The 69,444-nt window shown below is 53.5% G+C and overlaps 2 protein-coding genes across 3 annotated transcripts; both read right to left on the minus strand.

The window, feature by feature from the left end:
• Positions 1–1,953: 1,953 nt before the first annotated feature.
• Positions 1,954–58,007, minus strand: PLXDC1 (plexin domain containing 1). Its single transcript, XM_080826497.1, has 14 exons — positions 57,888–58,007; positions 50,239–50,417; positions 33,655–33,798; positions 33,293–33,362; positions 32,507–32,629; positions 32,006–32,124; positions 30,939–31,038; positions 20,460–20,555; positions 15,517–15,598; positions 12,116–12,176; positions 11,015–11,150; positions 7,417–7,452; positions 4,514–4,674; positions 1,954–3,272 (listed from the first exon to the last, which is right to left on the minus strand). Exons 1-14 carry the CDS (start codon positions 57,961–57,963, stop codon positions 3,153–3,155), a joined length of 1,503 nt encoding a protein of 500 aa, XP_080682623.1. The 5' UTR covers positions 57,964–58,007; the 3' UTR covers positions 1,954–3,152.
• A 3,477-nt stretch (positions 58,008–61,484) lies between these two features.
• ARL5C (ARF like GTPase 5C) lies at positions 61,485–68,172 on the minus strand. Of its 2 annotated transcripts, none has more exons than XM_080825333.1 (6): positions 68,043–68,172; positions 66,138–66,198; positions 65,010–65,157; positions 64,183–64,266; positions 63,509–63,660; positions 61,485–62,343 (listed from the first exon to the last, which is right to left on the minus strand). In XM_080825333.1, exons 1-6 carry the CDS (start codon positions 68,047–68,049, stop codon positions 62,295–62,297), a joined length of 501 nt encoding a protein of 166 aa, XP_080681459.1. In that variant the 5' UTR covers positions 68,050–68,172; the 3' UTR covers positions 61,485–62,294. The 2 variants fall into 2 exon arrangements, with proteins under 2 accessions (XP_080681459.1, XP_080681458.1); XM_080825332.1 differs by lacking the exon at positions 68,043–68,172 and adding an exon at positions 66,826–67,279.
• Positions 68,173–69,444: the final 1,272 nt, after the last annotated feature.

Consider the following 69,444-nt stretch of genomic DNA (forward strand, 5'->3'; position numbering starts at 1 on the left):
GTGACCAAAGGACATTCTCCACCTCGGGGTCTAGGCTGAGACCCGAAAAGTGGCCTCCAGCATTGCAGGCCTGCTTGGGGGAGCGGGTTGTACCTGATTCTGGTGGGAGGGAGATGGCCAGTCACGTGAGCTCAGAAACCCCGTCTGCATTCCAGGTGCCGGGGTTGATGGGTGGGCTCATATGTTCATGTTCTAGAATCAGAAACCCTGGGACCTCACAGGACACCTCCACACCCCTGGGTCAGCAGTTGAAAGGAGCACAGGAGGTGCTCTCAGCCTGACCCCGGGCCCCCCTCATGCCCGGCCTCTGTGTTCCTCATTCCTCTTCTTTCCCTCATGCTGGCTCTCTTAAGAGTTCTGGTATAAAGCAGAGCTTCCCTGAGAACTTCTCACTTCTGAGTGCAACACAGACAGCCTCCAGAGCCCTGTTCCACAGGCTTGAAGTTTCCCATCGCAGTGGTGAACTTTCATGAATCCCACCCTACCACCTGGCAATGAGATCACCGTGAGGACACGCAAAGGCCCGGTGTGGGAAAGGTACTGCCAGTCACCTGCTTTCCCTGGAGACTGTGCGTGCTGGCGGAGCGGAAGGTCCTGGGCGGCTGCAAGCCCTCTGGGGTTGACTGTGCACATATGTGTGGTACGACTTGGCCTTGCTGGACTGTCAGCCAGGTGTGGAAGGTTGACCGCAAGACCCCTGTGTCTCCTTCTGGGCACTCATTCCCCAAGTGAGCCTCTCTCTCTAGCTACCTGGCGAGCCTGCTCTAAATGCTGGAGTAGAATTCCTGCATGTGGGAGACCCTTATCTTGTCCCCAGTCCTAAGGCTAGCTGGAACCAGGGTTAACTCCGTGAGATGCCAGGCTCTGTATCTTCGGAGCGCTGGGCTATGTGTTTTGGCTTGAGAAGTCTGAAGACTTAATATCCAGTGACACATCTTTAGCTCTTTTTGCTGTAAACAGGCCGCCTGCTGCCCTCACCACTGTCCTTGCTGGGGTCAGTCAGGCTCACTCTGACCTGGCAGAGGAATCTTGAGCTTTTTCCAGCTGCAGAGGTTACGGCAGAGGCCTCACACCTCCCTCCCTCCCTTCCTTCCTTCCTCCCTCCCTTCCAGATTTTATTCATTTATTTATTTAAGAGAGAGCACAAGCAGGAGGAGGGGCAGAGGGAGAGGGAGAAGCAGACTCCCCACTGACCAGGGAGCCTTTGGTGGGGCTTGATCCCAGGACTGACTCCAGGATCATGACCTGAGCCAAAGGCCGATGCTTAACTGACTGAACCACCCAGGCACCCCACCGCCCCGCTCCCACACACACACCTTTCTTCACTCTCCATGCTCTTTCCCTTCAGGATTCCAGAACAGGGGGACAGAGCTCCCACTGGGAAGAGGCTTGGGGGAGTTTAGGAGTGGGGCAAATGGTGCTGTGCCCTGCATTTGGCCACAACAGGAACTGCCCCACTGGCCAGTTTCAACCCATAGAGGGTCACAGACGCTTTGCTAGTCAGGCAAGGGCAGAAATCACCCTCCTGCTGGCAGGGAGTGCTGGGAGCCCAGACCATTTCAGCGCGTGGCTGCTCTCCTCTCATTAGGACAGCTCGGTTACAGACCTTTCTGTCCTTCAGAAGCTTGGAAAGAACCCTCTTCTCTTGGCTGCGCTCTTTTCTGTGTCTCACATTCTGACCCTCCCCATAGCTCTTCCTTGTCTGGTTTATGAAAAAAAAAAAAAATACACACACACACACAGCCGAGGTCCAGCATGTTTCCCACTCAGACTATCAATAGTGTCCTCACTGCCGATAAACCACGAAGCATCTGGAAAACCATAGGTCAAGTGTTTGGATGTGTCTGGTTATTTGCGGACTCCCTACCCGCCACCTCGGGAGGCCTGGTCCTTAAACTGACTTCTTTCTTTTGCAGTGTCTCCGGCGACGTGCATAAAAGGGCGTGACTCAGTGGGGATTGATTAAACATTTATTTGCTGCTGATATTCTTTACTCTGAATGAGGTTGAGCTATAGATTTTCATTTTAAAATTCTCTTCAGAAGCAGCCCCAACTCATCCCTGGGACAGAATTCCCTTAGAACCAGGTGAAGTTTGGGAGCCTAAAGGCTTTGTTCCAAAAGCTTCCAGCAGAGCTGGGCGGTTGGAAAGGACTCTCCAGATCAAGGTTTTCCACAGAAAGTCCCTCCTTCCCACGCCAGCTTCCTCTGTTTCATCTGTTCCCGCAGCTTTGCTCCTTGACAGAATCCAGCGGAAGTTCCCTGCGGAGTACATCTCTAGAAGTCCTCCTACCACCCTGTTTCTCCTCTTTAATGGCTATAAAAATCCAGCTCAGAGGAGGAAAGGTACTAGTCTGGTAGGCCCTGCCTTTGAAGGTACTTCCTGGTGCTGACAGAAGGACACGCCGCGAATACCAGGGACACGACACGTGCCGTCGGAGTCTGGAGCCCCACACCGAGATGCACCCGCGCCCGGCAGGGCTGGCCAGGCCAAGGCCGGGCCGCCGTAGGGGTAAAGCCCATGAGGGAGCGGGTGGCACACACGCTCCATGTAAGACTGGTTCTCAGCAGAAAGGGTAACTCTAGGGAGTAAGGCCTAAAAATCCAACACAAGTTCTTTCCTCTCCTGGCATTTGGCTTTCCTCCCGTGACGACATGCCAGACAGAGCCGTCCCTGTGTTTAGCAGATGGCCGGAATGTCTTCAGACTTCCAGAGCCGCCGAGGCTGGGGCGATATACACTGAGTCCATAGCCATGAGGACCAGCTCTGGAGTCTATGGACCCTGGGACGCGGCCCCAACCTAGAGTCTTGCTCTCTGTGTCCTGCTGAGGGGCGTTAGGTACCTCAGGTGGGAAGGGCCGCTGGGGCAGGACCACCAGGGGCGACCATTGAGAGACCCTCACATCAAAACAGGATGAGATTGGGTTGTTGTCCCTTAAACACCTCACGGGGTTGCTTTTCGGGCCCCTTGCTTCAGTATGTGGTGTGCGATGGGCAAACTGGGGCTCTGGCCCCGGAAGCCACGGTCTCATCTCCATCTTCCCAGCCAGCCCAAGTTCAGAGGAAGCTGAGAAAAGTCACTTCACCGCTTCGCTTCCACTGATCTTCTTTGGGGTCTTCTTTCCTATCCTTCCAAGGGGAGGGCCAGTGCCCTCAGCACTGCTCAGCCTCCACGAAGCCCTCCTTCTCGTGGCCCGAGGGCTCGACTTCCGTGTAGGTGGAGTGGTTGGGGTGGTTGCGGAATCTCACTGCTGGCCAGTGGTGAGGTCTCCGCTGGGGAGGGGGGCATGACGCAGAGTCAGTGGGCGTGCCCTCACCCACCTGGGCCCCCCCCACCTGCCCCTCCCCCACCAGGGACAGTGCTGAGCACAGAGACTCTCTTCTCAAGGGCGCTAGGGGCCTCCTGTGAGCTAGGCAGAGTTCAACCCCCCGTCCAGAAGCCCCCCGACCCCCCGGCAGTGATCCCTCCACTGGTGGGAGCCTTGCTGCGAGCCCAAGGAGTCTGGGAGGAGGTCCTTTTATCCCTCACGGCAGGGACTACAGGACACAGGTGAGAGCCTTTAGCGATGTACCTAGTGGACTCCTGAGACTGCAAAAAGTGAGGCCGTGGGTGAGAGAGGGAATGATCCGGGAGGCTCTGGAACTGCCAAGATAACCCTCCGGACAGTGTAGACCCTGCAGACAGCTGGGGACCTCATGAACATGCACCTTCCTAGACCCGTTTCAGACCTGCCCCATCAGTGTTTGTGTGGCTGGGGATCTACAGTTCCCCGGTGGTAATACCCAGGGAGGCTAAAACTTTAGGCTGACGGGTTAGGGCTTACAAGAAACATGGGCTTCTAAACAAAGAGGAGGAGACCCCCTGCACCTCTGGGTGATCCCTGTCTGGGAGACCTACAGAGGCAGCCTCGCTGGACCACACGCAGAGTTGGGGAGGAGAGGAGAGCAGAGGACAGGGCCAGGAGCTCATGAGCCCTGTGGCCCAGAGAGAAGGGGGCTCTGGCTCTTCTGAATTCTGAGACATTCCAAACCCTAGCACCCTCAATGAAAGCTCCCAGAGAGAGCGACTCATGATTAGTATGTCTTGTCGATTCTGACCTAAACACCCACACAGCAGGCAAAGAGGCAGAGATCTCCGTTCCACTATGCCTTGGAATAAGCATCCGGCCTGGAATTTGGGGGTGAGAGACCACAAAGTATTAAAGACTGGCTACACAGTCCCCAGTGATTTCTCTTGCTTTCCTCTGGGGGCTCATCGGGTTTCACCAACAGGGGAGCGAAAGGCAGACAGGCTGTTCAGCAGGACAGGAGGGGGGGCAGCACTCCTCGGGGAGAATGAAGTTGGGGGGTGGTTAGGGACTCAAAGGATGGAGTCAAAGATGGTTCCTCAGGAAGGAACAGGAGCTGGGCAGGTGGGAGGGGAGGGTTAAAGTGGGGAGGGGCAGGTGCCCCACGGCTGGGGAAACGCTGATGTGGAGGCAGACAGCGGAGCTGGGCCCAAATCCTACACTGACCTCGATGAAGAAGAGCGCGGCATTGGAGGTGGGGTGGCCGTTGATGTAAATCCCAGCCAGGACGATGGCTGCCACCAGGAGAACCGCTAGCACGATGCCCACGATGGTGCCCAGGTGCACGGGGGGCCCCTTGGTCTTGGGGGACAGGTTGTTCTGAAGGCCTGTGGAGAGACCGTTAGGGTAGGGAGTGGCTACCAGGGAACCGGGAAGGGAGGGCCATGAAGTCCTAGGTTCTGGCAAAATCTCAGAGGTGAAAACCAGCAGAAACTTCGGGCTGGCTTATGACATAGGTTAAAAGGTGCGGCAGGAGTGGGTAGCATCATGAGTGTGGCATTCACGTTGCACTGGGCGGGGCTCAGGTGGTTTACCAAAATCACTTAAAAGTTGCCCAAATGTCTAATAAGGATCAAAAGAGAAGTTCTGTAGGCAGCCGCCAACTGGGCGAGAGTGAGGAGACCAAACCAGGCATCAACTCGTGCCTCCTGGAAGCCCAAGGGTTAATAACCTTATGGGTGGAAAGTTGAGCTGCGCTTGAGAAAGGGCCTGAGCAATGGATCCTAAGACTCAAAGTGGCTGCCTGCTCATGCTTATCTAGGATGGGCCAAACAGGCCTGGTCGTAAAACCATTGTGAATTTGTGCTGTCCTTGCATGGGCCATAAACTGCATCATTGTAACGTTGTGCTGTGCTTGCATGGGTTATAAACTGTATCTTGAGTCACTTTGAAGTTAGTACATCTGGTTAAAGGGTTATCTGAAGACAGAGACTACTGGCATTCAGAGGGAAACTTGAGAGGTTTTATGCGAATGCTGCAAATTCCTTAGTAATCAGCTAAAAATAGATACTTCCTTATGATTGTTTCTGTTAGCTATATAATGCCTCACAGCCTTGAATAAAATTGGCATTGCTTGGACATCATCCACCTTGCCCCTCCTGTCCTCATTTCTTTACATCTTGTCTTCGTCTCACCATCCTCTTGCCCTCTCGACCCTGGTCATGTTGTCGCGCCGGCCGCGACAAAGTTCTCTCCAACACCCGTGCCACTTAAACGCTTTTCGAGAATTCTCATAGGTTATGTGATGGTGAAGAGTTTTGGATCTGAATATTCCTCCCTGATTCAAATTCAAGTTCTATGGTTTATAAGCTGTGTGACCTCGGGTGAATTACATAACCTCTCAGTGCCTCACTTACCACTTCTGTAGAATAAGGATCATAATGATTACCATAATAATTACCTAATCTTAATGATTACAACCCTAAGGGTTAAAACCAGATATTCACGTCAATTGCTGAAGACCAGGGCTTGTGTCTCAGATGACCTCAGCTATTTTGATAACAAAATGACCATATTTTCACCTGTCACTGTCTGCTACCAGACTGTGGACTCCTGGAGGGCAAGGACAGTGTCTTCTTATCCATCTCTGTGTCCTTAGCTCTTAGAAAAGATGGCGGGCCCCATGGTAGGAGCTCAATAAAAGAGTGAACCCAGTCCTCTGTGGGCTAATAAACCAGCAGGCAATCTCTGAGAACATTCTGAGCATTTGAAATACATCCCACGGGGGAGGCTGACTATTGCCATAGACTATCAAGCTGGAAGGTCATCTAGTCCAGCCCCTCTCTTGGATGGCTGGAAATACACACAGGTGAAATGATTTACTCAAGGACAGAGTCAGCCGGCCGCTGACAAGCCTGTATTCCCATATTACCTGGGGTGGCTACTTGCTTCTCCTCCCTACCCTACAGGGATGTGGAGATAATGGAGTAGAAAAGACTGATGAGCACATAAGCAAAAGAAATGCCAAAACCTTTCCTACAGGGGTTGTGGGTGGAAGAGGAATCAGCAGGAGGTGGGGACTTGAAACACACATCCCCATCATTGTCCTCCCCATCCCCTCTTCTCTGCCCTGTCCCAGGGCGGATGGGGGTGTGGGTGGGGGGGTGTAGTTGGTTGGGGGGGAAATCCAGTGCACTGTTAGTGCCCCTACCTGCCAACAGGTGAGGTGGCACCTTCCCTGCTAGCCTTCCCGGACCTGGCAGTCAGCCCACAGAGACCCTGGTGATCTGATGGTCAGGGTTTGGGCTGAAGAGTGCACGGTGCAGAGTGAGGGGAACATGGTCCAGTCCCCACTCCTCACTCCCAATGCACACTCAACAATGCACACTCATGCCCACCGCCCACAGAGCGGTCATGGTTTCCTCTCTTGGGGGAGACTGGATCACCATGTTGTGTCAGTAGCCTCTCCCTGCTGTGAGAACCCAAGATAACAATGTCGCTGCCCCTGGAGTTTGGAAGGCATTTCCAGCTCCCCCGTGCGGTGGTTGTCACAAGGGCCCGAGTTGAGCCAGGGCCAAGAGCAGGGGAGGTGGGACATGTCATGTCACCAGATAGAGAATATCCTTGTACTTAATCTCGGGAGCAAAGGACCCCAATTTCCGGGGCCCTGTAAAAAGTGGGGTGGACAAGTTTTGTGTATCCTTTGCCCACACAGGCAGGGAATCCAAGGCAACTCGATGTGGAAGAAGCTGTGCTCCACCCCTCATAGACGGTGAGGCCCAGGGGGACTAGAGGGGCGGCCAACAGTGACAGGCCCCACACTGCCATGCCTGCTCTAGCTCAGCTTTCCCTTCCTCTTCTTGCTCCTTTCAGGGCAGTGAGTAGTCAAGACAGACCTCCAGGAGGCTCCTGGCTGATGAGAAATGTCTAGAGGTAGACATGTTCCTTCAATCTAAGTGGGCCCGGGCCCGGGAGCCCAGCGGGAGGTCTGGGAAGCTCAGGCTGCTGTCACTCCCCTCCCCACCCCACCTCGGAGCCAAAGCAAAGAGGCCAGGGGACTGCTTGAGGGGCAGGGGAGTTTCTAAGAGGCTGTGGGTCTGATGGAGAGTGGCAGGAAGCTCTGTACTCACCCTCTCCTCCTGCATAGGGATTCAGCTTGGTGTCATCTTCGAAGAGAAGGAGAGAAGGCATCAGATCAGTGCAATCATTATGGTCTTGGTCACTTTAGGTCCAAATGCGATTTTTAGGGAGGTTTAGTCCAACCCCACATTTTATGTCTTTGTTTTTTTTTAATTTTTTGAAGATTTTATTTTTAAGTAATCTCTATACCCAGTGTAGGGCTGGCTAAAACTCACAAACCTGAGATCAAGAGTCTCACGCTGTACCAACTGAGCCAGGCAGGTGCCCCAATCCTTCATTTTAAAGGCAAAGAAACTAAAGCACAGAGAGGGGAGGTGCCTTGCTTCAAGTCACATAGCAGGGTAATGGTGGAGGTCCACAAACAAGCCAACTTTTCCTAGTCTCGTGTTCATTCATTCAAGCAATATTTATTGGATGTTTACTATGCAGTTGAGCCCTGGGAGTAGGCACTGGGGTTCAACATGGTCTCTGCCTTCGGGGAGTTAACAAGTCGGGGAGAGGGAGTAACAAAACCCAGCATAATGAAGCTCTGACCAGGGGCTTCACCCAGATAAAGGGTGTCAGGACGGAGAGGCGAGACGTAGGCCGGGGGAAGGGTTCTAGAGAGAGGAAAAAGCATGAGCAAAGGCCCCAAGTCAGCAAGGATTTGGCCAGTTGGGAATAAAAAGCAGGGCAGTGTAGCTGGAGGGTGGAGAGGGCGTAGGTAGGGGCTGGTGAGAGATGAGGCTAGGGGCGTGGGAGGCTAGGAAGGGCTGAGGAGGGGCCTGCGTTCCAGGTGCAGATCTGCTTGAAGACCTCCCCCTCCTCACCTGCACGCAACTTGGAGGAAAGATGTCTACACCGCAAGGTGTGTGTCCTGTGGCTTCCTAAATCAGTTCCTGTGGTTGACCCTCCCTGTGGCTCTTCCCCACAGGTTGTGTTGGGGGCTGTGACCACAACAGCTTTCCTCCCACTCAGCCATGGCTGGTTCCCAGCCGCCATCTTGCTGGGGGCGCATGGAAGGCAAAGTGGCTCCCTCATCAATGGACTGCAGTAGAGTCCTGGGGAGACTCCCACAGTGAGGAAATGTGTGTGGTAGGTGTTGAATGAGTGGTCATTTTTCTGAATTAGTTGTCACTTTTTTTAAAAAGATTTAATTTATTTATTTGAGTGAGAGAGGGATAGGGAATGAGGGGTGGGGAGGGGCAGAGAGAGAGAGAGAGAAAGAAAGAAGCAGACTCCCTGCTGGGCAGGGAGCCTATTGTGGGGCTCAATCCCAGGACCCAGATTGGAGATCATGACCTGAGCTGAAGGGTAGATGCTTAACCGACTGGGCCACCCAGGTGTCCCTGAGTTGTCTCCTCTTGCTGCTAGTGGTGTGTTCTGTTCTGTTCAGCTGCTCATCATATGAACCCTTCTCTTGCACATGGTTATTCAGGATGAGGGCCTGGCTCTCCTTGGAATGAAATGCACAGGTCTGTGGCCGCTGCTTGCCACCCAGAGGTCATTCTGGTTCTCTTTGGAGGAGCACTCAATCGCAAAAAAAAACCAACGAAATCCAGCCCCCATACCTCCTGTGCACCCAGCCCTCTCTGCTCCTGAGCTTGGCTGGTGCCAGAGGGGTCCCCGCACCATCCAGCAACCCGCTCCCACTAACTCCTCGGCTCTCCGGCTCTGCCCTCGCAAAGTGGGTCCCTTTGGTTGTATCCCCTGCGTTCCCATCTCCCTGTACCCCAAGATAGACCATGCAGGACAGACTCTAACTCCTGGACTGGATTATTCACTTCCTGTCTCTTCTTTTTTCTTTTTCATTTAATTCATCTGAGAATAAATGCTCTCAAAACCTGCAACGTACCCCACTCCCTGTTAATCCTGGACCATCTTAGAATAAGGGGAACTGCCCAATCTGCCTTGCTTGTTCACCCCTTTGCTATTTTTTCCAGCCCCTCAAATCCACAAAGACTTTTCTTTTCTTTTTTTTTTCAGCACTGGAATGCCTGGGTGGCTCAGTGGGTTAAGCGTCTGCCTTCTGCTCAGGTCATGATCCCAGGGTCCTGGGAGGGAGTCCCCATCAGGATCCCTACTCAGCGGGGAGTCGGCTTCTCCCTCTGCCTGCTGTTCCCCCTGCTTGTGTTCTCATCTGACAAATAAAATCTTTTTTTTTTTTTTAAGATTTTTTTTTTTCAGCACCAAGAAAAGCAGTCCGCTTTTGAGCCGAAGGAGACCTGACTCCACCTCTTCCTGCCTGTGTGACCCTGGGCAAGTCACTGACCTCCCTAGACCTTAGTGTCTTCTCTGAGAAATGGAGATATAACAGAATCAGCGTGCAGGGTTGTAAAGAGGACCAAGTGAGTGTTGATGCGTGAACAACATTAGCCCATGGTCAGGCCCCTCAGAATGTTAGCTCACAGGGTGCGTGGGTGGCTCAGTTGTTAACTGACTGCCTTCAGCTCAGGTCATGATCCTGGGATCCAGGGATCAATTCCTGTGTCGGGCTCCCTGCTTGGCGGGGAGTCTGCTTCTCCCTCTGTCCCTCACCCTGCTCGTATTGTTCTCTCTCTCAAATAAATAAATAAAATCTTTAAAAAAAAATGTTAGTTCGCCTATTATTTACTCCCTCCTGTAGGACTTCCTTCTGGCCAGACCCATGGGTCCATTCTCCAGTTCTTTAGGCTGCAGTGAGAAAGGCAGGGGGGCACCGTGGAAAGAACATTCCACCACTTACTTTGCAGGTAACCCCGAGTAACCAACTTTGCCCCTATGGAGCCCGTTTTCCATAGCTACCAAATGGGATGGTGGCTGAATAATGTTTTAAAACATTTGCCTTTTTCTCTTCTCCTTTCCTCTGTTGCATTTGCCCCTTTCAAGCAGGTACATGGTTCCGTGGAGGCGGGAAAAGCCCATGTCTCTCTGAGCCTGAGGGCAAAAGGCTAAAACCTGGCAGTAATGTGTTGAAAAAGGATGAGAGAGGAAAATCCGGGAAGGGCCTGCACCGGGCTTCCCCAGGTGCTATGTGGTACCTCTGGGCGGACAGACCTCTGGCAGCTTCAAGACCCCCAGGACTTGGGATGGTAGAAGTCCCTGCGGGGGGTGGGGCGGGGGGCAGCCAGACCTTGGAGAGGTGGGGACGGAGCATCGGCATCCCTCCTGAACACAGCTACCCCACTCCGACCCTCTGTCCACACCAGGTCCCAGGGCCAGGAAGCCAGGCTGAGGGGCACCCCTCCAGCTGAGCATGGTTGGAGGAAAATCAGGCAGTCTTTCGCTCACGTCTGAGTGTGTGGACTGAGTGTATGGACTGCTACAAGGCTGCTAAGACCTCCCGGGTTCTGAGAGGACGGCTATTAAGATGACCTGAGACAGACCATATGACATTCCGGGCCCTGGGCTGGGACGTCCGTCTTCCCCTCGCTACAGCGAATCCATCCCACCGTCCCGACGTGGGCCAGCACCTGGCTCTGCCTCTCCCCAGGCGCCCTCCTCCGTGAAAGTTGGGCCATTCCTCTTCCCTGAGACAACCCCTGTCAGGGATGGTTGCCGGGGACCCAGGCCTTTCCCTCCCCGGGGCTTCTTCCCCCAGCCGCTCCCCACTCCGGGCTCAGGCCTTACCTTCTGTGGTGAGGCTGTCGATGAAGAGCGAGGAGGAAGTGGTGGTGAGGTCTCCATCAAAGGGACTGAAGGAGCTGTTGGGGGAGGCCGAGTAGTGGCCTTCATCCCGGAAGTCCTCACACGTCCTGCCCTCTGCCTGCAGGACAGACCCCGCACCGCTCTGCACAGACGCCTCACTGCCCACCTTTTCTGCCCACCGTGCAGAAAAGAGCCCTTACTCGGGAGGACGGAGGGGGGACCCCTTGTCCCTCAACAGCCAGAAACCTTCAGATGCCGGTGCACGGCTCAAGGGTGGTAAGCTGGGCCCTGAGGGCACTTACACCTTCCACTTTATCCTGAAAGTGCCTGATCTATCTTACAAGGCAATTCAGCTGACCGAGGCTTCCAATACTTCCTCGAGGAAGGAGCGGAGATGCCAATCTTACACAAATAAAGCAAATCTGTACGTTCACCACAGCCAGCGTCCCAAGTGGGCTGCTGGACAAGATTTGTTTTCAGGTCATAGAAGGCTCCTCCGGCCTTACTAATAACAAAGGAGGTGGTGAGCGCACAGACTGGGGCCTGGGGCCGGCGGTTTATGTTTAAATGTGGGGCCTTGGCACTTCTATATCCCACTTGTTGTGCGGGGCAGGTCAAGTCATGAAATCTCTCTGTGCCTCAGTTTTCTGCTCTGAGCAGGTGGGGGGTACCGGCCCCCAGTTCCTGGGCCTGTTCCGATGAAATCAGAGCAAGTGCGGGCAGTGTGCTGTGGAGGGCTCACATGGCAAGAAGGGATGGAGAGGACGAGGGAGAGAAAAAGGACGCCCAGGTGAATGGATCTGTCTGGGTCGGGATAAGGTGTAAGAATAGGACGCTTCCCACCCCAGAATCAAAGTGTGCCTAGAACCATCCTCTTCCCTCCCAGAAAAGCCTGCCTCCAGAGAGCCCTCGAAAATCTCCCAAGTCTGGCCTCACTGGCTCAGGGCAGTCTGAGGGGCAAGGCCCGGATGGAGGGGAGAATTCCGCCAAAAGCCAAAGACACCTTGTGGAGAGCTCCTGGGGGACGGGCCTGCCAGGGCAGCCCTATGGTGCCCCACAAACTGGCTTGCTGAAGCTTCTCACCTCCTGGGCACAGCCGTAGGCCAGCCACTCCTGGCGGTAGCGGTCAAAACCACTGGAGCATCTGCAAGGGGACCAAAAGGTAAGAGGTGTGAAGGACTGACAGAGAAGCCCTCCCCTTCTTTCCCCGGGTCAGTAACAGCTCTCCAACGAAGGTGAGGAGGGGGCTGACTTCCCAGGGCTGTGGTAATCAAGACCACGGGGCACGTGCCCTCCTCAGCACCAGGCAGCTGGGGGATCAGCAGTCAGACTCCTCTTCCCCAGTTACGCCAAAGGAAGGGAAGGTGTCTGTGTCCTCTCTACCCTCCTTTGGACCCAGCTCCCCAGGACTAAGGCCACATCTACTCAGATGTGTGTGTATAGGGCATTAGATGGACTGCATGACCTCAAATAAACTTGAAGATTCTCTTGGCTCTAGGCTGCTATGAAATCGCTGAGCACCAGGGAAATCACACAAATGTCTTCTTGGGAAAGCCTCGCTTATTCACAGACAGTCCTCCTCCTTCCTTGTGGAGGGGCCTGAACCTGACAAGGAGAGGCTGGGCTGAGGGTGGACATCAACAGAGTCAGCCAATACCTCCTGTGTGATCATTAAAGGGCAAGAAGGAGGGTCTTGCCAGAGGCTAGGAGAAATTAAAAAAACTGGCTGGTCAGTGTCCCAGGAAAGGACGCTCTGCAGCTCAGCTGGGCTGGGAGAGGCCAAGTGCATCCCTAGGGAAGGGGTGGGGGTACGAGGATGAACCAGAGAATGTTAATGTTCTCCGTGGCATCAGGCTCCCATTTCCATTCTTCACTCTGGTGCCAGGGGAAACCAGTGAGCCCTACTCTAGCTCTGGGACATCTGCATGGGAAGAAGCATCCCATGAGCTGCCAGTGCTGAGAGAGGATTCGTGGTTAGTTAACTTTCCTCCCTAGCATCCGCCCACCCTGCTGCCAAAGACCTGGTGAGGCAGAAGGTTCCCGAGCACTGTCACTGCTTCCTTCTGAAGATGCCTCCTCAGGCTCTGAGCTGCTTCTCTGAGCTGCAGCAGGGGGAGCGGGGACACACTAAGCCATCCCCACTCCCCCACTCTCAGGTCCTCTGTGTCCACTACTTTGGGGCACGGAGGTTTAGGGGTGTGGGGGGCTGGGAGCTAAAGTTCCTTCTGAAGCCAAACTAACGGATTCTTTCAAGGGCTGAGCCTTTGATATAGGTCTAAGAGCATCACATTCTAAGCCCTGAGCCAAGCAACCCAGATGCAGAGAAGGGCCTGAGATATGGCCACTATTGAGCGCCTCCTGAATGCCAAGGGCCACCCCAGCCATGTGCTGCTCCTGTCCTGTTTCAGGGGACCCTCACAGTGACCCTGAGAAGCAAGGATTATGGCCCCTCATTCCTTGGGCCAAATCCTGGAGTTGAGGTCACCCCGAGACTTCAGAGTGGGCCTTAGGGGGTTGGGGATGATGTGGGATGAAAGGAGGACACCAGCCATGGTTAAGTGAAATTGTCTAAATCAGATCCAGCCCCAGCACAAGGAGGGGAAGCTCTGGGAGGCTGCGGAAGGCAGAGTGGGTGGCGAGGAAGGGGAAGCTGAGAACCCACAGGGTGATTGCAAGCAGCTGTGGCGGGGGAGAGTCCCTGGTGGCCGGGCCCTCGGCACCAGCCCTGCCTTCTGGCTCTTTGGGGACCCGGGGTCAGCTCTCAGTGGATGCCAAGACTCCAGATGGCTAGCAAGGAGGGCCCCGTGCTGGGGTGAGCCCAGGCCCATGGGCATTGGGGGACAAGACTTTGGACCCACATCAGCCTTGCCTTCTCACTGCTGGAGCTTCTCCATCCCAGAGCTGACATGACCACAGCAAAGGTCATGTCCGCACTTAAGGCCTTGGCCTCCCCCAACCTGACTAACCCTCATTAAACAGTCATGGTCTCTGGGTTTGGGCATATGTGTTAAGTGGGGATGTGTTCATGCGAGGCTTTTGCTTTCATCTGACCCATTTTGAAGTTCTCATGGCTCAGCTCCGGTTGGACGCTGAGTCATGCGGTGGCCAGCCAGCCCCAGGATTCCAGGGCTCATTTGAGGTCATCCGGGCTATCTCTCCACGCTGAGACAGTGGCTTGCAAACTTGAGAGGGTCAGAGGGGGACCACGCTGCAAAGCCACACTCCAGGAGGGACCAAGCTGGGGTCTGCCCTAGGTATCTTCTCTGAGGCTCCATGCCTTTCGTGCATGGGGCCCTGGACATTTTGCAAAAATGCTCTTTGGTAGTTGAGAAATTAAAATGATGGCATGTTCCTCACCCACTTTTCCCTGGGGCCACATCACCACGCAGCCCATTTTATGGGGAAAATAAATTGAGGCCCCAAGAGAGTGAGTAAGAGCACAGCTGATGGGAAGAAAAACACCCTGGAGCCCCTCTCCTCCTGACCTGGGCTATGCCTTGTGCTGGGCAGGCCACCTGCGAGGGCCGCAGCTTCTATTTCTGCACCAGGATGTTTGAAAGGAGCAAAGGAAATGCTGACAGGTGCCCCACAGCTGCATGGAATGCAGAGACTCTGTAATTTGCAATTTTCAAGATTGTCTCCGAGGCTCTTGGAGTTCACAGGGCTTCCCACTCTCATGAGAGCCCCAGTCCCCAGAGACATTTTCCCCCCTTCCTGCTATTTATTTATCTTGGACAGGAGAACAGGGCTCGGATTCTGAGTCTAATCTGTGAGGAAATGATTTCAGAACAAGGAGTGGAAGATGAGTTGGATTTAAGAACTTTTTCCCTGAATCCAAATCTCATCCGGAATTTTCCCTATTTCCAAAACCAAGCAAACACAGCTTCGTAGCCGGCCCTAACCTTCCACAGATGCCTGCAATTTCCATAGCCCTGATTTTCAGGAAACTCCGTTGCAGCCTGACAAAGATCTTCAGGTGGGGTTTTGGGGTCAGGGGATCCCATCCAACAGCAATAGGACTTTGGAGCCAGCAGGTCCCACACTTGTTTGTAGATGAGGCACCGTGTTGAAATTCAGGCTCCTGGGCTTCCCTCCCAGAGACCCTGATCCTGGGGGGCCTGGGGCGGGGCTCAGGAATCTGCATATTTAACCAGAGCCCTAGCTGAGTCTGGGATCCTCACAGCTGTGGATCATTCTCGAGAAGCCCTGCCCTAGGATGAGCCAACCTTTCCGGGGTGTGAGGAGGAGCTGCAGTTGATGGGATCCCTGGATGGTCTTCCGGAAACCTAGCGTCACCATAGGGACCCGGCTACATTGGTCCCAGGCCTCAGGGAAAGACTCACTTCTGTGACATTCTCGTCCCAGGGGGCACAGTGGACTGGCTAGAGATACTCTCATGGTGGCAGTGAGGCGGGGAGTGGGGGCCAGGCCACTCTCCGCCCCTCCTCCACAGTTCATCCGTGGGCCTCAGCCTGGGCACAAACCTCTGGAGGACATGGCACCAGCTGCAGTTGAAGGTCAGGTCCGAGGACACGCAGGCGTCACAGCTCTGATGCTGCAGGCAGGCTGTAAGAGAGAAGGTGACTGTCCCCCAGCCGAAGACCCTCCGTGGACCTCCACGGACCTCCAAAAGGCACAACTCTTGTCGGTGCCAGGCCTTTACAGAGCTACGGAGTCTCTGACTAGCAGGGACCCTAGAAGTCACTAATGCCACCCTCCCTCGCATCCAACCCCGATTCTTCCATCTCGTTCTCCCTCCTCCCCTTTCCTCCTTCCTCCTTCCGTTCCCAGGGGGCTGGGCCCCGAGCTGGGACTGGGGTTTGCGCCATAAATCCTGGTGCCTGCCTTCTTGGGCTTTATAGTCCCCCAGGTGGACAGACACTACATAGATCATCAAACAAACATAACTACGTCATTATCATCATGATGAGGCTCGGGAAGGAAAATTACAGGGGCCTGGAAGCGTGGACAAAGGGATCTCACCTAGCCTGGGAAGTTACACCGCTAGGCTGTTGCCCACAATTACAGAGTAGAAAAGGATTCTTTGTGTTAATTGAGATCTATTTGACATAGAACACTGTTTATGTTTAAGACATAGAGCATGTTGACTTGACACCTTTATATCCCACTATGATTGCCGTTGTAGGATTAGCTACATATGCCACTATGTCACACAGTTGCTATGTCCTCTCCTGGCAGGAACAAAAGCTAGTCTTCCAACAAGTTTAATGTTTATTTATTTTTTAATTAATTAATTTATTTATTAGAGAGAGAGAGAGCACGAGCAGGGAGGAGAGGGGAGAAGCAGGCTCTCTGCTGAGCAAGGAGCCTGACACGGGACTCGATCCCAGGACCCCGGGATCATGACCCGAGCCAAAGTCAGATGCCTAACCCACTGAGCTACCCAGGCACCCTGAATTTAATGTTTAGAATACACTTTTGTTGGCTATAATCACAGAAAAGGATGTTTATGATGTTCTGGTTTGCCCCCCAGCCAGTGCTAGCTGGGAGCTCGCCTTCCGTCCATGTGGAGGGCCCGGGGCCAGAATCGTCCCCTGGCCTGTCTCCACCTCCTCACTCGCCTCAGGGGACCCTGGGCACTGCGTCTGTGGGGGGGGTCAACCGGCATTCCTGATTCCATCCCTTTCTTCTCCTCCCCACTTGGAAGTGAGCTACTCCCTGGGGTGTGCGGGTCTCTGCTCACTTGGGTTTACATCTCACATGGGGAGTTACTGAACCTCACTGTGTCTCAGTTTCTCGTGTGGAAAAGAGGGATCCTGATGGTCTCTGCTGGGCAGACGTGCAGTGAGGATGAAATGAGGCGACCCGGGGAGAGGGTCTGTACGTGGGCTGCCCCTGCGGTGAGTCCTGTGAATGCTGCCCGGGGCTGACTGTGATCTTACTCATGCCCCTCAGTGTACCTACCAGGGATTTGTCCACTCATTCATTCATGCTCACGTTCATTCTTCTTTGCTTTTTAGAGATTTATTTTTTTTTTAGAGAGAGAGCGCACGTGCACATGTGAGCAGGGGAGGGAGAGAGAGAGAATCCCCAAGCAGGCTCCCTGCTGAATGCAGAGCCTGACCTGGGGCTCGATCCCAGGACCCCAAGATCATCACCTGAGCCGAAACCAAGAATGGGACGCCTAACTGACTGTGCACCCTGATGCAGTCTTTCAACAGATATGTATTGAGCACTTGCCACAGGTAGGCATGGCCCCGGCTGTGGGAGCTGCAGTGAAGACCAACAGGGAAAAACAGACAGATGCGTTGCTGGCACAGAGCCTGCCGCCAAGCGCAGGAGATGCCCAACAATACCCAGACAACAAAGTCTGCACTAGGGTTTCTAGCAACAGGCTGGGAAAACGAGGGGCGCAGAACAGGGAGGTGGGGTGACAGTGGGGGGGTGTCCTATTCGGGGAGGTTGGCGAAGGCCTCTGGAGGAGAGGCCCTGAGGAGAGGTCGTTTGGCCAGAGATTGAGAGCAGGGAGGAAGCAAGCCTGGAGGCTCTCCTGGAGGAGGAGGAGTTGAAGCAGAAAAGCCCCGGAGTATAGAGGCCGGGGAGGAGCATATTCCAGCGGTGTTTCCAGCAGCCGCCAGAACACTAATGGGCTGCTCCGAATGGACAAGCTGAGGGTGATGGGAATGAGGGGGAGGGACAGCTGGGGGCTGGCCTGGCACAGGGCAGAGCCAGAGAGCAGAGGAGTTAGTGGGAGTGGGCTGCTGGACGGTGCGGGGACCCCTGCGGCACCAGTCAAGCCCAGGAGCAGAGAGGGCCAGGGGTGCAGGAGGATATGGGGGCTGGATTTTAAGCGTTGTTCGCTTGCGATTGAGTGCTCCTCCAAAGAGAACCAGAATGACCTCTAGATGGCAAGCAGCGGCCACAGACCTGTGCATTTCATTCCAAGGAGAGCCAGGCCCTCACCCAGAATAACCGTGTGCAAGAGAAGGGCTCATGTGATGGGCAGCTGAACAGAACAGAACACACCGCCAGCAGCAAGAGGAGACAACTGACTCAGAAAAATGACCACTCGTTCAACACCCACCACACACATTTCCTCACTCTGTGAGTCTTCCTGGGACTCTACTGCAGCCCATTAATGAGGGAGCCACTTTGCCTGCCATGCCCCCCACCCCAGCAAGATGGCGGCTGGGAACCAGCCATGGCTAAGTGGGAGAAAAGCTGCTGTGGCCACAGTGTGTCACCTTCAGTCACTGTGAGAGGGACTGGCTGTAGATGGCACTGTGTCCTTTCAAAAGAATGGAGCTCTCCGGCTGTTTTGTCCCCTGCTGTACGCAGAGGGCCCACAACAGCTCCCTATCACAGACTGATGGTAGGCAGTTGACAAATGTTTGTGGAATCCATGCCTGTGTGATTTTGTTATCCCCATTTTACAGGTGAAGGAACTGAGGCTTAGAGAGAGTCACGGAGCTAGGAGTGGTGGTCTGGGCTTGAACTGAGGTCTGAGAGAGCCAAAAGCCTGAGCTCTTAGCCTGGAGGTCCCACAGGGGGCTTCCCTGCCCCAGCTCCCACCCTCTGCCCATGCCACCCTCTTATGGTGTCTTCTAGAAGAGGGACCAGGAGGAACTGGCCACAGAGTACAATGGCTTGGAGACAGCCCATCCACACCTCTGGACAAATCTTGGGTAAGTAAACCACCCCCCTACCCGCCACCCAAAGGTAAGAGAGAAATCCTTCATGGTTGGGGGTGGGGGTGCAGAGTTTTCTTGGGACCAAGTTAACCGGCTTCCAGGGGCTCCAGACAATTGCTCCAGGCAAATTGGCCATGAGAAAAAGGCCTGGGAGCCTTGTACACCTGGGGTAGGTGTACAACCCACTGACCTTTATTTCTCATCTGCATTTCAGATGTCCTGCGAGCTATTAAATGCTCACGAATTCACTGGAGGGGTAGGAAGTAGCTGAAATGTACAGTGTCCCAGAAACGATTCTCAGGATGCTTCACTTCCGCCCAGGCAGTTACCTGCCCTTGGATGTCCTTTTTCCCAAGTGCAGTTTATTCAAGTCTGGGCCTGGAGATTTGCCCTCAGCAGTCCTTGAGGAACCCCTGCTTCTCAGGCCCCAGGTCTCTCCTGCCTAAGACAGAGGGCAGCTGCGGTGGGGATGGGGCTGTGACCTTCAAGGGGTCCATGTCCTGTGACCCCATGGTGTCTGTGTCCTTCCTCTTTCCCAGGGGAAGACACCTGCTGAGCCCTGCTGAGACACGGCTAGTGTTCGAGAACTTTCCTCCTCCCCTTCTTTCTCCACTCCCCCTGGCTTCCAGAACCTCCAGGGAAGAGGAAGCCAGGGGAGGCAAGGCAAGAAACACCCCAGAAGGCAGGGAGAAGGCCATGGACTCAGAGGGAAGCTGGTAGGTACTGTGAGACAGGGGAGGAAATTCAAACTCTCTTTCAAAAATGCAAGAACAGGGGTGCCTGGTTGGCTCAGTCCGGAGGGCATGTGCCTCTTGATCTCAGGGTCATGAGGTCCCACTCTGGTTGTAGAAATTAAGTAAACAAATAAACTTTAAAAAATAAGAAGAAAGTAAAACTTCGGGCTGCGAGAACAAGAGTGTTGTCCTCCTTCCCCTAACACTCTCCAGCTGCCCAGACCATACCCCAAAGGGCACTTGACCCTGATCCTGTGGGGTCCACAGCAGCAGCTGGGGCCTTGGTCATGGACCTCAGTTATAGGTGAGTGGGGCACCAGGGAGGGCCGGAGCCGTGGTTCTTGGAGAACTGCTGGCTAAATCCCTTTATTGCCTCCAGCCTGTGAACTCTGGCATTACTGCTCCCCTAAGGAACATATAACAAGAAATGTAAGGACCCATGGGTGCCTGGGGGGCTTAGTCGGTTGGGCCTTTGGCTCAGGTCATGATCCCGGAATGGAGCCCTGGCATCTCAGGCTCCCTGCTCGGAGGGGAGTCTGCTTTTCTCTCTTCTCTCTGCCCTTCTCCCCTATGTGTGTTCTCTCTCTCTCTCTCTCTCAAATAAATAAATAAAATCTTAAAAAAAAAAAAAAAAAGAAATGTAAGGATTGATTGACTCCATTCCTGGATTACCTTTCCTGGGGGCTCAGTCTAAAAATCCTCAGAGATACACCTTTCCTGGTTTTAATTGTGTGTTAATCACCATAGGTGTCATGTATCAAGTACAACCAGGCCCAGGCCTGGGATGTGCCGGCTAGTGTCAGAGCTGGCATTAATGTCCTCAACTCTACCTGCCATGCTTCTGACCCTGACCATAGCTCTGGGAGGGAAGTCGTGTGAGGCCCATGTGACAAATGAGAAACAGCAGCCTGGAGAAATGAGGTGGCCATACCCACACAGGGGTCAGTGGTGGGCCTGGGAATTGAACCCAGATTGTTTGACTCTGAAGCTCTTTCCAGGACAGTGGAATGCCCTCCCTCGGCAGGGACGACCCCTACTCACTTGGCATTGGGGTGAACTCCACGGCCGATGTGCTGGTGACCTTGCTGGGGTCCAGCTCCACACGATGGTATTCAAAGATGGTCCTTCGCCGAGATTCTGAAACAGAGGCAGAGCCCGTCACTGAGAGCATCACACACCCAGAGGACTTTGAAGTTTGTACCCAGAGCCGGACAGGTGGGCAAGCGATTCAAGTGAGTGGATGGCGGGGAGGGGGGGTGGTCAGGATGCAGCCCCTAAGGGCAGGAAGTAAGCTCATCAACCTCAGACAATGATCTTGAAGCTGCAGGGAGACAGGAAGACAGGAGTTCACCCTGCAAGGAGAGCTTTGAATTGTCAACAGGTTAAACTACCCAACACAGAGGCCTGGCTGCTTCTGAGGTCAAGACCTAGGAGCTCCCCTGTTTCTGCACAGCTCTGTGCCTTCACAGCTGCTGTTCCCTTGACCCATACTGTCCTTCCATGCCTTCTCCCCTCCTCTAGCTCACCCTTCCAGATCTGGATCGGGGCCACTTCCTCTGAGCAGCCTTCCTTCACCAGGTCCCTCCTCTTCTCTACCCAGGCCAGGCACCCTGCTCCCCCTGCACACCCCATGCATGTGGTCACCGGGGTCTATTTGGGGGGCGGGGCTGTTAGACAGTGAGCATCAGTCCTGAACCTGACCCACAGAGAGCACTCTGCAAATGTCTGCAGATGCACAGGCTGAACTTGGGAAACCTCTCCCGTCTGGAATGGAAGCCAGAGTGAGGTTCAGGGCCTGGGGCTGGGCTAATATTACATCTCAGTCCCTGCAGGGCATCGGTTTCAAGAAACCTGAGTTTTGATTCAAGTTCCGCTCCCGATTGGGCCTCAGTTTCTTATCTGTGATGTGGAAAGGCAGAAACACCTGCTACAACACATTTGGGAGGAAAAACGTACAATTGTAGAGGAAAGACTTCTCCTAAAATGACAACCGATGCTCTGATACTTTCCACCACATCTCCACACCCACCCAAGAACCATGACATGGGGTTGGTTTCCTTCAGCTCTGAAAGGCCGTCAGCCAGCCGCCGAGCTTTGTGAATGAATTTCCCTACAAGGGGAAGGAGCCTTGTTGTGCTCAGCCTGTTTAGCGCCCCTTCTTCTTTTTGGAAACAGCACTCCCTTTGAGGGAACTACCCCTAGTCCATTCCTACCTGTGCTTGGCCCTGGAGCTACCATCCTCCCCCGTGACTCTGCCTCCCTGGCTGCACAGTGATTGGTCCAGGGCTGGGCATGTGATGTAAGCTGAACCAATCAGAGACCTTCCCTGGAACTTTTCAACTGTAACCAAAAGGCCCTTTGCTTTCTGGTAATGAAGTTGAAAAAATGCAAGCTCCAAATCCATGAACGGCCACAGGTCTGATCTCACGCACAGACTCATAGCAGTACATAATCGTGGCTCTCCAGCCTCTGGTGCCCCTTGGACCTGCCCTGGTCCCTGTCTCCCTGGGTCTCAGTTCTTCCTTTGGTTCTTTGGGCTGCTTCATATCCCTTCTTCCACTTAAGATAGTTTGAGCTGGGCTTTTGTTCCTGGAAGCCAAGAGCAGGCCGGGATGTAACTTTCCTCTCTCAGATGAAGGTGGTTTGGAGGAACCTTCCCCAAGGTGGCAGGAGAACTCATCAGGCCCAGCTGTGAAAGGAAGGGGGTCCTGTGTTGGGTGCCCCCTCCTCAGTCCTCCTCCTGCATGATGAATCTGCTCAAAAGAACATCTCATCTTGGTTTCTATCATGGATTTATCTCCGATCTTGGAATCGATGCCTCCTACTTAACCCCGGTTGAACCCCGGTGGGTCTGGTGCTTCTCTTCCCACCACACCACACTGCTGTGCGGCAGAGCAATGATGGGCATGTCGGCCCCAGGAACATTCCCAACTGCGGAATGTCCTGGAAATGTCGCCCTATGCAATGAATGAGTCCTGACTGGTGGCATTTGCTGATTTCTGTGGTGTATGCACGCCCCATGCTGATTTCAAGCTACCAATTTGGAGTCACTGGACACAGCATCAGGAAGAGACGTGTCACTCTGCTCTCATGATTCTATACAAGGTTGCCCGCCACACCATAGCTCCTGGTTTCTCTGCAGTTGTCCTCCACCTTTGAGGCTTCGCTTTTGCAGCCTAAGACCCCACCCCCCACTCCATCAGCCTCTCGGCTCACCTCCCCTACCTCCTCACCAACGGAGGGTGTGAGTACAGTACAGTAAGGTATTTTGAGAGAGAGACCACATTCACTTTCACTTGACTTTTATAACATGACATTGCTATCATTGGTCTGTTATTACTAGTTAGTGTTGTTAATCTCTTGCTGTGCCTAGTTTATAAATTAAGCTTTACCATAGGTATGTAGGTATAGAAAGAAACACAGTATCCACAAGCTTCAGTGCTGCTCATGGTTTCAGGTAGCCACTGGGGATCATGCAACGTGTGCCCGCAGATAAGAGGGGACCACTGTATTTGTGCTTCTAAAAGGGCAGAAGGGAAACATTTACAGTGTTTTCGGTAAAAATAAATACTTAAGCCAACATCCCAAAGATGGAGGAACTGTGTCCTTATTTTTTTCCTAAGCAACCCTAAGTCTGAAAGGGAAGGCGCCGAGAGGAAATCCTCATAGATCTCAGGCAGGCAGTCACTGCCCGATGTCTACAGGGTTACGAAGATCCTAGGGAGGAGAGACTCCTCCATCAAAAGCTGAGGGATGAGGTTCACAGAGCCTTGTACACACACACACACACACACACACACGCACACACTTTTTTTTTTTTTTTTATAAGAAGGTCCCATTGCCAAGCAGTGCCAATCTGGAAGAGATTAGAGCGAGGAAGGTCAGCTTTCTGTAAATTTTTGCTCAGTTTTTAATCTTTAATCTTTCATCAGGGCCTGTATGCACTGCAGGGCCCTCCCCATGTAGCACCAATTGCACTGGGAAGGTGGCCTGGGATAGGAGTGAGCCTAGGGGATGTGGGACATCTAGATGGAGGATACCCAGGCAGCCTTCCACGGCTCTGTCCCACACACCACCCCCAAGTGCTATCTCTCCTTCTGAAAAATCACCCCTTTGAGCATTAAAATGTAAGGGGAAGAAAAGAAAGGAAAATTCCAGGTCTTCCAAGGGGTGTGAGACCATGGGATCTATAATCTATGGAAACCTTTCTTCCTTTATCTGCTTCCTCTTGCAAGACTCAACTCAAAGGACATGCCCTCCATGAAGGTTTCCCCACCCTCCCCAGCACGGTCAGTGGCCCCTCCTCTGAGTTTCACAGCTTCCTGCAGGATGTCCAGGATCCCCTGTTACACCCTCCATCAGTATTGACTTTGATCAACACCTGCCCCACCGGGCTGAGCTCTATCACTCCCACCCCCACCCAGCCCCTAGCATCAGCCCCTACACATAACAGGGCCTCACAAGAAATGACTGTGAATGAATGAGTGGATTATAGATAGTCACCAAAACCTCAGCAACGTATTTATAACTTCAGTCCACAGCCTAACGGAAGAACGCCCTTCCTGCCCAGCCCACCAGACTATGGCCTTTCTCAAAAGGGGAGCCCCCAATGGGCACTGTAGTCAGACATGCCCCTTCTGACCTTAGAGCTCAAAGGAGGGGAGAGCTGGCTTTCCGGATTTCCCACCTGCAAGGATGTAGAGGAGAGCTTGCCCCCAGGGTGGGAAGGAAGGAGAAATGGAAAAAACAAGTGAAGTCAGGTTGGGCATGAATGGAGGCATGAACTTGTCGAGGAGGCCGATTTCAGGGATAGAGACACACAAGCAGCAGCCAGGAAAGGCAAGGTTCCCAGCAAACCTCCCGCCAGAATCTAGGGATGGGTCTCCCCACCACCTGGGCCAGGGAACCAGAATTGGGGGTGTGCTTCAAGGGAGGATGCAGCCAGATGGGGTCAGATGTGCTTCAAAGCCCGTCATCGCCCTACCTCAGGGCAGGGAAGAGGAGTGTGGTAGGAAGGGGGATGAGAGTGGGTGTGCGGAAATAGACCGCTGATTAAAAATATTTGCTCACTTCAACTGCCAACTTGTACTTGTTTGAGTGTATGGCTTGGGTAATATTTTATTTCCCTATAAACAGAACTCTTAATATCCCTGCCTGAGTTATTTGCTTTTGGATTATCTCGCCAACATCTGGGGCTCGCCCAAGGACGATGACGTCCATCTGCACGACCAACAGATCCCTCCGGAAGCAAGACAGAGGCCTCCCAAAGCCACATTTCTGGCGGTTTGAGATGTTCTGTTTTTATCTCTGCCTCCACTCATCAAAGATTCAGAAATACTAAGATCCAGACACGGAAAGCGCTGCTGCCCAGACAAGAAATGTTAGCGGCTCAAAAGAGAGGTTTACATGTCCCATTTTGTTTCAAAACCAGACACCAGCGGGGAAGGGTTGGATTGGCCAGAAGAAATCAGACTGACAAGTCCTGCCACAAAGTGCAACCACTCCAAAAATGGGTGGTTACAAGATTAAAAAATATAAGATGGTAGTTTTAGAAGTTTTCATTTCTTCATGTATTTTTTTTTTAAGGTTTTATTTATTTATTTTAACAGAGATAAGAAAGCACAAGCAGGGGGAGCGGCAGAGGGAGACGCAAGCTTCCTGCTGAGCAGGGAGCCCCATGGGAACTCGATCCCAGGACCCCGGAATCATGACCTGAGCCGAAGGCAGCCACTTAACGAACAGAGCCACCAGGTGCGCCAAGAACGAGTTTCTTAAACAAATGAATAGAGGAAATTCTATTGACTCCTGGGGGCCCCTGTGGCCAAATACAGAGCATATGAGCTACCTTGTATGTTTTGTGTGCCTCTGCAGAAAGCTGCCGCTAATTGCCCATAGATCTTGTCTCTGCATCAGGCGTGCTCTGCAGACTCTGCTGCAAAGCCCGCGTAACGGTTTTTGTAAGGAAGTAATGGTAAGAAAAACTCTGGCTTTTGCAGCATCTCCTTCCCTCGATCCCAGAGTGAGACTGTGCTGAATTCCACCCCCCCCACACACACCGCCCCACCGCTCTCAGGCCGTGGTGGGAGGAAAGTGGAGCCTGGGGAAGGAGACAGTCTCACAGACCAGACTGGGCTCACTGCTGGGGGATTCTGGAATAGTGGGGAAACCAACCTCCACTTCTCATTGCACTCCAGGCATGGAGGGGCTTGGGTACAAAGACAGCGATACCATCCTTTCTGGTGGCGGCGTCCCAGGGAGGCTTGGACAATGGGAGCCGAGGACCAGAGAGCTGTCCCTGAATTTGCGTCTCACTGAAGCCACAGTTATCTGGGATTTACTGTTATTTGCAGCTCAGCCTAATCCAAACTAATTCCCTACTTGTGGGTCGAATAGCAGACCCAGAGGAATCTGACCTCTCAGCCACATCAAACCCATCACTCCCCAAAGCAGAGGTGGTGGCCCATTTAGAAACCCAATGAAGGGGGCACCTGGGTGGCTCAGTGGGTTAAAGCCTCTGCCTTCAGCTCAAGTCATGATCTCGGGATCCTGGGATTGAGTCCCACATCGGGCTCCCTGCTCAGTGGGGAGCCTGCTTCTCACCACCCCCTCTCTGCCTATTTATTTCTGTCTGTCAAATAAATAAAATCTTAAAAAAAAAAAAAAAAAAAGGAACCCAATGAAGGGCACCTGGGTGGCTCAGTTGGTAAGCGTCTGCCCTCAGGTCATGATCCCAGGGTCCTGGGGTCGAGCCTGGCATAGGGCTCCCTGCTCAGTGGGAAGCCTGCTTCTCCCTCTCCCATGGCCCCTGCTTGTGTTCCCTCTCTCGCTGAGTCTCTCTCTGTCAAATAAATAAAATCTTCAAAAACAACAACAACCACCCATTGAAGGCCACGGGTGCTGTCCCAGAAAAAGGCAGGCATCTGAATATGGCCCACCCACACCTCGATATTCCTCCTAAAGTCTCTGCCCAGAGCCAGGCTAAAAATCTCCGACAAAGAGAGATGCAGTTAATTACCGAAGTACGCCCCCCACCACATCAGGCCCCTGTTCTCACTTGGGGTCCCCAGAGTGCAGAGGACCAGGTCTCTGAGGCACCCATTCCCTCCTGCGGCTCCCACCCCTGCGCTATTGCACATTTGTTGAGCCCTTGCCCTGCCGCGGGCACTGAGCTAAGCGCGGGGGCCACGGTGAGCCCCCCAAGGAGCTCATGGCCCGCTGGGGAGAAGGGGCGTGAGGAAACCAGGAGTTCTGCTGCGGGGAGGAGACAACATCAGAGCTGGACCAATGGATGAGGAGAATTTTGCCTAGTGGCAAAAGGGATGAAATGGGCGCCATTTTAAACAAGAACAATGTCATAGAGAGACGCCTGGGTGTCTCCGATGGTTGGGCATCTGCCTTTGGCTCAGGTCATGATCTCCAGGTCCTGGGATGGGGCCTCATATCGGGCTCCCAGCTCAGCCAGGAGTCTGCTTCTCCCCCTGCTTGTGCTCTCTCTCTCTCTCAAATGAATAAATAAAATCTAAAAAAAAAAAAAAAAGAACTGTGTCTTAGCGATGTGGACAGCCCTTGGCACGTTTGGGGAACAGGGCACGCAGACCAGTGATGCCCCGACAGAGAGTGGTGGCTGATGGGTAGGCCGTGCCAGCTGCACGGGACCTTGAATGCCGCCCTAAGGATTTGGACTTCATGCTGCCACAACAAGAGGCCAGAGAATGACATGATCAGATCCAGCGGTGACAAGAAGGAATGGGGGGAGGAGGGAAGGAGATGAGAGGCTGGGGGCTGCGGGGCTGTGTCTGGGGGCCGGGTGCCTGCAAGCAGGCAGGCAGACAGGACCGCTCAGCTAACAGCACCTGGAGTCCGGAATCCCGCAGCTCCCACGCCAGAGAGGCCCCGCCTCCCGGAGCAGGCGCAACTGCCCTCCTGTTTTTGCAGGTGGGTTGTGCTTCCTCCCCTGCCCCTCTTCCCGCCTCCCCACATCTCCTGGCTTGCTCTAAGACAGCCTTTCATTCCAGAATCACAGAGAAACCTCAGATGCAGACACTCCCTGGGGGATCTGACTTCCTTTAATTCACCCTCATACAACAGCTGGATCCAACACACATTTCCTGAGACGCTGCCAGCCCACAAAGCCCTGTGAGAGAGGCACCGATGAAACAGACGGGGTTCCGTAAGGCACACGCGCACGAGGCCACGAGGACCTGGACGCTAAGAACCGCCCATCCCGCAAAACCGCCTGGGATCTGCGGCACATCAGTCTGCGGGTGTTTGGGGAGCTGAGGAGGATAGGATTCACCCCTCTGGCTGGAATGCGGCTGGGTTAGATTTAGAAAGTCTCAAACGTCGACCCCAGGGTTTCAAAAAAAAAAAAAAAAGGAAGGTCTGGGTTTCAGTTCTCTCTCGGAGCTGTGTGATCACAAGCAAGCCACCTCACGAGCTTCTGTGTCCTCATTTACAAAACACAGACTTCACTTGCAGTGCTGAGAGGTTGACCAAATACGATAAAACTGAGAGCCTGGGGATGGGATTATAATCAGGGTGGTAATCAGGCAGCCTCCAATGTGGCCCCCAGCGGCCTGCCTCCCGGTACTGTCGCCCTTGGAATCCTGTTCTGAGTGTGGGCTGGACCTAGTGACTTGCTTCTAACCAGTAGAATATGGCAAAAGTGATGAGATGGCACTTCCAGGATTAGGTTACAAAAAGACTGCCCTTTGGTCTTGCCTACCCTCTCCGGCTGTCTTGCTCACCTGCTCTGGTGGAAGCCAGCTGCCATGTTACGCGAGCTGTCCTAGGGGGAGGTCCACAGGGCAGGGACAGAGGGGGCTCTCCTCAAGGAAATGAATCCTGCCCACACCCATGGGAGAGCTCTTGCAAGCTCCACCCCAGTCAGCGGCAGAGATGACTATACCCTGGCAAGCACCTTGAGAGCCGCCAGGGCAAGCTCCGGATCGTGGGAATTTATCTTGCGGAAATACTCACAATGGGGAGTAAAAATAGCTACTTGCAAGAATGTTCAGGGCAGCCTTATTTGTTGTAGCAAAAGTGGGAAACAGCTGTAAAGCCTACGTCGGGGGAGGCGGTTGGTTAAATTAAGGTAACATTTGTGTGACAGACTGTCAAGTAGCCAGTAACAAGGAGGGGGTGGGAGTTGATAAGGTATGATGGGCAGGATGTACCTCGTTCAAGGGTAGAACAGTGGCATCATATGCCATCATTTGTGTTAAATAACCAAACATATGCTTACCTATAGGCTTACAGCTCTAGAAATAACCCGGTGGTGGGGTTGCCTCCAGAAAGGAAAACTAGGGACAGGGATCAGGTATGGGAGAGAAATCTAATTTTCCCCCACCCCCATTGCCCCTGAAACCTAACTGTTTCTATACAAACTATTTTGTCTTTTGAGTTTTAGACCAGGTACATTTATTCATGCAAAAATATCATTTTATAGATTGGGATAGAGAAGAGCATTCATAAGTACGCCTGAATGGCTCAGTGGGTTAAGCTTCTGCCTTTGGCTCAGGTCATGATACCAGGGTCCTGGGATTAAACCCCACATCGGGCTCCTTGCTCAGCAGGAGCCTGCTTCTCCCTCTGCCTCCCACTCCCCCTGGTTGCGCTTCCTCCCCCGCCACTGACAAATAAGTAAATAAAATCTTAAAAAAAAAAAAAAAGAACATTCATAATAACAGAAAAGTCATTCATGTTCATGACAAAAACCTCAAAGGTGATGTGCACATGGGTGAAGTTTGGGAAACTGCCACTGTAGCACGGGATTGTTTTCCCACTAGCTGCAAAAGTCACGTGAACGACTGTGGGCGTGGCATCTGACCAATGACACACCGGTGTCAGGACATCACATGCTCCTATTTCTGCACTGTTTGCTCCTGTACCAGATGTCCTGCTGGGTTATCAAATACCGCGTTGTGGGCTAAGGGCCAGCACAGGAAAATATCCTAATGCAGGACTCACAGACTCAGTGCACCAGACACTGGAGCGAATGCTTCGTGTGCATCATAGTGTTCACCTTCACAGTAACTAGGAGGCACGAACTACTTATACCCCCAACTACAGATAAAGAAATAAACTTTAAGAGGATAAGTGACTTGCCAGAGGTCAGATGCTTGTGGGGAGTTTGGACTCCATGCTTCCAACTCCAGAGCCGAGCCCCCCACACTGGACTGAACCTTGCACGTGGAAGGTGCTGGATGAAGGCTTATGACATGAGCCCTGGTCCCTTCCCTCAGATTTCCGTTAGGGACAGAGGCTCTGCTCAGGTGATGAGTCCCTCCATGACTTCCTCTTCATTGTATCTCCATAGCACCCAGGACATAGTGTCGAGTAGAAACTCAGAACATGTGTATTGATTGAATTCAACCAACAGATGTAGGAAGGATACTTCCTCCGGAATCCCTGGAGTTCCCAGAGTGGTGGTGCGTTGCCTCTCTACAGGGAAGCCCTTTGGTGCCTCCCACCCACGTCCTCTCATCCAGCCTGGCGTGGCTAGCATGGAGTTCAGAATATCCCCAGTCCCATTAGGTACAGGTAGGGATAGAGAAGAACAGACACCGGTCTGCTCCTGCTTGGGGCCCTGCAGGTTAGACAGAAGGACTTTGTTATTGTTGTTGTTGTTTAAGATTGTATTAATTTATTTGAGAACAAGAGAGAGCACGGGATGGGAGAGGGGCAGAGGGAGAGGAGGAAGCAGATGCCCCACTGAGCAGGGAATCCAACACAGGGCTCGATCTCAGGGCCCTGGGATCATGACCTGAGCTGAAGTCAGAGGCTTAACCGACTGAGCCCCCCAGGTGCCCCTAGACAGAAGGACTTATACACAGCATAACAGAAAAGGTCAGGTTCAAAAGCATTGGAGCCAGGGGTCTAGAAAAAGCAGCCGGCATGCCTGCCGTGCCTTCCCCAGAAATGGGAATCCAAGACCCTCATAGGGGAGCAGGGGTTAGAAGCAGGAGAGAAAGAGCTATGATTCCCCCAAAATATCAGAACTGGAAGAGGACCAGGAAGGAAAAAGCACCGTTCCAGCTATACACACCCCCATTTTACAGAAGAAGCAACAGAGGCTAGGGAGATCTGATTTGCCAAAGGACAGTTAACAACGTGGCCGAGATCAGCTTCCTTCCCCTGAAGCCCCCTGTGATGCTCCTATCACCTGGGATGGGGATGTCATTATGGTCGTGTTCTGTGAGGACTCAAAAATCCTAATTTGATGTCTGTGGAGATTTTCTAAATGGACGGGGTATTGAGTAGCTCTCCTTCCCCTCCAAAACTAGAGCTGCACCTCCCACTAGAGATTTCACTGGGGGAAAAAAATGGTTCCTCTGCTTTAATGAAGAAAAGTTGGAACTCATTATGCTCCATCTTCCCTCCTTCCTGCTTGGCTCTCTGTCCTCCATCCACCCCCTCCACTGCCCATCCCCACCGGCCTACAGCCTGGGTCAGCTGGAGCTCAGTCCAACCCCCCCCCCCACCCCGCCCGAGAGCTCCGCTGGATCCCTAGGGACTCACCTGGGACATCCGGGGAAGGGTTGAGAATCATGAAGGCATCTGACAGGCCTGCTTTGACAGGGTGCTGGGAGGAGCTGATTTCCAGGACAGGCATAGGGATCTGTGGCAGGAGAAAAGAGGCACCATCTACCCCCGCCCCCCCAAACACCCCTGGGCCAGCCTAGAGCTCCCCTCCGAGCTCCAGATGCATCTGCCTGCTCCGCAGTACCTCTCAGAGGACTCAAAGACATCCCAAATCCAATGGGTCCCTATCCAAATTGCAAGACTCTCCCACAACTTCTCCAGCACAATTACTTTTTTTCTTTGCTCTTAGTGGATGGCACCTCCATGCAGGCCAGAAACCTGGGAGTCACCCCCTTTCATCCATCTCAGCCCTCCTCCATCGAACACATCTCCAAATCCTATTAATTCACCTGCCCTCTGGCTCTTAGATGTGTCTAGTTCTCTCCATCTCATGCCACCTACTCCAAGCTGACATCTCTCTCTGAAACCATCCCGCAGCCTTCCCTCTGAGCCACCAACAATCTGTTGTCCACTCTGAAGCCAGAGTGACCTGGGTGTTCCCCTGCCCTTGCTTGTCTCCTACTTTCTCCCCTCCAGCCTTGCTTTCTTCCAAGGCTTTGTACCAGCCATGCCCTGTTCTGCCACAGGAACTTTGAATGTGTTTTTCCCTCTCCTCTTGGCTTCCTGTTAAGGAATTCCTTTGCTTCCTGCAGATTTCAACTCTGTTCCTCAGGGAAGCCTCCCCTGACCTCTGCTGAGGTAAAAAGTCTCATGAAAAAAAAGAAAAGGGGAAAAAAAAAGCCTCATGAAAGGCACTCCTGACACCGGGCACCTCTAACTTAGGAATACTTGTCATAGTGGTGATTCTACATTTGTCCCTGCAATTACCATCTATCTCCCCAACCAGACCTACAGCTCTACAAGGGCAGGGCCTCCAGCCATCTCATCAACCACTGTCTCCCCAGCACCAAGGCCTACGCCTGGCACATTTGCAGGTTCTCTACAGATAGTTGCTGAATGAAAGACTCCAAGACCCAGCCATCTCCGCAGCTAAGCTCGCTCACCTCTTTGTAGCCAAATACAATGCGGCCATCGTGGTGCAGAGCTGCCTGGAAAGTGAAGCTGCCCCTGTCCTCCCGGCCTTGGAGGTAGACGTGGTCCCACTGAACAATAAAGACTGTCCCTGGGGAGGAGAGGAGAGAGCCGGCTGGCCAAGGAAGTGGGCCCCGCAGCAGCTTTGGGGGCCAATACAGGTGTGGTGTGGGGCTAGGTGCTCAAGGAGCAATCCAGGGAGAGTAAGAGACAATCATGGCCTCTAATGCTTGTCACCTCTGCTAAGAGCCAAGCACTTTTCTGTTCCTATCTCATCAGATCCTGCTAGGTGGCAGGCGTCCTATCCCCATCTTAGAGATGAGGACAGTGAATGCAGGAAGGTGGGTGGCTGCCTTGCTTTGTGACCGTGGGCAAGTCCCTTGTCCTCTCTAGACTTGGGACTGCTCTAAAGGGGCTGACTAAGTGAGCCCCTGAGCCAGGGGGCGTTTGTAAACTTTGAGATCTGGTCTCACCATTGTCAAAGTAAGCGACTGTCGAATTCTCAGAGTAGCCGGGGTTGAAGTTGGCCATCAGAGGTGCCACGTACTGAGTCGCTGTGAGCATCCGATGGATCGTGTCCCCCATGAAGATGAAGCCTGGGGGAGGGCGGTTAAGGCAGAGGAATCACCAGAAAAGGCCTAGAGGGGTGCCTTCCTTGTGCGGAAGGGACAGTGCAGAGGGAGCTGGAAGCGAATCTTTTTTTTTTTTTTTTTTTGGAAGCGAATCTTGGACCTCTGTTCCCCCCCCCCCACCTGCTGGGCTCTGGGTCTGGTGTGTACAGAGCAAAAGGGCTCCAGAGCAGAGAAGGCTCTCCCTGCCCCTCCAGGTAGGCACGGACTCCTGCCCCTCCCTGTCCCTGAGAAAATGCACAGGAATCTAAGAGAGGCTCCTCTTGTCAGCAAGGAGCCTGATCCCAAGAGCCGGGCTCTCAGTGAAGTCTCCTCCTCTCTCTCATTCACAGACTGAAGCACAGGGACCACAGGGATTGTCCAGACTGGCTTGAGCTGGCCCAGACACACATACACACACACACACATACACACATGTGCACACACACGTAAGTCAGCCAACGTTGGGGGACGTGGTCCAACACACATGCTTGTCTCCCTCCTGAGACTGGGATCCCAAGAGAGAGCCCAATGTGGGACCCTCCACTGCCTATCCGTACACCCCCGTCTCCACTGAACCTTTCCAGGTAGGTCCCTTGGGTTCTAGCTGAGATCTCCAAACCTCCCCCAGTCCCACTGACACAGCCTTACCTCCAGTTGCTATGGTGATCTGCCGCAGAGGATGCCCGTAGAAAGGAAAATCAAAGGACAAGACCACTCTCTGCAGGGCATGGGAGAGAATCAGCATGGGCCAAGCTGTAGGCCAGGAGGCTGGGCACCCACACTGCCCCATGCTTGTCTGGACAGGGCAAGGAGGAGGCATGTCCAGGACAGGTCGCCAAGACCACGGGTGGGCCCCTTAACTCTAGGCAGCACCCTGGCTCCAGGGTTCCCTGGAAAGCACCTCCCAGATCATGGACCTCAGGCCACAACCATGCCCACTGACCAGGCACAATGCTTTGGCCCCCAGCCTCCCAGCCCAAGGCAGCCCTGCCAGGAACTGGCCTACTCACCGAAGCCTGCCGGTGGGTATTGGAGAGGATTCTGTGGACCTTCACTTGGCTCTGGTTGGCCTTGGCCACGTCCACCCACAGCTCCCGGCTGCGGGGCTCGTTGGGGCCATACAGACGGGACACGTAGTAGTTGTGGTTATCCTCCTGCCATCACCCGAGATAGAGACCACAGGAGGTATGAGGAGTCGGGCTGGCCAGGAGCCATCCTCTGCCCTCCCCGGGAAGTCACTGTCCTCCCTCGTGCGAGCCCTGTGGCCTCGAGGGCTGGTTTCGGCCTGGACGTCCCGGGCTCCCCTTGGACCCAGACAAGCAGCTCAGGATCAGGCCCACAGCCATGCCCCAGGAGCTCTGGCCCCAGCCAAACCCACACCTGCTGTACCCACGCTCAGCCCTGTCATTTCCAGACAGGCCAGGAGGCTTTCCCTGCAGCCCTTGATTGGCCATGGAGCACGTCCAGGGCAGAGCTCAGTTTGGGGCATCAGCAAGAAATAGCCAGGGCAGCCCCAAACAGAGCTATGGTCTTCAGGGAGCTCCCAGACTGAAGGGGACACGCAGTCTCTGCCCGGGGTTACCCTGCTTCAGGGAAAAGAGAAAAGTGGATCTCAGAAGCCCCCAGTCTGAAGATGGAAGCAGAGAGGTGCCTCAGTGACTCAGTCCGTTAAGAGTCCAACTCTTGGTTTCGGCTCAGACCGTAATCTCAGTGATCTCAAGTTCAAGCCCCGCGTTGGGCTCCTCTGGGCATGGAGCATCTCTCCTTCTCCTTCTGCCCCTCCCCATCCCCTCAGAAAAAAAATCAATAGATAAATTTAAAAAAAAAGATGGAGGCAGACTCTTGATCTTGCGGAGCTGCTAGTCTGATGGAGGAGGTAGGCCTTAGGCAAGTAGGACACACAGACACAAACCCTTGAGCAGAGGGAGAAATCGGGGCCCACATGACAGTCACCAGAGGGCTGAGAAAGCCGAGAGAAGCAGCTGTGGTTCCTCTGAGACAATTCTAACCTCTACCATGAGCCCAATGCAGATAAAGAACAAGCCAGAATACAGCCAGCTGGGAGTTAGTTCTGTAAAGTCTCTCCTGCACAGAAGCATTTAGGGACAGGATTTAAAAGAGGGCAGGAAACAGTTATCAGAAAGGGTGGCAGAGCCCGGGTAGGGGGCGATGTTGTAGCATTTCAACCCATCTAGGAGTGCCAGCCACAGGGAGAAGGAGGCAGAGCCGGCTGGTGCACTTGGCTGCGGCTGAGGAGATGGGGCTGCTGACCCGTGAGGAGCCCTGGACGCGGCGGGTCATTAATCAGGCTGTCCAGCGCCGCGGCTGCAGACACAGCAGAGCAGACAGACCATGTTCTCCCTGCCAACCTGCCAGCTGCCCAGCCGGCCCTTGCCCTGGGCCCAGCATGAGCAGGGACAGGGGATGCCTGTCCTCTCCAGCCGCCAAGAGGCAGGCTCTGCTCTTCTGACAAGTGACACGCTCTGGGGACCTGGGGTCAGGGCAGAGTTGGGGGGAAGATGAGCAGAAGCATGGTGTGGCAGGGGAGGGGGGCCTCCCCTCCAGCCTTCTGATCCCCGCAGCCCTCCACCGGCCCTCCGCGCGGCTGTCAGACAAATCTAAGGCACGTGCGAGGCCCCATCACTCTGCTCACAAGCCTTCTGGGGCTCCCACGGTCCTCTCCTCTAAGACCAGACATTCCCACAGGCAAGGGTTGCCTTTATCGATGGGGGTGAGGCACAGGGGATGTGCTCAACTGGAGGATTTGCCGAAGAATGAACGGTCGCAGGGCACAGCCATCGGGGGCCTGGCCCCCCCCCGTGCCACAGCTACCACACGCATGCTGGTGACCGGAATGGGATCGTGTTACCAAGCAAAGCAGGACAACAGCCGACAGAGAACAGACCTGGGCAGGTAGGGTGGGAGTCAACCAAATGCAGCTCCCACGTAGGAACTGGAGCAGACCCGTGTTGAAAAACGGCTGCTTGGAGGCTTGGAGAAGGGTCTGGTTTCTATCACCTGCTTCCAGGGACTCACACGGTGAGAACTTCTGCCAAACCTCCAAGCGTCAGAAATGAGGCCCCCCCCAGGCAGAAGCCACACTCTGCCATGGGTCGGAAACCCCAAACAGATGCTAACTTGTGTGTCTGCTGCCTCAGCTAAGACGGCAAAGGGTGGGGTGACGGGGACGCGTCTCCTGGGCCCCATCTGAAACCAGGTCAGTCTCGTTCAAAGGCAAAGACTTTTCCTCTGTCCGTTGTTTCTCGGATGTTTAAGTAACTGTCCCCACTGGAAGGTGACATGGGCTGCTTTTCAGTCATTGGTTAAACTCTCTCACGTCAGGGGTGCCTGGGTGGCTCAGTCAGTTAAGCGTCTGCCTTAACAGTTAAGCTCAGGGGTCCTGGGATGGAGCCCTGCATCAGGCTCCCTGTCGGCGGGGAGTCTGCTTCTCCCTCTGCCTCTGCCTCTCTCTCTCTAAAATAAATAAATAAGGGGCACCTGGGTGGCTCAGTGGGTTGGGCCTCTGCCTTTGGCTCAGGTCATGATCTCGGGGTCCTGGGATCGAGCCCCGCATCAGGCTCTCTGCTCAGCGGGAGGCCTGCTTTCCCCTCCCTCTCTGCCTGCCTCTCTACCTACTTGTGATCTCTGTCTGTCAAATAAATAAATAAAATTTTTAGAAAATAAATAAAAAACAAACAAAATAAATAATAATAATAAAATAAATAAATAAAGTCTTTAAAAAATAAATAAAGTCTCCCGCATCAGAAGGACCAGTGCAGGTCCTTTATGGGGCACAGAGCTGAGGGGACTGTGTCATGTTCATCTTTTCACCCCAGCACCTCCCTAGTGCAGGGCTTGGCACCTGGCATATGGCAGGTGTTAGGATCTGCCTGCTGAATTAGTTGAGTCACAAGGATCCTGCAGCTGCTGGGGCCCGAGGTTGTGCTGAGAACATGTGGGGTGGTGACAAGGACAACATCTTCCCTCAGCACTGAAGGCAGGTGAAACACAAGCCCCTTGTGAAGGACCCAGCTGCCTCCTCTGAGAATCCAAGCCTGTGGAAAGCCTTCCAAAGCTGGCATGTCCTGCTCGCAGGCGGAAGTCCCCTGACTCCTCAAGCTCTTCCCTGAGGAACTGAAGCTAGAGAGGGAGACAGTTTCCAAGCAAGGAAGAGAGACCCTGGCTCCGCCTGGCAGCAGGTGGACACGGGTGCCTCTGTGTCATCAGGGCACTGTCCTAAGTGTGACATCTTGTCCACAGAGAGGAGAAGGAAGACTTTACATACACTTGGCTTCAATAAATATATGTTGAGTGAGTGAAAAAGAGACTAGTGTTGACGTGGGCCTGGAGAGAAAGAAAGCAGCCTTGGTTTCTGATTGCTCTCCTGGACTCTGAGGTCAGCCTGTCTGTCATCTCTGGCCCTTGGAGCCCACGGTAGGTCTCTACCTCCACACTGTAAACCTTCCTCCTGACACAGCTCAAATAGCTCCTTGGAACCAGAAGGGCACTAACCAGAAGAGGCTTGTTCCTGGGGTGATCAGAGGATCTTCCCCTGTCCCTGCTCATGCTGGGCCCAGACAGTCCTTCACCAGCACAGACAGTGAGACTCTGATTGGGAAGACAGAAGTGAGAAACGCAATTTCTGGGAGAATTTTCCCTGACAACACCCAGGCTGCCATGTTTTTCTTCTATGAAGTCAAGCACTACTGGCTTCTTCTTATAAAATTTTATTTATTTAGGATAGAGAGAGAGAGAGAGAGAGAGCGCACAAGTGGAGGGAGGGGAAGTGGGAGAAGCAGACTCCCTGTTGATCAGGAAGCCCAATGTGGGACTTGATTCCAGCACCCTGGGATCATGACCTCAGCCAAAGACAGACACTTAATGGACTGGGCCACCCAGGCGCCCCACTGCCGATTTCTTGACTGACTATGGAGGGGATGAGTCATGTGGAAAGTCACCAACCTAGGGGGCACTTCCCATTTGTTACTGCGGACCCCTGCTCACACAGACGCCGGCACCAGCAGTTTTGATAGAGGAAGTCCACTCATGACAGAGATGGATAAGTGCTTCCCCATAACCATTCTCTCCTTCTTCCTTTAGTTTCCATTAGGCACGTGGCCACCCAGCTAAGACTACGTGTGCCAGCCGTCCTTACAGCTCAGTGGGGCTATGTGACTATGCCTGGCCAATGGAAGACCAGCAGGACAATCGTCCTCAGTAGGAATGGGCAGCCATCTTGGACCACAGCAGAGAAGGCACATGTTGCAGAAGCGAGAGCAGCAAGATGGAGGGAAGCTGGGTCCCCAACACCATGGAGACAGTACCTCATCTCCCACTTCCTTACACTCACACTATTACACGTGGGAGAAGAATAAACTCATGCCAAAGCCCCTCATGAGTTGGGCATTTGTTACAATAGCTGAATCTGCATCCTAATTAATACAAGGAAGGTCTTGAGAGGCCTCCTCAGGCCGGTCAATCCGAGGGCTTCCTCGCTGTCATCCATACACACGCATTTCCTAAAAGGATTTAGAGGCTGTGCCTGACGGTGAACTTGTCCCAGGAATTTACCCAGTTCAGGCCTGTCAGTGTGTTGGTGTTGGACCTGCAGTCCATGGGGCAGTCCCGTTCCCCCTGAGGGCAGCCTGTGGCCTGGAGGCCAGAAGCTGTGACAGGGTGGCCTCACAGCACAGAGGGTCAGGGGGCACAGCCTGAGCCAGACTCCTTGGCAAGTCCACCAAAGGGAATTGTGTTCCCTTGAAATCCGTGCAAAGAAGCTCTGGTCAGTAATCCCCGTTCGTTCTGGAAGGCAGTATGCCATGGATTTCAAACCTTTTTGGTCATGAAATCTTTTCTTCCAATTAACCTTCCATGGAAGCTCAGTACATAAATCATATCAAAGTTTGGCCATTCTGGGGGAAGGAAAGAAGGGCCTGGAGCCCAGCCTGCTGGGTTACTTCCTCTTCCACCACCCTCCATTCCACGACAGCCAGTGGAGGGAAGTGCCTCTGTGAACCCTTAGGGTTCCATGGAGTGCACTTTGAAAACCACTGCTCTAGGGTCAGGTGCCAGGGCTGCAGAGTCAGACAGACCTAAATTCAAAACCTGGCTCCAGTTTTCACTCTCCTCTCAGCTTGAATCCTTCCTCAGTAATCTCGCACGCAGAGTTCTTGAAAGGATTAGACAAAACCTATCCACGTACACTCTCAGCCCAGTGCCCGGTCCACAGTCGGTGTTCGCTAAATAGGAGCTATTACGATGATTTTGTTGGACCTTTCCAAGAAAGGTTTTGCTTGTGGAGGCTGCCTCCTCCAAACCAGCCCCAGCCCCATCCCGATTGTCTGCTGTTACAGTGTCTCTTCTGCCTCAATTATTCATGCCTGGAGCCCGCCAGGCACTTCATTGCTGACAGCGGGGCGGCATTTGCCTTGGCTGAGCTCAAGACGTTTCTGGACAGGAGCTCCGGCTAAGCTGTCACCATCGGCCCGTCAACTGCCAGCCAACTGGCAGGTGAAAATGCTGGGGCAGGCCACCAAGGGCACCCTGCAGGGCCTGCTGGAGAGGTCTGGCCAGCCAGGCTTGTCAGGACGGTGCTCCAGGCGGCTGGGTCCAACCCAGGAGGTGCTGATGGGATTGCTGGGGGAGGCGGCATCCCATTCTCTGACTCCACCATCCCACGAAGCCTTACAAGACCCATAGGGATGTTCTCCAGATCCCTGCATCTCAAAATGTGCCCCCAGGGACCAGCAGCCCTGCATCTACCTGAGAGCACCTTGGAAATGCAGAATCCCAGGCCCAACCCCAAACCTCAGGGATCAAAGTCCAAAGAACGAGCTTCCCAGGGGATTCTTTTGCACAATAAAGTTTGAAAAGCACTGGTCTAGAGGCACCCCCTGTCTGGACCAATATGCCAGGCATTTTCAACCACGAGGAGACAGCGTGTTAAACCCCTGGACTCCAAAGGCAGAAAGACCTTGGCTCTTGTCCTGGCTGTCACCCACTAGCTGTGCAACCTGAGGCAAGAACTTCACCTCTCTGTTCCAAGATGGTATTAGAAATAGTCACCTTGGGCGCCTGGGTGGCTCAGTGGGTTAAAGCCTCTGCCTTCGGCTCAGGTCATGATCCCAGGGTCCTGGGATAGAGGCCCACATCGGGCTCTCTGCTCGGCCGGGAGCCTGCTTCCCTTCCTCCCTCTCTCCCTGCCTCTGCCTACTTGTAATCTCTGTCTGTCAAATAAATAAATAAAATCTTTTAAAAATAAATAAATAAAATTATTTAAAAAAAGAAATAGTCACCTCTTGGTATAGGTGGGTGAATTCCATGTCAAGCCATAAAATGAAGTCTGCAATCAGAAAGGACTTCTATAACATTGCCTTTTATTCGTATTTTCCCTTACCTCATGTAATAATAATATTCTCCATCTGCCCTCTGGAAGTATTCAAGCCTCAGGTTAAAATAAACCCACACAGAAAACTTGTCATCGCAGAGTGCAGAAAGCAGGTCTATCCTGGAAAGGGAGGGGACCCAGGCCAGACAAAGGAGCAGCGACATCTACACCGAGGGCCCAGGGTAAAGAGGTGTTGGGATGGATAAGGTAGACCTAGGAAGGGCCTGGAAATGGGGCGTTGGACCAGGCTCAGAAAGAGGGTGGGGACTGGCTTTCTAGACACAGCATTTCTCAGTGCCCCCAACACTTCATGGAAATGGAAGGAATCATCCACTCTCGGCACGATTCCCCATGAGGAGGAAATATCAGCCAACCAGGGATTTTGAGAGCATAAATATAGATCCTATCACCACACAGAATCAGGACAAGGCAACATAAAAACAAACACAGACCTCCCCCATCCCTCAACTGGTCCCATGCGGCCACATTTCCTTCTAGCCTTTTCCGTATGTATATAACTTCACATGGTTATAATCCTGTTGTGTGGACTGCTTCTGTCAGGTTTCATGATCTCTAAAGCAGTTTTTGATGTTGAACTTGGTCTTTTAACCATCACTTGTAATGGCTTCCTGGCCATCTACTCTGAAGAAAACCCACAATTTTCTTAACTATTTCCTTATTGTTGGGGCATTCAGGTAGCTTCTAATTTTTATGCTCTCATAGATACTCCTGTGGTGAACTTATTAATGTACTTTCCATCTCCAAGATAGATTCCCCTGCTCTAAAGCTTTAAAACTTTTGATACAAAGCAGTGCTTCTCAGACCCTAATGTGTATCCAAGTCACCTGAGAATCAGATACTGATTCGGCAGGGCTGGAGTTTCTGCATTTCCTTTTATTTTCTTTTCTTCTTTTTTATTTTTTTTAAGTAATCGCTACACCCAGCGAGGGGCTGAAACTCACAACCCCAAAATCAAGAGTGTATGCTTCTCTGACTGAGCCAGCCAGGTGCCCTTGAGTTTCTGCATTTCTAATTTTTAATTTTTTTTAATTTATTTTTTAATTTAATTTAATTTTTTTAAAATTTCTAATTTTTAATTTTTTTAAGACTTTATTTATTTGACAGAGGGACAGTGAGAGAGGGAACACAAGCAGGGGGAGTGGGAGAGGGAGGAACAGACTTCCCGCTGAGCAGGGAACCTGATTCAGGGCTCGATCCCAGGAGCCTGGGATCATGACTTGAGTTAAAGGCAGACGCTTAACTGACTGAGCCACCCAGGCGTCCCTCATCAGATTTTTAGTACAACTCCATGAGTCATTCTCAGTCCCACTTTATAGATGAGGAATCTGAGGTTTAGAGCACATCAGTGACAAGGATACCTAGTATCTGCCATACCTGGGACCACAGTTGGGTGACCAGTGTCCTAATTTGCCTGCTACTGGAATTTCCCGGGACAATGCAAAACCCAGGAGCATTCTGGGAACACCAAGGTGATTGGTCACCTAGACCAGAGCCTAATTCAGAGTCAGCTAATGTTCATCATTCCTGACCCTGTGCCAGGCCCTTAATGTAGATTCCTGTAGAACATCTTTACAATTACATTTAGACAATAGCATCCCCATTTGACAATGAAGAAAGGTTAAGAAATTTGCCCAAGACAAAAAGACAAACAACCCAATTTAAAAATGGGCAAAGCGGCAACGGACTTAAGTAGACATTTCTCTGAAGAAGATATACAAATGGCCAACAAACAAGGAAAAGATGCTTAACATTATTAGTCGATCAGGAAACACAAATCAAAACCACAATGAATAGCATCTTACATCCATTAGAATGTTCTAATTTTTAAAAAAGAAAGACAGTAACAAGTGTTGGCAAGGATATGGAGAGTTTGAAACCTTCACACATGGCTGGGGGAGCATAAAATGGTTTGATTACTGTGGGAAACAGTTTGGAGGTTCCTCAAAAAGTTAAACATAGAGTTGCCATTTGACTCAGCAATTTCGCTCCTAGGTATATGGCCCAAATAGTTGAAAACAGGTCCTCAAACAAATACATGTACACACATTCACAGTGTCAATATTCACAACCACCAAAAGGCAGAAACAGCCCAAGTGCCTATCAACAAATGAATGAATCAGCAAATTATGATATATTCGTACACTGGAATAGCATTCAGCCATGAAAATAGATGAGACTCAGAAACATTATATTAGGTGAAAGAAACCAGACACAAAAAGTCATATATTGTATGGTTTCAGTCATATGTGAGACATCAAGAATAGGTAAATCTATAAAAATAGAACAGAGATTGGTTCTTGCTTGGGGATGAAGGGAGCGAGGATGGGCAACAACTGTTTAAATGGTACAGCAGTTCCTTCTGGGGTGATGAAATGTTCTGGAACTAGATAGAAGTGATGGTTGCCCAACACTGTGAATGTATAGATGCCCTTCATTTTAAAATGGTTAATGTTGGGGCGCCTGGGTGGCTCAGTGGGTTGGGCTTCTGCCTTCGGTTCAGGTCATGATCTCGGGGTCCTGGGATAGAGCCCCGCATCGGGCTCTCTGCTCAGCAGGGAGCCTGCTTCCCTTCCTTTCTCTCTGCCTGCCTCTCTGCCTGCTTGTGATCCCTGTCTGTCAAATAAATAAATGAAAGTCTTAAAAAAAAATGGTTAATGTTATGTGGGCGCCTAGGCGGCTTAGTCGGTTAAGTGTCTGACTAAGTGATTTTGTCTCAGGTCATGATTTCATGAGTTGTGAGATTAAACCCCATGTTGGGTGCCATACTTGGCAGGAAATCTATTTGGGATTCCCTCTCTCCCTCTGCCCCTCTCCCCATGTGTGCACTCTCTCTCTCTCTAAAATAAATAAATCTTTAAAAAAATAATAAAATGGTTAATATTATGTTATGTAAATCTCACCTCAACACGAGAAAAAGAGAGAAGAAAACCAACCAACCACCAACCTGCCCAAGGGACTGGAAAAGGATCAACAAGAGTAACCATTGTGGGAGATAAATGTCCTGGGGCTGAGCAGCCATGAGGTGTCCTTGGCACCCGTACTGAGCCCGGAGGGGGTGGGTGAGGAGATGACAGGATCAGAAAACTCGCATTTTGCTCCTGAATGTCAACCTGTGAGATCAGTATTTACCACCCCATCTGGGAAATTGGAAACTAGTGGGGACTGCAGGGATTCCTTAATTGAGGGGTTCAACATCCAACCCAGGGTCAGGAAACTGGTACCTGCCAGTGCAAAGGTTGGGGCCCAGTACTGCTAGATTGTTTCCATAGCACTGGAGACTGGACCCTTGGGCTCCACATCCTACCTCCCCAAACACCCCTTCCTCTTACAAAACCCCTTATCTTCTCTCTTCTCTCTTCCTGAGCTTCCCTTCCCTCCACCCACATTACACACTACTCCCGGAATTCTCCCAGGTTCAGCCTCCTCACCTCATCCCTTCCCCTGAGCCCACTGGCACAGTACGGTCCTCCCACAGCACTGCTTGGTCACCAGGTTCTGGGCTACGAGTCTGTCTGTGCCATCTCTCCCAGGCCCTTCCATCCGGGGAGGAGGTCTCCTAGAGGTCTCCTTTCGGGAACTGCCTCCTTTGCAAGATTATAGAAACCAGGCAGGTATTGCACACATTCGTCCCTCTCGCTGTCCGCCATCTTGGACCACATGGTACCTGCCTGGACGCAGGGTCCCTCAGCATCCCTGGGGCTTCCCGTGGTGGGGAAAGAGCAGGGAAGTTTTGCTTGGCCAGAGAGGAGAGGAACTTAGGGAGGTGGGGCCCTAGGGAAGACTGGGGTGGAGGAGAGGGTCTTTCCTACCATGGAGAGAACTATTCTATTACAGGAGAACTTCCAAATCTGAACGTTCTCAAGCTTGGTTCCTCCCAGACTCTGGGCTAGATCTGAAACAGAGAGCCAAGAAAACCTTGGACTAGGATTGGAAATCCCCAGAATGAAAGAAGAACTTTGTCCAAGGCTTCCTTTCCCTTTCTAGCCTCTCAGAATAAACTGAGCCACAGCCCAGGCTCTCCCCTCAATCTCCAACCTACCACCTCCAAAAAAGTTGCCAGTGTTCCAGGACCTCAGAATTGGTCTTGGTGGGAAAATCTCTGGAAATCCTGGTCCAGACAAGAGTCCTAGTTCCACTGGGGCATGGTGGTAGAGTGGGTATGAGAATAAAATCTAAGGAGAGGACTCTGGCCAGGGGCCTCGGAGCTGCCAGCTCACCCTGGCAACGCTGGCTGGATGCTCAAGGCCTCAAAGCAAGCACATCTGGGTTGGACAGAGCACTGTGGTGAGGTGGTGAGCCCAGGGTGCTGGGCAAAAGAAGCTGAGCTGAGGACCCCAGTCAGGGATCTACCCTAGGTCTACCCTGGGCAGAGGGGCTGGGCGAGAGGGATGGCTAGGGAGTCTGGACAGGGATCTGGGGAGAAAGGGGCTGGGAAGAAATTGTTGGGCCACAGGGGGCAAGATAGGAAGATGGCTAGAGAGACTGGGCAGAAGGCCTGAGCCAGAAGTGAAGCTCACAGCCTGGAGTGTGAGAGGCCTCTGGGGTGGGTGTGTGGGGCAGCAGAGAGAATGGAAGCCCACCTGCCAGGCCCTCGGCCCCTTGATATGGCCCCAGAGCAGAGTTCCTGGTGAGACTCAAGAAAACCTTCTGAAACAGACCAAATCGAATCCACTGAAATATCCTCTTCCCACCACTCGCCGCTTGCCTAAACCTTTGCCACCAAGTCTTGGTCTAAATGGGGTTTCCTCTGGTCAAATAGATTGCACCTCTCAGAGACGCTGAACAGAGACTCGTGAAGAAGCAGGTGTCTCTGGGGCCTTTGCTGGGCTCCCGACAGACCGAGGCTGCCCGCTATCTAGGGTAGGGTGGGCACACAGCATGGATGGGGGCGGGGGTGGGGCGGGGCTTGAGGCCCAGCTATGCTGAAGAGGGTGATCCTCAGTGACCCTCATCAAACACCATTCAGTGACCCCCATCAAACACCACTCAGTGGGTTCCAGGAGAGAATGGAGCTCAGGCCCCATGGAGGCCCCCGGCATGAGGCCACTTGGGTCACAAGCATGCACCCCTGTGTTCTGGTGTGTGTAGCTCTGCCATTCTCTTATGTGTGGGAACCCAAGAGTAGAATAGAGCTGGGGTCCTTGGAGGCACTGAGTCCAAGGACGGACCCCAGCATGACCTCTTCTCTTCAACAACCCCGTCTTGAGAGGTTTCCAGGAAGGGGGACATCCCTACTTCCTCTGTTCCTTCAAAGGAGGCCCTCCTCCCATGTGCCAGGCACCCATGGCAGAGTCTGGAAAGTCTCGGGCCTCATGGGGCTTCCGTTCCACGGGGAGGACAGGCAATATAAACAAATAATAGATAATTCGAGGCAGGAAGTGATAAGTTCTGTGGAGCAAAACAGTTTGTTCCCTCAAGAGCAGTCCCGGCCCCGCAGCTGTGAGAAAACAGCCATCTCTCTAGAGCCTTCTCTGTACCAGGCTTAATACCCGCAAGCTCCTTCAGCCATTCTGGACTCCTCTGGTTTCTAGATAACCACCCAAAAGGGGGCACAAGCCCCTCAGTGTATGGTCAGGCCAAGAAATGCCCCACACGATCTCTAGAGCCCTAGCACTGGTTCCCGGGTTTCTGTGGGTTTCCATTGGTTTCCACTAACACAGTCAGCTTTCCCACCTCCGTCCTTGGCAGCCCCTTCACACTCCTGACTCATCTCCAGCCTACAAGCCGTGAGGAGCCCCACATCTTTTCCTCATGAACTACCGCTGAGTCCCATCTCTCCCACCTTATTTTAAACTCAAGCGCCAGGATTTATATTTATCCTGGTAGTTTCATCTGGCGTGAGGCCGACTATCACTCAGCCTGCCAAGGCTGTCTTCCAGATACCAGTCTGACATCCAAACTCTCTTCCAGCTGAGGTAGAAGTCTGATCACTCCTATCACTCAGGCAGAGCTGGGCTCAGCCTCCCGGGCACTCAAGAGGGGTCTCCAGCCACGGGGACCTTGCTCCTTCACGTGGACTCTCAACGTGTGGCTGCCGAGGGGGCCACAACGCTCCTGGGTCATCAAGGTTAGCCATGTGGTACCTAAGAAAGAGCTTCATGTTCTGCTGGTTATTCTAGTAACTGATTTTAAAATTTGTTTGACATATTACAGATCAGAAGTTCCCACATCTATATGACCAGCAGAATTCCATGGGAACTTTTAATTTTTTTTTAAAGATTTTATTTATTTATTTGAGACAGAGCAAAAGTGAGAGAGATCACAGAGGGAGAGGGAGAGGGAGAGGCAGACTCACCGCTAAGTGGGGAGCCTGATGCGGGGCTCATTCCCAGGGCCCTGGCTGGGATCATGACCTGAGCAGAAGGCAGACACTTAACTGACTGAGCCATCCAGGTGCCCCTGTGTTGTTGTTTTTTAAGTTCTGGTGTTATTGAATCTATATTGGTTCTTGCTGATCCCCACTGCCCTTTCTGAATGCCCACAGACAAAGGCTTCCAGAAGTCTGCATTTCTGTGGCTCTTCTGCCAGGTCCTCTCTGCATGGACTGGGACATGGCCCTGTAACTCTGGCTTCTGGCCCAGACAAAGTATCAGTTCTTTAACTGATAGTTCAACAAACCTGGGGGTAGGGAAGATAGGGAAGGGTGTCCAGGGGCCCCCTTACTCAGGGTACCTCTCCTGCCCTGGTCTTCTACTCCGTCATCCCACCATGGCTCCTTGATTCTCCAAGATGGGAAAGACAGGGCAGAAGGGGAACTGAGTTGGGGCTTCATTCTCTGAGGTTCCAGCAGGTTCCATCTCAGAGCGGGATGAGGTGAGGCGGTGGGTCCCTGCCCTCAGGTACTACATTTAATGTGGCACCAACAAACCCAGCCATAAACATAGACAATTTATTCATGCACTATCTTAAAATAGAAATGAGGGCCAAGAAATCCACAATGAACAAAATATCAAGTTGTAAATAGACAGGATCAGTACTAGTGCCAAGCCATGTCAGAGCCTGAGGTAAAAGGAAAAATAAGTCACGGAAATGATGCAGAAGGAGGGAGAGTTCAGCGCATTTATGACCCTGCTCCCTGCCTACCAGGCTGCTGATTGGCTCTGGTCCCTCCTCAGTCCCCACTTCAAGGGCTAGTAGATGTGGCCCCTCCTCCTGGTTTGGGTCCCACCCTCCCTGCCAGCTCCAGCTTGGAGCTCTTAGCGGCTCCCTGCTGTTCCCAAAGCACTTTACCACCCCCTGCTGCTTTCCTTCTCTCTGCCCATTCCTGGGTAAACTGTCCCTGCATTGAACGCCCCCACTGCAAAGAAAGACAGGAAGGAGGGAAGGAGGGAAGGAGAGAAGGAAGGAAAGGAGGGATGAGGGAGGGAGAAAGGAAGGGCAGAGGAGGAAACATATTTTTTTTTAATTTCAAAAAAATTTTTTTTTAATTTTTAAAATATCCTAAGATAGGAAAAAGTATTATATCCATGACACAAGAACAGAATGCTTGGGATGCCTGGGTGGCTCAGTGGGTTAAGCCTCTGCCTTCGACTCAGGTCATGATCTCAGGGCCCTGGGATCGAGCCCCACATCAAGCTCTCTGCTCAGCGGGGAGCCTGCTTCTCCCTCTCTCTGTGCCCGCCTCTCTGCCTCCTTGTGATCCCTCTCTGTCAAATAAATAAATAAAATCTTAAAAAAAGAAAATAAAGCTGAAGTGTGCCTGGGTGTCTCAGTCAGTTAAGAGTCTGCTGACTGAGCCCTCCATCAGGCTCCCCCCGTCAGCAGAGAATCTGCGTCTCCCTCTCCCTCTGCCCCTCCCCCACTCATGCTCGTGCTCTCGAGCTCTCTCTCTCAATTAAATCAATAAAATCTTAAAAGAAAGAAAGAAAATAAGATTGAGAAGATCTTCCAGAAAATGGACCACTACCACCACCACCAAGCAAGCTATGCAAACACACAAAGGCAAAAGGCATAGACAACAGGAGAGAGAAGGAAATTCAAGGATCAATCCTTGATATGGACATCTAATCAAGGGGAATTGTGGAAAGAAGAGAATAGGCAGAGAGAAGACTGTCAAAGAAATAAAACAAGAGGACTTTCCAGAACCGGTGAATGTAAGTCCTAGGTGGCAAGAGTGCAGCACATATCCGGTGCGGTGGGGAGAAAAAGAGCCGGAGGCAGGGCACATGACCGAACTTCCAGAATACTGGGGTTTACACCCTCAAACGCTTCCAGAGGTGGGGGGAAAGCAGTTATAAACAAAGGACAAGAGTAAGAAGGACAGAAAACCTCTCAACAATGACATTGGAAGCCAGGAGATAATGCCTGCAAACTTCTGAAGGAAAATTATTTTTAATCTAGAATTCTATATTCAGCCAGACTATCAATCAAGTATGAGGATAGAATAAAGGCATTTTCAGACATGCGAGCTCTCTAAAGAATTTTCCCTCCTGTGTAACCTTTTTCAGGAAGCTAAACAAACGAGGGGGAGAGGCAGGAAAGAGAGGACACAGGGTCCATAGAACAGGGTGCCCAACACAGGAGACAGATGAGCGGGGAGGGTTCCAGTGTCAGAGGAGAAGGAGGCCCCACGATGACCTCGGGGCGGTTGCATGGGGCAGCAGCCAGCACAGGTCAGAGCAGGACAACAGGAGAGAGGTTTCCATGGGGGTGGGGGTGGGGGGGTGGGAGGGATAAAAAGAGACTGGTTGGACCACACCAAAGTGTGTCTATTTGAAGCCAGAGGGTATATAAGAATATATAACCATGGTAAGTACAGAAAACCAAGCAAAGGGCGTTCGGGGCAAGGATCCAGGAAAACCAAAAATCATATAAGAGAGTAAACAATGATATTACCCTGCTTGGGTTAGTGGCGAACAATATTTACATGATTATCATGATATAAAGCAGAGCATATGGGTTTAACAAAATTATTGAGAGCAGGATGACACTCGAGGTAGTATATAAAAGACAAGTCTTCATCTACACAACAGGTAGTCAACAGATAATGTCTAAATGAATTAATCAAGAGGCAGCAGCACAAGCAAATTACTTAGGAATACGGTGGTAACCGTCAGGAAAAAAGGCCACCAGTGGCACCTCTGGAGCAAGGGGCGGGCAGAGGAGCAGGGCGGGGCAGAGGGGCGGGCAGGTGCAGAGGGGCGGGGCAAGGCAGAGGGGCGGGGCAGAGGGGCGGGCAGGTGCAGAGAGGCGGGGCGGTCTGCCGTGCTTTGTTCTCCGATCTTAGCAGCATTTGATCTTTTTGACTACGTGCGTGCACTCCTTTGATGTAAAAAGATCGTTCTTGCACATTCTGTTGTTGCTTCTTGTTTCATAGTTTTTCTGCGTCCTAGGAATTCAATCTCAGCCATAGGCGCCTATACACACAGCCAGGGGCACGCTCACACGTGTACGGCCACACACATTCATCTCTCACACAAGCACAGACAGCCCACGGTGGCAGACACACAGGCAAGCGTACGTAATACAGAAAAACCCTCAGACACACGTGCAAACACACGTACACATGGTGATCGATTCACCCACAGACACGGAGTCCCCGCCAGGCTCCTGGAAAGAAAGCCGGCTGGGGAGGAGAGCCAGACACCGTAAGGACAGCGCCTCCTCTGGGCCTTGGCCCTCCTGGCCTCCCTTCACCACCACCGCCCCTCCTCCACAGGCAACTGGTCCCAGGCAGAGGAGATTCTCTGCCCCAAGCTTCACACTAATTGCCTTCTTTACTCTGTGCCCTGCCCGGAAGCCAAGCAGCCTGAGCCTCTGCAGCCATTAAACCTTTGGGGCTGCGCTGTCTGTAAATGGTGCAGAAATGCAAAGGGAGAGGGGCCTGAGCTGGCAGCTGGGTGTGACTAGTAATGCCACCTTCATTCAGCTTTTAGTGGAGGCCACAGGCAGTGAAAAAGTCCAGTGCCAGGAGTCCTGTGCACAGGCTGTGCATCCTTGGGCAAGTCACTTCCCCTCTCTGGGTGCACGAGGAGGAAGGCAATCTATGAAGCTCTGAGATGCAAAGATTTTATGTCCCAGGCTGGGCCCTGCTTTCATCCCCTCCCCTGGGATCCCTTTCTCCATGCTGACATCTAAGGTCAATCCCAAAGAATATGTGATTTGTGCATCTGACAGGTACACATAGGGCACCTGGGGAGCCCCCCAATTCCACTTCCCTCCCCTTCCACATTCCTCCAGCACTTACCACCACCCTGGTCCTGTTATCAGGCAGTGTGTCAATGGCCAGGGTGCCCCCGCCTGGGTCTTGGCTCAGCTGGGTCCTGTCCGACTCCGACACCTGCCCAGGGCTCTCTCGGGCTCTCCGACTCCAACCCTGCGTGGTCCCCTTGGCAGCCCATCCAGAGCCTCGGCCTGCATCCTGACCTGGGAGAAGGAGACAGAAAGCTGAGTCCCAGCAGTCAGAGCAAAGGTCCGCGGAGGGGACCAGCCCATGTACTCTACGGAGGCCCCAACCCATGCCGTCCCTGAGTGTGGGGACACCCCACATGCCCTGAGAGCCTTGGGCCAGCTCCACGCCTCACACTCTGCGCACAGAACACCTCTAGTCCCTCACCCCGGCCCTCCACAGTAGATACGATGCTCTCCATTTTGCAGACAGGAATCAGGGGCTCACAGAGGTTAAAGATTGTCACACCCTGGGTTAGGGATGGAGGTAAGTTCCAAACCTCCAAAGACGTAACTATGCTCAACCTCCATGGCACGCTGGAATCATCGGCAGAGCTTTAAAAATTCCTCCTGTCTGGGTCCCACCCCTGAAATGCTGATATAATTGTTCTGTAGTGTGGCCTGGGCATTAGGAGTCTTAAATGATCCCCAGGGGAGCTTTCTCCAAAGTCCTGAACCGAACTCTGTAGACAAGAGTGAGAACCATTGCTCTGGAACATTCCAAACCAGTTCCTTATTTCTCCATCATAGAATCTCACCTTCCAGGGGACTCCATGGGCGAGAAGCCTGAGAGTAGAGCTCTTTTAGTTCAGGACTTCTCAACATTAGCACTGTGGACATTCTGGACTGGAGAATTCTTTGTTGTGGGGGCTATCCTGAGCCTTCTAGCAAGTCCAGCAGCATCCCAGCCTCTGTCCACTAGATGCCAGTGGCATCTCCTCCCAGATGGTGCCGATCAAAGATGTCTCGGTGATGGGGACCACTGTTTAGTCCTGCAACTACCTCTAAGCCACTTGAGCAAGTCCCTTTCTCCCTAAAACATGGAGCTTCACCACCATTAAGGATGGCAAATAGGTTTCATCTCAAAAGTCCTCTCTAATCGATTAGCGACAGCCAGGAACACTCTAATTGAGACAAACTCAGAAGCTCCATCTGCATGTAGCAAGAGAGATTGTCATGATCAATTAACAATGTCTGCCAGGGCACAGGATTGGAAAGACGCTGCACACCTGCTGGTTAGCAGCCATCCCAATCGTTCTCTTCTGTCTCCTCTAGGTCGTTAAGTGCATTCCAAATGTCACAGAAATCATGCTTTTCCTTTTTTGGAAAGATCTGTGACCCCAAAGGTGTGTCTTATATTGTCACTGCAATTGTCACACCTACTATGGATGTGTGTGTGGGATACAGATCACTGGAGAGGCGGTTCTGGTATTTCCTGGGATATCCATCAATTCCAGGTCCACTCCAGGTCGGACACCTTTCTCCACCTCTGCCTACCCTAACCCTCCCCAGAGCTGCTAGATACAACCCTCTTTCCTAGAGCGCCGATGATGTAACTACGTGCCTCTCTCCCTGGTAGGCGAGTTCCCCCAGGACTGTCCCCATCCTCTGCAAATATGGATCCTCAGTGTCTAGCAAACAATAGGTGCTCAATCATTGTACAGTTGAGGACCCGATACTAGAGGTAAGTAACTCTTGGAAGTCAGCAAGGACAGAGGTTGAGACAAGGCTTGGCCAGCACCAGGCCTGGGGCTGGGGCCAGGACTCTGCTGTGGGGCCCTGGTTTGTCATTAGACATTTTATCCAATTAAGTCATTCTTGGCTGCTGGTGCCTGCTGGACCCTTGCCGGCCCCCTCTCACTTCTCTGCCCCTAATCGCAACCAGATGCTCTGGAGAAGGTGGGGAGAAGGGCGGTCCCCAGGCCCCTTCCCCAAGTTGCCCACTGGCTGAGATGGGCCTGCGCCCAGAACTGGGAAGGCATTGTGCCCAAGGCTCAGACCCCAAGCCAGGGCTGTCTTGCCCCTCTCGGGTGGGGCCCACAGCTGCCTCTGGAGATAGAACCGCTTGTGCTGGGCTGCTTTGCCCGGCTCCCCGGGTCGTCTTGCGAGCAGCCCTTGAGACTGGGCAAGAGCCAGAACAGGAAAGGAACGTGTGCAGAGCGAGCAGAGGAGCTTAACTGCTCTGGAAGGGGGTGCTGAGGATCTGCAGGCATCACTATCCTGCAACTGAGACAGAAGGGTACTTGAAAAGTGGGGGTCCAAGGCCTAAGGGGGCTGGAAAGGGGGACCCAACCAGCTGTGGGGTCAGGGAAGGGACACCTGCACCCACAGGCTGTGTGACCTTGGACCTGTCTGTTGACCTCTCTGAGCTTCCATTTCCTCAGCATGAACACGGGGATGACAGTCATGCCCATAGCACAGGCTGCCATGAGCATCAAATTCAAATGTCAAATGAGAAGTCTTTATAATCAAAGAACTTGGGGCTCAGGTCAGAGGCAAAGGGTCCAAGGCAGGCAGGGAAGGGGATGGAGAGGGAAGCGGCCCAGGAATCCGCCCTACCCTGGCCAGCCCTGAGTCTGACCCTCTCAACCACACCCCCACCTCTGTCTCCCTGCCACCCCGCCCCCTCCCAGTCGGCTGGGACAGGACCTCATCCCCTCAGCCAACACAGCTGGTGGCTCACATGTGTGTTGCACAGCCCATGTGCCTGTGCACACACAGACTTGCCCCAAGGCCCTGGCCCTCCTCCCCATGCGCTCACACATTGTTGCCAACTTCTCCCCTGACTGGCCACTCTCTGCTCTTACCTTCTGTCCCTCCCAGCACCCGTTTTACACAGACGCACGCATGTGAGTGTAGCTGCCTGGGAGCCCCGGCCAGAAGTACCAGAAGAGCCCAGAGCACCCACTCCTGGGTCCCGTAACCACCCATCTGTTCACCCACGGCCCCAAGTCGCCTGCCGTCTAGTGGGCTGTCCGTGCGACAATAGGGAGAGTAAAAAATGACAGCTAACTTTTCGAGAATGCTTGGTAGGTGCTAGCCCTCTTCCAAATGCTTGAAGCTCATGAACTCATTTACTCCCCGCAGTAACCCTTTGGGATGGCTGCTAGGTTGGATCTATTGTGCGAATTGGGAGCTGAGGCGTGAAGGTGTCATGGAATCTCCCAATGTCACACAACTAATCCGTGGCAGGACAGATGCACACGGGCAGGCTGACTTCCGGGAGGGCTGACTTCAGGGTCTGCTCAGGCCATAGGGAGGGCAACAAGAGGGGACCAGGAGCCCCAGGCCGTTTCCTCAGGTGCAGGGACAGCCCGGGGAAGGCCTGACGTACGGGCTTGGCTCACTGGGGACCATCGCGCCCGATCTCAGGAGCCCTGTCTAGGAGACCGTGTCCCCTGGCACACGGGGGGGCGCCCCAGTAGTGCCGCCCCAGACCCTCTGTGGGCCACTGTCCTGCTTTGGCGCCAGAAGCCATGGGCTGACTTCGGGAGGCCATGTCATGCCCAGCCCCAGGGCCTGGCAGAGCCACCGGCCACCCCAGCTTGCCCTTCCTGCCCCACAGCCACCAGGCAATCCAGGAGTCACTGCAGTCACGACCCTTAATGCCCTCGAGGTAATCTCCCGCACACCCAGGACAAACTTGATTCCCTCCCTCCCAGGCTTCCAGCTCACCCCTCAGCCCTCCAGCCGAAGGCCCTTTGTGACCCCATCCCTGCTCTCTCCTCCAGCCTCCTGTCTCCCCAAAGCCCTCTCCAGGACCCAGCCTGGCTCACTCTGGCCACAGGGCCTCGCACAGATGGCTTTCCCAGCCAGGACCACTCTGCTCCATAAATGAACCCTTCTGACGAGCCATTGCTCATCCTTCAAGTGCCATGAGATGGCACCTCTTTCCAAAGCATCCCCCGACATCTCTCCCCTGTCACCCCAAACGCTACCTGCACCGTCCCAGCCCTGATCCCCACACGTAGTTGCTGCCTGTGCTTCTGCAGGCTCCTGGTACCTGACACAGAGCCAATGCTTGGTAAGCATGGATGGAGGACGGAGGGAAGGAGGGAGGGATCCAGGGAGGTAGGGTAGAAGGGACAGGGAAGGGAGGGAAGGAGGGAGGGAGGGGGCAGGAGAGAGAAGGAGGAAAGGAAGGGAGGGAGGGAAGGAAGGAATCTTCAAAAGCCCCTGAGTACTTGAGACCCACAGGCTGAGAACACCCTTCCCCCTGGGGCACAGGCTGCAAGAAAAGAGCACAGGTTTGGAGTCATACAAGCTCGGGGACGAACCTTGAATCTAATGCTTACTGACTGTGACGCTGGACAAATTACATAAGCTCTCTAAGCCTCAGTTTCCTTATCTGTAAAACGGGAATGATAAAACCTACCCTTGTAGTTGTTTTCGAGTCTTTAACAAAATGATATGCGCAGATCCCCCAGCAAAGTCCCCTGGCCTTCTTTTCTAGGGGCTTGAGAGAGTCTCCAGGCCCTGAACTGAAATCCTGTGTCCTAGTTACAAAGCCCTCAGTGGCCTCCTCTGGCTGGGAAACCCACTGAAGTTCTCACCAAGGACCCTCCCTTGGGGAGAGGGAGTGAGGTGCAGGGAACTGGCAGGAAGGGACCACCAAGAGGAGAAGAGGAAAGGAGAGAAGAGCTTGGCTTTCTGTGAGTTTCTCTCAAAGGGAGAGTCTGGGGTCCATGACCACCTCCTGATTCGCTCACTCATTCAGTACACACTCATTGAGGCCCTACTGTGTGCCAGGCACTGTGCCGGGGGTGCCGGGGTGACAGTGACCAGGTGGACTCCACCCTTGGGCCCCAGAAGATTCTAGTTGGAAAAGACACGTAAATGAATGAATGAATGAATGAATGAAGTGGTGTGCAGACAAAAGGGTTGGGCTTTATTGCTCCCCTGGGCAGAGCCATCATGGTGGGCCTCTCTGAGGATGTGGCCCTTGAGCTAACCAACACCTGGACTTGAAGACCAGCGTCCCACAGCCTGGGTGTGTTGAGGGATGGGGCAGAATCATGACTATAGGGACCCTAGACACCATCTGGTCCAAACCCCACTTTATAGAAGAGGACATCCAGGTGCAGAGAAAGGAGGAAGTTGCCAGGGTGGCCAGAGGGATAGATGTTGGGCCTGATCTCCCGACTCCCAGGCCAAAGACAAGCCCTCCAGCTGCTGCTTCTTTCTCTGTCTATTTTAGGCAGCTCCCGTTCCCCTTGGGCCAGAGCCTGCTGCCCCTGCCATGCTCCATGCATTCAAAGGCCATCTTCCTGTCTGTCCATCTGACTGTCTATCAGCCTCTTGCGGTCTTTCCTCACCTCCTGACTATATCTTTGGCTTCTTCATCTTTCTCCTGCTCCTGTTCTAATGCTGGAAGAAGTTTCAAGGCTCCACCAAACCAACCAACCCATCAAGAGGGAGGGGAGATCTCAGCTCCCTCCTGAGGCTCCCCCGAACCCCACCCTACCCCCACCCCAGAGAGCTTGGAGTCTTGGGGCTGGATGGCACTCCTTCACATCTAGCACCCCGATGCCTTTCCCCAGGCCCCAGGGCTCCACCACTGATCCCAGCCAGGCTGTCCCTCCTTGGCGGCCCTCCCCTAGAATGTCCTACCCCCCCACACACACATCTCTTCTTCCCAGAAGACACCCCCACCTCCGCCTCCACCAGGCCTTTCCTCCAGTGCCGCCAGGCCTGGTGGGAAAAAAAAAAAAAAAAAAAAAACACGAAAAACACTGAACTGAGAGTCAGCAACTGCCCCCTCTGGCTTCCCAAGCACTTCCTGAAGTCCAACCCACCTCTCCTGCCACAGAGAAAGTCCATTTTTTCCTGGCTGAGTCTCTGGCAAAGCCCAGAAGACAGGGTGTCCTCGACTTAGAGCTTTGATTCAAGTCTCTGCCTGCCCCTCTCTTTCTGGCCTCCCCAGGTGTCTACTACCCCAACCCAACTCTGAAGAGGCAGCTCTCAGCCAGGCCCCAGGCTGGCCACCTCCCCCCACACCCCAGCACAAGCTCCTTATCTCCCAGTTCCCTTTCCCCAACCCTCTCTGTGGTTCTCCCAACTCAGTCAGGGGTCCAGAGCCCTCCCTCATCATCCTAGTCACATCCTGAGTTCAGAAAGTCTCATCAAGTTTGGGGTTGCAGAGGACCTCAAAAACTGACCTGGCCAACCTCTCCCTTTTATATAAATTTTTTCAATTGCCAGTTACCCACATATATCATAACAAATCCGAAAAGGAAAGACGATCCTTAAAAGGAAAAAAAAGAATCTCTCATAATCCCACCAAGAGTCAAAGATTTTGCTCACAGCTCTCTTTAGAAGTGGCGAGATAGGCCCAGAGAAGGAAAGGAACTTGCTCAAGGTCACACAGCAAGTGAGATGTGGGGACAAGAAGCCAAGTCTCCAGCCCTTCTCTGTGTGGCCTCCCTGAAAACTGGTACTTCTGTACCACCGGCCTTTGCCACACCAACTTCCACTGCTCTCTGCCTGCATTTCCACCATCATCACCCTTCCCCACCCTCCTTCTCCACAGGGACTCAGGCCTGTCTGTCTACACACAAGTCCGTTGAAGTCAAGAACACTGTCACAGATGCTGTGCCTGGGGCTAGCACACCCCAGAGACACAGCAGCCCAGCTACAGCATCTCCCAGGACAAGTCCATGACCCTGCTCCATCCCATTTAAGGGACACCTATGTCCCCGAGGCATAAAGTTCTATCTCCTCAATTCTTGCTGTCAAGAGGCTAGACTGCAAATTACCCACCTTCCAACCCCAGAGAAGTCTGGGTGCCTGAGGAGAAAGGAAGGTAATATAAAATTACACGCTCGACAATTTTTTTTTTTAAATAATACAAGAGACTCAAGGTAGACCTCAGAAAGGACTTCCAGGTGGGAGAGATGACTGTGGAGAACTAGTGTAGGGAAGAGGAGTGTGCCAAGAGGAGCCCCTGCTCCCCCCCCCCATCCAGAGCCAGAGCAGCTGATGGCCAAAGGCCACCAGAGCGGGAGTGACAGAAGGGTCCTGGAGACTGGGGAATGGGGGAGCAGCAAGTTGCTGCTTCCTGAGCCCCAGAGGGCTCTCCAGGCTCCAAACAGGGAGAGGAAGGCGGTACGACAGGCTGCTACAGAGCTTCCTCTAGGAGAGATGCTGGGTCTCCACCATCCCTCTGGCTGCTCCCACCCAGCCCCCAAATGTGAAATGGATTCAGACCTAACCTGGGTCAGTTTGGGGCTGGGGTGGGACCAGGGGGGCGGGAAGAGAAGGAGGTGGCAAAGCTGGGGCAGGAGGCACCCCAGACTCTCCGTCTCATCAGAATTCAGCCTCCCTCAGTGTGACGAGGGGTCCCTATGACTCCCCTACCGTCCTCTTTGGGGCCAGAGCCCATTGCCTTATGTAGCCCCCTCTACTGGGGTCCCTCTGGTGTCCTTCCAGGAGGGAAGGAGAGGCGAGGGGCATCAGTGTCTGATGCCTCCACCCTCACTCGCACACCCTATTTGTTTAAGAAAGTGGGTCCCTGTCCACCTGCCACAACCCACGGAGCTCCTGGCCCTCCGTGGACAGTCCCCCCCCCACCCGACAACGCCGGCCGGTGGGTACTTGGCCTTGCCCACGCCCGCCTGCCTGCTCCCTCCCCGCCCCCCGCCTACCCCGACCGACTCCGGCCAGTCCTACCTGCTCCGGGCGGGGGGCTCAGCGCCCGGGCAGCCTCCCTGAACACCAGCACCAGGAGCCAGAGCTCTGCCCGCATGGTGGGTGCCAGGACCCGCCCCCGGCCCGCTGCGGGCCGCTGCCCCGGACGAGGGAGGGGCCGGGCTCCGGCGGCGCAGTCCCGGGGGCTGGCGCGCCGAGGGGTGGGCGGCGAGGAGGCGGCGGAGCGCGGGGCCCGGCGGGGCGGCGGGAGAGGCGCGGGCGCCGGCCGGCGGCGAGCGAGCAGAGCGGCGGCCTCCCGGAGCGCGGACGGGGAGGGGGCGGGGCGGGGGGGGCGCGGCGCCTCCCGAGCGCTCCCAGAGTCTTCCCCGGTCCTCCCAGCCCTCCCGGAGCGCTCCCACGGCGGAATTGGAGGGGGGGGGTGGCTGGGGGCGGAGTAGGGGACAGGGCGGGGGACCCTGGGCTGGGAGAAGCGGCCCCCCACCCTGCACCTTAGCTCCTGCCTCCCTTCCCCTCCTCACCCCCCCTCCCCGCGGAAAGCCGCTGAGACAAGACCGTGGAGGGGGGTGTGTGTGCACACCCCAGGAGGGGACAGGCGCCCCTTTCCTCGGGCGGTGCACTCCTGCCATACGCACCCCCTCCTCCAGCTCTACCAGGCTTTCCGACTTTCTGGGATGTTCCTCAGAGTTCTGTGGGTTTCTGATGCCCATCCCCACCCCAGGAATCTCCCCTTGCAGCACAGACCACCCCCGCCCCAGCTTCTCTCGCCAACAGAGGCCTGAATGCCACTCCCCTCCCCGGGGCTCCTCTCCCTTTTCCCCATCACTGCCCCCCCCACCACAGTTCCCAGCACCGTCTTTCCCATCAGCCTGGTGGACACCGTGGTAGAGGGCAGCCCGGACCTCCCCTTAACCCCAGAAGGTAACTGAGGCCACCTTTCTCTCTGGGGACCCCAGGCCTGTTCAGGGTCCCAGTCAGTCCTCAAAGCCAGTCTACCCCCTCCTCCCGCCAGCACGAAGACGTCTCACCCCACCTGCCACCACCTTATGACAGACTCTGGGGAATAGATCACCTTTTTTTTTTTTTTCCTTTTCTTTCAGGACAGAATAAAAATACCCACAATTTAGGAGATTTAATAGACGGCGGGGAATCAGGTCAGGACACGAAGGTGCTGATTCCCTCCCCTGACCTACTTCGTGTGATAGCGAGGAGCTGGAGCACTCCAGGGTGGGAGGATGAGGGATGAGGGGCACCTGGTTTCTCACGGGGCTGGGGCCTAGGGACTGGACAGTCGCGGACAGGTAGGGGATGGACATGGAGAGCTCTTGAGGGAATTCCCCAGGAAGAGGGATGCGCGGGAGCAGAAGAAGAAGTGTGGGCTGGAAGAGGGGGGTTCCCTGACACTGAGGCCAAAGACAGGAACTGAGAAGGGAAAGAACCAAAGCCTCTCTAATCTCTCAGAATCCCAGTTCCTCCTTCCTCTGGATGTAGGGTCCCAGAAACGACCTCCTCCAGCCCTAAACGCTAATCCTTTACGATAGGACAAGGCAAGGCCTGACTGTAAGTTCTACTTGTTGTCTAATTCAAATCCCGATTTTGCCGACTCTCAAACGGGAATGGGCCGCCGCTTCCAGCGGCGGCTTCTTGCTGCCCTCTAGCGGTCAAGTGGGGAGCCGCGGTCTGTCTTACACGGTCTCTTTAAAGGCTCGGACTGAAAACAACAGCTTGGAAATAATCCCAAGCAAGAGACGTGTAAATTTTTTTTTAAACGTAAGCCTCTGGAACTTGCGCGCCCATCAGAATCACCTGGAGGGCTTATTAAAAATACAAATTTCTGAGCGCCACCCTCAGGTTTCTAATTCAATAGTTCCGGGAAGAAGCCGAGAAATCTGCATTTCTAACACATTCCCAGGTGGTGGTGCTAGTCCGGGGACCACATTTTAAGATCCATCGCTTGAGAAATCTCGCTTCTTGCACTGTCTCGCGTCTTTCTTGCACCAATTGTCGTCTGCTCAAAAGAGAGATGGCGAAGGCAATGTCAACACAAAATGGAGAAAGGGAAAAATGACACAGTGGAGACATGGACCTTTGTGGCCCAGTGAAAACGACTAGGAAGGGGGCACCCGGATTTGAACCGGGGACCTCTTGATCTGCAGTCAAATGCTCTACCACTGAGCTATACCCCCCCGTGCTAACGGTTGGGCGCAGTAATCTCTTAGTCCTATGACTGCGCAGGCGCTGTGATGAGCTCGTGAAAGGAAGTGGTGTCCAATGTTTACAAAAGTTGAAAATAATATAATCTCATAAGATTATTCGCCTGGACGCAGAACTAGATTCCCTAACCTCTGAGCTTAAGATTTCTACTGAATGGTGTAAGCAAAATGGAGTTTGGAAATGGGAGGGGAGATCCCTCGAGATCCCTCGAGATCCCTGGTTTCGGGGACATTCCCTGCACCGAGGTCCCTCTCTCCTGCCCTGTCGGAGCCCCTTTATTGCCTCTTGGCTCCCCTCTCTCCGTCCTCCGCGCTCAGGCAAGGTTCTCTGGGTCTCCTTTCCCCAGCCCAAGCCAGGACCTTAGGTCCTGGGCCTCCCTCCCCGGGCAGAGCCGCTGGGGTCGCTGGCCAGGTCCCCCTGAGGGTGCGCCGGCCTCCGCCCTAGCACTTCGGGAGTGCGCAGTCTGGGCTGTCCACCTAGGGTTAACCAGCAGCTTCTCGCCCTCTCACTGCATCCCACCCATAGACGCACGCGCGGGCTTATCTGCCGTGCCAAGACTCCATCGTCTCCTGCCTGCAAAATGGGGTGGCAGGCCCTGACATCTCATCTCGCATCCCCCCTCCCCTGCCAGGGCACTTTGAGAGATGGACTAGTGGATAAGAAAACACGAAAAACCTGGCGTGGAGAGGGGGCACCCGGATTTGAACCGGGGACCTCTTGATCTGCAGTCAAATGCTCTACCACTGAGCTATACCCCCACCGGGCCATTTGTTCCTTACTGGAGTAGGTTCCTGTAGTATAAGAAGAATATTAGATTGTTTCGGTCTGAGAGCTGTGTCAAAATGATCTCATGAAAAGAACAGGTTGTGGACTGAATGGGGATAGCTAGAATTGCTGAGTTCTTTTTCCACCATTACGCCTCAGGAAAACCACAGGATTAAGGACTCCTGGACCTTCTATAACTGTGTCCAGACTGTCCCCAAGATGTCCAGTGCTGACATGGGAAGGAGAGAAACCCATGGACTCCAGAACCATCTCAGGTCTTATGGGGTAAAAGCAGGGCTCCCTGTGTACAGATGGACAACCTGGGTTTCCATCCTGTCTCCAGTTCTACCTCCAGAGGACTCCTGGGCTTCTCCAATCCCCAAGGGCCCCTCCTCCCCTCCTCCATGAGTCAGCATCAAGCCACGCCCACCCCTAGACCCTGGTAGAGCCGAAAGCTCCCAGTCCCAGCAAGCCAGGAGTCAAGTCAGTTACGTGGCAGAGAGTGGGAGAGCCCAGGACCAAAGAACCAGGCAGTCCCCTAGCCCAGTGGACCCTTGAGGCAATACCCCCTCCATTTCCCAGGAGGATTTCCGCAGACCTGATGCCCTGTACAAAAAACAAAAGCCAATTTGAAGCACAGGTAGCAGAAATAAGAAGTGAGCGGTTTTCAACAGCATTTATTACTCTTTTATAAAAATTCTAAAACAACTAAAAAATCGTTACAAAAGACAGCCAAGATAGGCACGCTGTAGGAACTGGAGACATCTGGGAGGTGTGGAATTCACACTGGAAGGACTGGAAGGCAAAGGATGGGATGACTTAACTCTCAAAAGCTGTGGTCCCAGCCAGCATCTCAGAGGGAAGGGAAAGGTATGGGAGGAGTGGAACTCCCCGCAGTGCAAGGGACTGTCCCCGTCTGGGATGTCCCGTCCTTCTTCCTCTCCCTTCCCACCAGTTTTGGCTCTGTCCTCCTTCCCCTGCGCCTGCTCCCTTTGCCTTTCTGGAATCTCCTTTGCTCAAAGATAGCTAAGGGGACAGAAAACTGGGGTGGGAATCGAGGGATAGGAGGTGAGGTTCTAGGAAATAAAGAGCATTTCCAGGGGTCTCCTACTCTATCCCCCATTTTTTCCCCTCAAAGAGGTTGCAGGCTGAGGGGACGGGGCTCCACTTCCCAATCCCTCAGCACATCTAACGACTTGCCCGTGCCTCCAAAGACACCTGCTTCCCCAGGGTGAAGGGCAGCTCTTCTGCTGTCCTGTCTGCAGCAGGTCTGGGCAGGCAGTCTAGACCCTCGGTGGCAGGATTAGGTCGGGTGGACTTCGGCAATCTCACTGTCCGTAGCTGACCCAGCTCCCATCAGGAAACCGCAGAAAATAATCATCACTTGCGTTTTCCACCCAAACGGTCCAAGCAAAACCCCCCAGAGTTTCTGGTCGGCCTCAGGTCAGGACATCAGTTGGCAGTGGCCCGAGACTGCATCCACTGGAGCCCCGCAGGCAGCCTGCAGGGAAGATGGAAGAGTATATCCCATGGATCAGTATATCCCATGAGGATGATGGCCTCCAAGTCGCCAGCCCCAACCCAGAGCCGATGGATTGGATGTAACAACCAAAGTTAAATCCCTTCTCTCCATCAACAAGTATAAATGGATTGAGTACCCACTACACATTGGGTCCTGGGCTAGGGGCCGGGGTTACTGGTGAAAACACAGACATGCCCTCTGGGGCCTACAGTCTAGCAGAGGAGATGGATGTGGATTGGAGGAGGGAACGGCAAGGACACTACCAGAAATGTGTGGTTCCTTGGACCGACCTCCCTCCAGCCTCCAGACACCTGGGTCCCCAGCCTGCTGCGATCCCACTCGAGAAAGAGGAAAGAGAACTTTCCAAGACTGATGAGAGGCCCTTTCTATGTGACCTTCACATCCTTTGCAACATTTGCCCACATACTTTCAATCTCCTTTTCCCACTTGATCTTTTCCAAACACTTGTCACTTTTAACTTACTGTAGCTTTTTCTTAATTTTATTGTTTATTGTTGGCTCCCTCCCACCAGAAAGTAAGCCCCATGAGGGCAGGGGTTTTGTGTTTTGTTTGCTGCTGTTTCTCTGGTGCCTAGAAAAGTGCCTGGCCCAGAGTCAGTGCTCGATAAATGTTGAATGAGTGATACCATTTGCTCTCGACAGAAACCCTAAGAGAGAGTCAGTATAATCACCCTCCTCTTTGTAGATGAGAAAACTCAAGGTCAGAAAGGGTCAATGACCTGTGTCTGGAGGGCTTGGCCCCCAAGTCTTCCTATGGCTTTCTCCTCTCCCTTCAGGTCTCAGCCCAAAAGTCACTTCCTAGTAGAGGTTGTCCCTGCCCACCACAGCTAACTCAGAACAATTGTTGCCCCCTCCATCACTGTTAACCCAGTTTCATTCTCTGCACGGCACTTCTCAGTATCCGAAATGTTTGTGCTTAGGTGGAGGGTCACCCCTCTCCCCACTAGAATAAGCTTCCCAAGAGCAGGCACTGTGCCCTGCTCACTGCTTGCCCACATCTCAGCTGTAGGTGGGTGCTCGCCTGTGAGCCGGATTCTGACAGGGGAGAAACAGGAGAAGGTTCTGATGGTCAGCTGTTCACTGACTGGGCCAGACCCTGGACGTCCAGGTGGGGAGCCACTAACCCTTCCCCGGTGAGGGCACAGCAGCCCTGGATATGCCACGGGTGGTCTTTGATGGCGTTCAGAGTGAGGAACTGAGAGATCTCCACGGTGGTCATGGAGTTCTTCATATCCTGCTTGTTGGCAAAGATTAGGACGGAAGCATCTCGCAGAGCCTGTGGACAAAGGAGCCCAGCCCCAGTGAGCCTGCCAGGGCCTAGCTTCCCATCCCCCTGCCCCCTAAGTCCTCCCTAGCCCCCTGCTGTCCCTGCAGGAGAAGCCCAGGCCCTGTGGTACCCGACGTGGGGCAACCACACCCACGGATACCAACAGCTCGAGGATGGCCTGCCCCCAGCTCTGTGATCCTTACGACAGTCCCATGAGGCAGGAATTTGGTGATCCTCCCCATTTTGTTTTTGGAAAAACAGAAAAGTGAAGTGACTTGTCTGAGGGGAGGAAGTCCCACGGTGAGTGAGAAGGGGGGTCACGACCTGGACCAGTAGCTCTGGCTTCTGCGATCAGTTGTGCTGAAGGCATTAGGGCCCTTCATCTGGGAGAAATTAGCCCTGTCCAGACAGCTGGGGTAGCGGCTCTCAGACACTGGGGACTCGGGAACGAAGCTCAGAGAGGCTAAGTGAGTAGGCTGAGGTCCCACAGCTAGTCCCCCCGGGGCCCTCTCCCAGCCTCGGGAGCCTTACCTCGTGGGCCAGCATCTTATACAGCTCCTCCCGAGTGGTCAGCAGTCGGTCCCGGTCCGTGCTGTCAATCACGAGGATGACAAACTGGCCAGCAGAGGGCACCAGTGAGTCGTGGGCGTTTCCTGGGAGGAACGCGTCTCCCGCCCACTGTGCTCCCTACCCGGCCTCTGCACCGCCCTGATGTAAGCCCCACAGAGAAATGGTCTGGTCTCAAGCTCTCACTGCCCTCAAGTACCGTTTTCCATTCCCTTTTCCATCCAGACGGTGGGGGAACACAGCACGACTCGGATTGCATGCCAGAGGCCATGCTATGCGGTGGACGTTGGGGTCAGCATTCCGGTCCCAGCACAGCCCTGTGTCCCTGGACTAGGCTTAGCACCATTTACAAATGAGATGAGCTCAGCAAGACGGCAGATCTTGCCCTAGGACACACAGCTGGTGAGTGGCGGTGCTGGAATTCGCACTCGGTCTCACTCTGGGAAGCAAACCACCGAATCCACGGCTGCCAGAGTGAGAAAGGAAGGCCCCCCGGAGACCAAGGGCCTGCGCCAGGCAGGGCATCACACAGAAAGCTGCCAGCAAGCAAAGCTGCCAAGAGGTATTCACAAATTTTAACAAAACACTGCTGCATTAAGGATTTGAAACACATGTGTTAGCGGTTTTGTTTTGTTTTGTTTTGTTTTAATTTTCACAGCCATTGGGGCAATCATTATTACAATCTCCACCTCACAGATTCGGGTAACGAAGGCTCAGAGAGGGGAAGTGACAGGCTCAAGTCACACAGCAAGCAGCCTTCCAGGCCCCTCCAGCCCCAGCACGCCACTAACCTCGGTGTTGGAGTAGTATGCACTCCAGGTGGAGCGGAGAGCCTCTTGCCCCCCTATGTCCCATACAAGGAAGTGAGTCTTCCGCAGAACGATCTCCTCCACGTTGCTACCGATGGTGGGAGATGTGTGGACCACCTCATTCATCAGGCTGGGGAAGGAGGAGAGACCACCAAGAGCTCAGCCCATTCTGCTCCCAGCTCTGGGTCCCCCACCCCTTGGCTCCCGAGTCAGGCTAGATCTAACTCAGAACAACTCGGCCCAGGTTGGCCAAGCCTCTGGTCACAGGGAAGTGCAGGCTGGAGTGGGACTGAGCCTTGTCCTGGCGTGGACCCCAGAGATGGGAGTCATATTAGAGCCGTGTCCCCAAACAGCAATATGCAGCTGGATCACCTGGGAGTCTTGTTAAAATGCAGAGAGAACACACACATTTTTATATGTAGGGGGCATCTCTGAAAGATCTGGGCGTCTGGGCTGATTGGGAAACTTACTTTTCACTCTGCGTGCTTGTAATGTTTGATGCTCTCTTTTCTTCTGGTTTAAGATAAACATTTGCATTTATTTCTTTTTTAGGGGAAAATTTTCCTAAGTAAATACTCTGGAGGTTCCAAAGGGGCAGAGATGCTATCCAGAGAGTGGATATTGGGAAGAGCTCCGATGGATAATTACTCAGCACACGTGCCAGACCCTTCTAGATGGGGAGCTACGGAGCCCACCCTGACTCAAAACTGGCCCTCCCCTTTGGGTTTGAAGAAGGGGAGAAAGTTAAGAGGCAAAGGAGGGGTGCAGGAGTTAAAAGGTGGGATCCACCGCTAGGGGGAGCGAAGAGCAGGGAGGCAGGAAGTCAGTTTCTGACAGCCTCTGGCCTGCAACGGAGTCTAGTAGGGGCAAGGGGTGGGGGGATGGTGGGGACCATTAGGGTCGCCCATACCGGGCAGGATTCGAATGCCAGGCGAGCGGCCACAGACCTGAAGGGTCACCATGCCGGGAAGATCATATAACTTCCCCCCACGATCACTCCTCCTGGCTACTGGAAAACCTGGGAACCCAGGGAAGGGTGATTGGTCCGAATGTCTGTCAGTCTGGTGGAAAGAGCCAACCCCCACCTCTTTCCACCCGAGAGTCACTTACAACTGGTAGAGAATGGTGGTCTTTCCCGCGTTGTCCAGTCCCACGATGATAACCTTGTGCTCTGGAGGCATCCGGGGCGGGGGGGGGGGGGGAAGGGCAGGGTCAGGGCCAAACTCAGTAACCAAGGGTACTGAGTGCCCCACCGGGGTTCCCAAGAAGGAGACGAGTGTTTCCAACGAGCTGGGAGACCTCTGCTCACTGTACCATTTCTGCTCCCCTGCACCGCTCCCCGGCCAAAACCCAGCAGAACAGGTTTCCTCCCCGACCCCGGACACCCGCGGCACTCCCGGACAGTGGAAATGATTGCTGAGCCTTCCTCGCTCCACATTTTCAGAAAAGCGGTTGTCCGAAAGGTTTGGGGCGCCCTAGGCTTGCCAAGAGAAGGGGTCTGGAGAAAGAGCCACGATCGCAGGAAACCCGCGGCCCCTTTTAGCCACGAGGACGGAGGCTCGCGGAGCCCTGCGCCCCGGTGTGCACCGAAGCGCTCCACCCGCGAGGAGCAGGAGGGGAGGGAGCGGGAAGGGGCTATGGAAGGGGGCAAGGGAGACCCTGGAGCCTGCAAGGAGCGCCCACGCAGGATCTTCCGAGCCCGAGGTCCCCCAGCGCATCCGCCCCGACCCCGGATTCGGGGAGCCCCGGGTGGGAGCCGAATCAAAGCGGTCGCTTGAATGCGCTGTGCGCCCTTTACCCTGGTTCCCGAAGACGCCCATCAACTTGGCGATCAGTTGTCCCATGGCGCGTCCCGGGCTAGGGAGGGGCAAGACTCAGCGACCTTCGGGGGCCCGGGTCGAGCCAGGGTGCTTAGAACCCCGCCCCCGGGGAGGGCCGAGCGAGTTTTGCCTATGAGGTCACGGAAGCCCGACGAGTCACCTGCGGGACCCGGGAATCCCCTGGGACACTGGCCCCTCGCTGGTGCCATGAATGTCACAACGACAGCGAACAGGCTACTTGTCTAGAGCCCTGGAGGTGCAAGGAAAATGGGGACCAGACTCCACATTCACACACCCCCCCCCCCCGCTTTGCCCTGAGAAAACTCTAGAGGTTCTCTGGGTGACCTGCTCCCTGACTGCACCCACTACCAGGTCCCAGCTGTCCCTTCTCCAAGTGCCATGTCTGGGCACTAGACTGAAACCCTCTGTTCTACACCTGCCAGCTGTGTGGAGCAGAGGGGTCACTGATCCTCTCTGTGCTGGGAGAATATTCCAGCCCTAGCTGGATCTCCAGCGGTTTCACTAAAGATTTCACTAGGGCTCTTGCAGACCCACTCAAAGTGAGTTCCCTTAGGGAAGGGCAGGGTCTCCCTTTCTTTTGGAGGTCCCTTGGTGATAGGCAACTTCTAGGAATAAATCCGTACCACTTCTACAATTCATTGGCAAACCGACTGCTCAGGCACAGCTGCCAGATCTGGGGGATGGACATCTGAGGATAGGGACAGAGCAAAAAGAGAGATCTTGCAGCCAGAGACCCTACAGAGGGGGTACCAGATGCCAAGAGCCAGCAGAAGAGAGCCCAAGCCAAAGAGGGCAGTGCTGGAGGTGGGAAAAGGATGAGGGGACTCTTTTAGTTGTGAATTTCCTTCTTTGCTTAAACTGGGAAAAACCAGAAAACAAAAAGAGAAGTGGGAAGGCAAACCCACCTCAGGCTGAGGGGACAGTTAGGAGAGGTCAGTTATCACACAGGAGAATCAACTCCCTCCGCCCCCACACTGCCATAGTCCTCCCGCAGCGCATTAGTGCTCCCCTCCACTAAGGGGAAAACCTCTGATCGTCTCCCTTCCTCTGCCTCCCCCTGACTCAGCACAGCCCTATTCACCGACCTAAAGCCCAGCCCAGAGCCTGGCACTCCACAGCTCATAAACCTTCAGTGAGTCCCTAGTGCCCACTGGATTTAGATCAGCCACCTCACCTGACATTCAACAGCCCCCGCCTGCCTTTGCGGGTAATCTCCCACCTTCTGCGTCCACTGGTCCTTGCCCACACATGCCCAGCTCCTTCCATCATGCTTTTGCTTCTGTGTTTCCTCCACCTGAATGTCTTTCACCTTCTCAGAAAGGTGGATTCTTAAAAGCCTTTAGCTGCCTGCCATAGAAACCACCAACTTCCCAAGCCCTGGCCTGGTTCTCCAGACAAATGGGGCTTCTCTCTCCCCTGACACTGGAGACTGGCCTGTTTCTGCCAATCAGCCCTCCTGAGGCCAGGAGGGTAGGGTTCGGGTCTTGCTCACCTTTGTCCCCCACCCCACATCCCCCGGCCTGGTCCAGTGCCTGGCACGCAGTAGGACCATGTTGCTACTGGAGTGAAGTACAATGAGTTATGCTAGAGCCTGAGAGATGGTGTTTCAAGCATTAAAGAAGTATGAGCACAAGTTGAAGAGGCATGAAGAAGGCTGGGAAATCTATGGAGAGAGCGGAGGAAAAACAGTCAGCTAAATAAGGAATTCTCACCTCAACCGCCTTGGTGCCTGGAGTTAGAGGGAAGGAGAATTGACTACCAGAGCCCATTTCAGCCCCAGGAAAGAAGGAACGCTGGGTGCAGTAGAATGGGGGTGCAGAGGGTGCTGGGGGAAGCAGCAACACTTTAAGCACTTTAACCATCTGTTTCCTGGGGGGGAAAGGAACCCCTAAGTGCATCCTGCCCCTCCCTCCTAACTACCACCACCAATTGCAGAATTGAAAGTGACATTCTGCTAGCTGGAGCACAGTCGTCAACAGACAAGAGCTGCCTCTGCCGCCAGGCCTAGAGCTTGGGTCTTAGGGGGCATTCGTTCATTTATTTGACAAATATGAGTCAGGAGTTAGGAAATGGGCCAAGCAGACAAAACAGACCCGGTCTGGGTCTTTTGGAGCCTTTACCGTCTAGTGCGAGAGAGAAATAAACACCAAAAATAAACATCAAAAAATAAAACCAGAACAAAACTCTGAGAGACAGTATGTAGGACGGCACATTTTCTTGAGGATGTGATTATTGGCGCTAAGATTTTTCTCTAAGGTACCACCTGGAACAGCCATTGCTCCCGGGCCGTGGAGGTCCCAGATCAGCTTCTGTGATTTGTTGGAAGGTGGGAAAACCTTCAGCCACACACTGGACTGAGGCCTCTCTGACCTCAGTTCAGAAGCTGGACAAAAGCTATGGGTCAGGGGCACCTGGGTGGCTCAGTTGGTTAAGCAGCTGCCTTCAGCTCAGCTCATGAGCTCAGGGTTGTGGGATCGAGCCCCGCATTGGGCTCCCTGCTCAGTGGGGAGTCTGCTTCTCCCTCTGCCCTCTCCATGCTTGTGCCTCCTCTCTCTCTCTCTCTAATAAACAACTAA

Source organism: Martes martes (assembly GCF_963455335.1).
Source record: "Martes martes genome assembly, chromosome: 16".
NCBI classification, from domain to species: domain Eukaryota; kingdom Metazoa; phylum Chordata; class Mammalia; order Carnivora; family Mustelidae; genus Martes; species Martes martes.

Coding starts and splice junctions, on each gene's coding strand:
- PLXDC1 (XM_080826497.1), bottom strand. CDS start 57,963: ATGCGGGCAGAGCTCTGGCTCCTGGTGCTGGTGTTCAGGGAGGCTGCC. Junction 31,039..32,005: donor TTGTATTTGGCTACAAAGAG/GTGAGCGAGCTT, acceptor CTCCTGCCACAG/ATCCCTATGCCTGTCCTGGA. Junction 20,556..30,938: donor CCCTTCCCCGGATGTCCCAG/GTGAGTCCCTAG, acceptor CCTCTGTTTCAG/AATCTCGGCGAAGGACCATC.
- ARL5C (XM_080825332.1), bottom strand. CDS start 66,871: ATGGGACAACTGATCGCCAAGTTGATGGGCGTCTTCGGGAACCAGG. Junction 64,267..65,009: donor CATACTACTCCAACACCGAG/GTTAGTGGCGTG, acceptor TCTGCTGGCCAG/TTTGTCATCCTCGTGATTGA. Junction 63,661..64,182: donor ATAAGATGCTGGCCCACGAG/GTAAGGCTCCCG, acceptor CTTTGTCCACAG/GCTCTGCGAGATGCTTCCGT.